Source organism: Pyrus communis, chromosome 5, assembly GCF_041283825.1.
Source record: "Pyrus communis isolate YQ-2024b chromosome 5, ASM4128382v1, whole genome shotgun sequence".
Lineage (NCBI taxonomy): Eukaryota > Viridiplantae > Streptophyta > Magnoliopsida > Rosales > Rosaceae > Pyrus > Pyrus communis.
In genome coordinates this window covers 29057431-29129519 of record NC_142569.1, presented here as the reverse complement: position 1 = coordinate 29129519, position 72089 = coordinate 29057431, and the positions used below count along the sequence as shown (strand labels likewise).

At 37.7% G+C, this 72089-nt stretch overlaps 4 protein-coding genes and 1 non-coding gene across 6 annotated transcripts in view; 3 read left to right on the top strand and 2 right to left on the bottom strand.

Moving 5' to 3' along the window:
- Window positions 1–1203, top strand: part of LOC137725024 (purple acid phosphatase-like) — a 3592-nt gene extending 2389 nt beyond the window's left edge. The window contains exons 6-8 of the mRNA XM_088694853.1: window positions 47–267; window positions 581–702; window positions 808–1203. Of these exons, the coding sequence (XP_088550979.1) occupies window positions 47–267; window positions 581–702; window positions 808–1003 (539 nt within the window). The 3' untranslated portion in view covers window positions 1004–1203. The remainder of the gene's footprint in view (window positions 1–46; window positions 268–580; window positions 703–807) is intronic.
- A 5973-nt stretch (window positions 1204–7176) lies between these two features.
- On the top strand, window positions 7177–12205 carry LOC137725697 (uncharacterized). 2 transcript variants are annotated; one of them, XM_088694851.1, is made up of 13 exons: window positions 7211–7463; window positions 7543–7782; window positions 7884–7993; window positions 8143–8212; window positions 8471–8615; window positions 8735–8872; window positions 9282–9421; window positions 9956–10003; window positions 11049–11159; window positions 11249–11430; window positions 11505–11626; window positions 11714–11790; window positions 11876–12205. In XM_088694851.1, the coding sequence occupies exons 2-13, from the start codon at window positions 7543–7545 to the stop codon at window positions 11984–11986; spliced, it is 1494 nt and encodes a 497-aa protein (XP_088550977.1). In that variant the 5' UTR covers window positions 7211–7463; the 3' UTR covers window positions 11987–12205. The 2 variants fall into 2 exon arrangements, with proteins under 2 accessions (XP_088550978.1, XP_088550977.1); XM_088694852.1 differs by lacking the exons at window positions 11714–11790; window positions 11876–12205 and having other exon boundaries at window positions 7177–7782; window positions 11486–11623.
- A 31096-nt stretch (window positions 12206–43301) lies between these two features.
- LOC148697094 (small nucleolar RNA R71) lies at window positions 43302–43412 on the top strand. The gene has a single exon (XR_015963231.1). It is a non-coding gene; the product is annotated as a small nucleolar RNA R71 (small nucleolar RNA).
- Window positions 43413–49258: 5846 nt separating this feature from the next.
- On the bottom strand, window positions 49259–53125 carry LOC137725130 (chromatin remodeling protein SHL). The gene is made up of 5 exons (XM_068463719.2): window positions 52815–53125; window positions 52363–52708; window positions 51270–51338; window positions 50186–50321; window positions 49259–49546 (listed from the first exon to the last, which is right to left on the bottom strand). The coding sequence occupies exons 1-5, from the start codon at window positions 52885–52887 to the stop codon at window positions 49520–49522; spliced, it is 651 nt and encodes a 216-aa protein (XP_068319820.2). The 5' UTR covers window positions 52888–53125; the 3' UTR covers window positions 49259–49519.
- Window positions 53126–53199: 74 nt separating this feature from the next.
- Window positions 53200–64742, bottom strand: LOC137725129 (uncharacterized). Its single transcript, XM_068463718.2, has 18 exons — window positions 64568–64742; window positions 64305–64365; window positions 62689–62725; window positions 62060–62190; window positions 61586–61678; window positions 61384–61486; window positions 61166–61299; window positions 57522–57661; window positions 56987–57037; window positions 56826–56908; window positions 56684–56738; window positions 56477–56585; window positions 55496–56126; window positions 55201–55414; window positions 55008–55078; window positions 54409–54577; window positions 54187–54316; window positions 53200–54057 (listed from the first exon to the last, which is right to left on the bottom strand). The coding sequence occupies exons 1-18, from the start codon at window positions 64679–64681 to the stop codon at window positions 53333–53335; spliced, it is 3051 nt and encodes a 1016-aa protein (XP_068319819.2). The 5' UTR covers window positions 64682–64742; the 3' UTR covers window positions 53200–53332.
- Between the last annotated feature and the right edge of the window lie 7347 nt (window positions 64743–72089).

Sequence of the window (72089 nt, the reverse complement as noted above, 5' to 3'; positions counted from 1 at the left end):
GAGTTCTAGAACAATTTCATTTAACACATCATTCTCTTATTTTGAGGTAAATACACCCCTCAGTACAGATGGCTCGGGGAGGAACTACCGAAGGTTAATAGGAGTGAAACACCATGGTTGATTGTTTTAATGCATTCTCCATGGTATAACAGCTACAACTATCACTATATGGAAGGAGAAACCATGAGAGTGATGTATGAGCCATGGTTTGTGACGTACAAAGTTGACGTGGTATTTGCTGGTCATGTCCATGCGTATGAACGATCTGTAAGTTCTTGATATACATGTCTGTATTAACGAGTTTAGTTTCTCAATTACTTGACGTGGTGATATCTGCATAGAGCTGGACATTATATCTAAAACATTTGTCTCTACTCTCTATTTTTAGTTTGTACAACGAAGTTTTAAATTCAACATCAGCTTTATCAAACATTTTAATCTTTCGATAAAATATAGGAAATCCATTTAATGACAAGTATACTGCAGAAATTTGTGTCTCTAATACAACCTTCTTCTAACCTCCGTGCACAGTAATGATTCAATAAGTCAGTACTTGATAAGTGATTTCTGTACAACACAGGAACGTGTATCCAATGTTGCATACAACATCGTAAATGGCATTTGCAAACCTGTGAAAGATCAATATGCACCAGTGTACATTACGATTGGTGATGGAGGAAATCTTGAAGGCTTAGCGACAAAGTAAGTATATCAGTATGCTTGATATATTGGTGTTGCATGACAATCGTCCTTCTATTTGTTAACACTGCATGCTTAATCTGTGAACTTTTTCTTTTCGTGTTGCAGTATGACAGAACCACAGCCAGATTACTCAGCTTATAGAGAGGCCAGTTTTGGTCATGCTACTTTCGACATCAAGAATCGAACGCATGCCTACTATAGTTGGCACCGTAATCAAGATGGATATGCGGTAAAAGCGGATTCTATGTGGTTTTTCAATAGATTCTATCAGCCTGTAGATGATTCCACAAGTGCTGAATAATAACAGAGAAGCAAATAAACGTTCTCTTATTGTTATTTTGAATAAATTCCGAAATGTAGAAGTTGCAAGATGTTCCAGTTTGTAAGCCACATCACCTACTCGGTTGAGAACCTTATAGGGACCTTAGAACCTGGGTAACAGTTTATGATAACTATGTGTAGCCAAGGATTGGAGTTGATAAGGAATAAGTTTCAGATAAACCATATCGCCAACTTCAAAACTTCATTCAAGTCGCTTTTGATCAGCTTGTGACTTCATCCTTGCTTGAGCTAGTGCAAGGTTCTTTTTAAGAATCGCCAAAACCTTGTCTTGTTCAACCAAGCATTGCTCCACAGAACCGAACTTTGTAGAACCAAGTTCATATGGTGTGATATGAGGTGGAGAATAGCCATATACTAATTCGAAGGGTGTGAACTTGGAAGAAGTGTGATACGAGGTATTGAAACACCATTCAGTCCAAGGCAACCATTGCACCCATTTCTTTGGTTAGCCCCCAACAAAACATCGCAGATAGGTTTCCAAACATTGGTTCATAACCTCAATTTGACCATCAGTCTGAGGATGGTAGCCCGAACTCATACACAGCTTGGCATTTTGCAATTTGAATAATTCCTTCCAGAAAGCGCTGATGAAGATGGGATTATTGTCACTTACAATAGAGTTGGGCATGCCATGAAGTTTGAAAATATGCTCAAGGAAGAGGTGAGCTACACCAGCCGCTGTATACGGAAGTGCCATAGGAACAAAATGGCTATATTTAGACAGTCGATCAACCATCACCATGATAACAGTCTTGCCCTTGCAGTTAGGAAGCCCGACAATGAAGTCCATGCTTATATCAGCCCAAATTCTTTTAGGAATTGGGAGAGGCAGCAATTTTCCAGGAGGTGCCGCTATTTCATACTTATGTTGTTGGCAAATGTGACACTCAGAGACAAAAAGTTTGACATCATTTTTCGCGAATAAAAGTCCTTCTTAAGCTTGTGGTAGGTTTTAATCACACCTTGATAACCCGCTGCAGGTATGGAATGATAAGCTTCAACAAGCTTGGTTCGCCAATTGGAGGCAGGGCTTAACAAGATCCGTGACTTGTACCGTAAGAACCCATTCTGGAAAGAATATTTAAAAGATGTAGTGGTGGTGGTGTTAGGCTCCTGTGCTTGGAAATACTCCCTAGCTTTACTCTGAAGCCAAGAATCATGCTCATTGTATCTTCAAAGTTCATCCAACCAACCATAGTGAGGGTATGAGAGTGCTGCACATTCCACTAAAGCTAGTGTGATATCAGAAATCGAAGTGTTTTCAGGAAGCATAGGAGAGTCGTTGACCAGAGCGAGAGCATTAGCTACATGATTGTCACTGCCACTACGATATTGGATCTCATAATCATATCCAAGGAGTTTAGAGACCTAATTGTTGAAAAGGGGTATTGGCCTTCTGACTCAAGAAGTATTTGAGACTGCAATGATAAGTCTTAATAGTGAAGTGTTGGCCTCGTAAGTATGTATGCCATTTCTTCACGGCATAAACTATGGCGATAAGCTCCCGTTCATAGGTGGAGAGAGATTGATTTCTTGAACCAAGAGCTTGACTAGTAAAGGCAGTTGTCCCCTTGTTGTAACACAGCTCCAATGCCGTTACTTGAGGCATCACACTCGAGTTCGAAGGGTTTGGAGAAGTCAGGTAAGGCTAAAACTGGTGGGGATGACATAATATCCTTGAGTTGATTGAAAGTTTCCATAGCTTCAGGAGTCCAATGAAAATTGTCCTTCTTGGTCAGTTTATATAATGGCTGATAAATCTTACCATATCCAGACACAAACTTCCAGTAATATCCCTGAGACTTAAGAAACCCCGAAATTCTTTAATAATCTTAGGAATCGGGCAATCTCGGATGGCTTGTAATTTGGAAGGATCAGCAGCTACCCCTTCACGAGATATGATATGGCCTAGGTAGTCAACATAAGTTTGACCAAACGAGCACTTCGATGTCTTAAGGAACAAGCTTTGTTGCTATAAGATTTGGAAAACTGCCAACAAATGAGACATATGATCCTCCCGAGAGTGGCTGTAGATAAGGATATCATCAAAAAATATGAGCACACACTTCCTTAAGAAAGGTCAGAAAATGTCATTCATAAGTTGTTGGAATGTGGCAGAGGCGTTAGTAAGCCCAAAAAGCATCCGGTATGAGTCTTGAATGCTGTTTTTTTCAACATCTTTAGGTTTCATCAAGATTTGATGATAACCGGATCGAAGATCTAACTTGGAAAAATACGTGGCACCACAAAGTTCATCTAAGAGATCATCAATCAGCGGAATTAGGTATTTGTCCTTGACAGTGAGAGCATTGAGCTCCCAATAGTCAACACACAAACGGCAAGTACCCTCTTTCTTGTGGACAAGAAGTACCGGAAAGGAAAAGGGACTATGACTATTTCATATAATGCCTGCATCCAATAATTCCTGGAAAACTTTGTCAATCTTATTCTTTTGAAGAGGCCTATAGTGATAGGGTCGTATATTAGGAGGTTTTGAACCAGGCAGCAATGGAATGTGGTGATCATGGGATCTGGAGGGTGCGAGTAAAATCCTCCCAACATGGAGTAGTATTGGAACAATCCATCCAGCTATACCACTGAAGGATCTCCCCCTCGAGGTGGAAGGAAGCTGTAACCACTCACTGAGAATCGGGAATGCCATAATAGACAAAAAATTGTTTAGCCTTATAGATCCAGGATAACAAATCCTCACCATCACCAAATCGGGGAAAATCGATGCGCGGAGACCACAAAGTCCTAATTGGAGCACTACCGTAGTAAGAGGACTGTGAGGGGCCTGGATTTGTTCCATGTCGCGATTGGGAGGAAGATCGGTGAAAGGAGAAGCAGAAGTACCCTTGCCACCCCGACAAGCAGCTTGCTCGCGACGAAATTGCTCGAAATACACAGGCATCCGAGTTTCAAAAACATGATCAATGGCCTCAGCGAACAGAGTGGGAAGGTTGGCTAAGGTATTTTCAATAGCGGCAACACGAGTTTCCATAGCGGAGATGCGGGTCGTGGTGGTGGGACAGGGCATATACAGAAGGGATACCAGAATTGGAGGGTGATACCAATAATATGACCCAATCCAATACCGAGCTACAACCTTGACTGTATGACAATGGCGGATATTGGGTAAAGGAATTGCACAGCAAGAAGAAAGGAAATTCTGTTTGTTTTCATATATGCCTGCAAGACCACTAGCTGAGGCTTTTAAACCACCAACCAACCATTACAATTGCGTGAGTGTCAACTGGCACAACAGACAACTCAATTAAAACTAAGACCCACAATTAAGAAGACTATTACAATCTAGTCCTTACTCTATTACAACTTGATCCCATTTATTTAACTACTACTCCCATGGTGATCTAGTAATTCCAAATAGGCCGGAAGCAAGATCATAACAGTATATAGGAATGTACTTGATAGATACATAGGGTTCTTCATATTATTATTCATCTACTTAATTGAACGGTAGGGCTTACTGTTAGTCTTCGATGATTGCTCATACATATGCATATGTACATATATATATATATGTATATGTATATGTATATGTATATGTATGTGGGATGTATGAAACCGATTACATAAATCTTGATTCATTATTGTAAGCTCCTCTCAGCCAACGATTAGAAAAAAGATAAAAGTTGCATCCATCCATCGAAGGATAACTAGTAATTATTTAAAATGCAAAACAAAACAAGACTCCTAATCTCTGCATTAATCTTGACTACTTTGTTCTCTTTTCAGCTGCTTTTGAAGGTCGGGACTTTCTTGGGGCTGGCGGGCATCGCACATTCTCTGGTCGCATTAATCTAGCCTCTTTAGCCGTGGGTGTTGTTGAAGTTGCTTCTTCCGATTTTTCTTCGCTTTTGGTTTTGATCGGCTTCACTGAAGTTAAATCCATCTTGATGACCAAAATCAGTTAAAACGTATACTACTATACTAAAAACAAATGCACTCGAAGACGTCCAACACAAAGCACGTAGCCAAGGAAATTTAAGGTGGTTTTGTTGAGATCAATATTAATTCCTACATTTACACTAGTGTGTTCATCGGCTAGGTTTTCCCTTCCCAAAACCAAAAAAGGAATATAGCTGAATCGTATGACAGGAATATAACCAAATCCGAGAGAGAGAGAGAGAGAGAGAGGGAGAGGGAGAACAGAAGAAAAAATGGGTTAATTCTAAGAAAAGTTAATAATATAATTACTCTCTTACACATATATCACCTTAAAAATGGAAAATCGAGTAGGGAGCAATTTTTTGGATTAGGGGGATATTCTAAAAAAAAATTTGTACAAAAGTATATTTACATTAAGAGGAGGGGGAAAATTGGGATCAAGTTCGCCATCCACGATATTCGAACCTAAGACTTGTCACTTACAAGTCAAGAGCAATATCACTAAACCGTTGTACTAAGCAAAATACTTTTAATTTTATATTGGGAGATTATATTCACACATCCCAAATTACTTCTTCCATACCTTTTAATTTTTTTAATATTTTTCTATCAAGTGTTAGTGGTGTGTAAAAAGTATTAAAAAAATTAAAAAGATGTGAGAGAAGTAATTTAGGATGTGTGAATATAATCTCTCTTTGTATATTAGTTGTTAGCTTCCTGCTCTTTCATCTTTACTTTCTCGAACCCATTTCAACATAATCCAATTTTAATCTGATCCGACCGTCAGATATTAGGTAAATATTCACATAAACTCCAACCGGACCATGTTATTACTTTGTTGATATATGAGTCGGATGGCATTCATTTGTGTGCTTGAGGTCGGTGGTTAAAAAATGTAAAGCAAACTTTTGATGTTATATTTTGTTTGTTATTACAAATAAAAAGTATTTATCTTTTTACACAAACAATCGCTCTTTAATCTTAACCGTTTGAAATATAATTTGCAATTTAGGATTGTGATTTCAGGTCTCAATTTGGACAAATTTTGTAGTGCAACCGAAATTATATCCTCTTGAACTTATCACTCTTCATGCGACTAAATGGCATATACAAGTATACAACCGATCGTATATAAGTTTCTCTCCTCAAGTTAAAACACCTTCTCCCATAATAACAGCAGGTGATATTTAAGATGGTTTGTGTCTGAACTTGTTCATACCGCCTTTTCAATTTGTAATGTGAACTTTTATTTCCTCCAGTTACCCTAAATTTTATAAATAATCAATTACTTTCCCAATATTAGATTACTAAGCATACATCCAAATTTCATTCAAATTAATATTAAAACTCACTACCGCGAATTCAATTCTCGATCAAACAAATTTAATATATCGACTTCTGTATAATAGCAACTCATCTTAGTGTCTCAAGTGCTTTCCACGGTAGAAGTATAGACGGAATATTTGATGAAAAACTAGAAAATTTGGTGGAGAGGCAGTTGGCTATTAATAAAAGTTCTGTAAGTATTTGATTAAAATGAAAGTTTATGATAAAAATTGACAATGACTTATAAGTTCTAGGGTTGGGCACGATTCAGTTCGTCCCGGTTTTATCCTAAAAAATTGGAATCGGAACCGGAATCGGGAAATATCAATCGTTTGGTTTGGTGCGATTCCGTCTAAATTTATTTTTAAAATTGTATGGTTCGGTTCACAACGACTATTATTCAATTCATGCCAGTTTATGGTTCCGAATCATAAATCATTTGAATCTTGCAACATAAAAAAGGTAAATGATTTTTATAGTAAACATTAGTAATTGGATCATACAACAACGAATATGCATGACCAATCATAAAGAATGATGAACAACAATAAAAGAAAATTAAAAATTCAATGGCACCAAAACTTTACAAAGTTAATGGATATTATTCATATCAACAATTCACAAAACAAAAACACATTACTAACAAACTTAGGTTACCAAACCCATTTTGGTTGTTAATTTAACAATCTAGAAACGAAACATTGAAGCGCTTTTATTAAGAAACATGATACAGTAGTTCTAATTCATGAAATTTTCAAAACCCAATTAATTATTTATATTCACGGTTCGGTTCGATTTTAAACGGTTCTGTCAACATGTAAACTAGAACCGGAACCGGTACGAACAGTACGATCCGATTCTTGAGCTTATGTTGACTCTTTTTTTTTTATATTTATTTTTTATTTTTTATTACAGCTTATTTTATCACAATTAGATTTGGTTTCACGGTTCCACGAATTTTATGTCCATTCATAACAAGTTCATCGTAAATCTCCCAAGTTTTTGGAAAATCCACTAAATCCGAGAATCCGAAAATGATCCTTTTCCAAGTTTTTTAACACGATAAAATAGAATTCAATTTTAAAACTCTACGAATTAAATGTTAACTGTGATTAACGAATAAACAAGAACTTAATTTGGTCTCTGTTTCTTTTGTTTTGTGATCCAGCAGCATAAACGCGGTAAGCTAAAAATCTCTCAAAAGTCAACGGTCCCTCCTTCCTCAGTTACCTAAGTTTTGAATCCAAACACTAAACCCAGATGGCGGAAAAAAGCGGCGACGGCGACGGCAGCGGTGGGGGTGATGGTGCTCCAGCAGAGGATGAGAAGAAGAATAATCATGCTGATGGTGGTGTTCCACCAGAGAAAGAAAAGAATGGAGATCCAGAACTGCTGATCTGCTTGCTTCAACCTGCTCCCGTCGACTCCGATCCTGACTACATCGGCATCCGTCGCCTTCTCCTGTCTCGCAAGCCCCAGTCCCCATTTCATCGCCGCCTGGTATTCTCCTCCTCCTCCATCTTCTCTACTCAACAATTTGCATAATTCAATTGTTCATTTCATTCATTCAATCACACTGTTATTGCTTCTGATTGTTGAAGGATTGGAGATGCAATGGAAAAGGGTACGTCGCGTTTCGAAATTACATCTGTCGGCCAAGGAATTGGGAGAGTACGCAGACTCCGAGCCTCCAGACCACTCCCGGAAACAGGTCGGCGATCAATTCATATCAAAGCTTTTGCTAATCTCTCGAAATGTGATGAAATTGAAAGTAATTTTCTGCTTAGTGAGTGTTTAGTTTGTTTTCTTAAATTCGTAATGTATGCTGACATCAGGGTAATTTACTGCTTCTTGCATCAGTGAGCGATGGATTCCACCTCCAAGTCCGCGGTCCCTTTTGTATGATGTCGAAAGCTGGAGTCCTGGCAGGGTATGCAATGCATTTCAAGTCCAATTTCCATTTCGTTATGGGTTTTTGTTAATCCTATGTAGTATGCATTTGTTGCACATTGTAACGGTTCCGTTAATTGAATGTGGACATGTAATTTTTTAACTTTTAAGCTGTAAAGCCAATGACCCTTGAACACATTGCGAAAATTTGTCATTTGTACGTTCTTTCCTGGATTTTTCCGTTTCCTTTTTGTTTTTGTTATAGGCTCATACTTTTATATTATTCATTTTATTTTAGGACGTCCAGAGTGGTAGTCAACCTTCACCTCGCAGAAGTTTTGGCTCCAGTATAAGTGATAGTGACCGCCCACGTCCTCAGCGGGGAGAACCTGCATACTCGTTCGTAGGAATGCAGTGCATCTTTGATCAGTGCAAAGCCTCTGGTAACTTGTTTCCTTCGAGAACTAGACTAGATGGACCCTCTTAATGTGTTATTAAGCTGAGAGTGAATGTGACTTTTAAAAAGGTTGAAAGTTGAAACCTAATTGGTTTTTATGTACAGTCACGGTTTTGAAGTTTGGACACATGAGTTCTGATCTGCTTGCCTACGGAGCATCAGATGGAACCTTGACAGTATGCACTGTTTCTGATCCACCTTCAATCCTCAAGCATCTGCATGGTCACTCCAAAGATGTTACAGGTTCGATTGACTGGTATTGTTACTGTTGTCTTTTCTTTTGTTTTTGCAATGATATATTATTAGCCACGTTGCCTAAATAATAAGTAAACTCTCACGGTCAAAGATTTCAATTTTATTATTCCATGACATTTAGAAAACAGAAGTGCTAGGTTGCAATTTGCTTCAAGTAAACACTTTGGTACCACCAAAATTCCTTTTTTGTTTAGTCAATCAGCTTCCGGTAGAAAATTAGTAGGTTATATTCTTAGTGGTTCTAATGATTAAAAATGTAAAAGAAACATGATATGCAACAGATGTGAACATCAAGTCCGTAATGTATACCAGATGCAAATCTCTTTAGCTTCTCTTTCTATGAAGCACTTTTCTGTCGGGAATCATCATGTTTCTGAAATTCTGGTTCATTTTTCAGACTTCGATTTTTCATCAAACAATCAATACATTTCATCCTCATCAATGGATAAAACTGTACGAGTGTGGGAGATTTCAAAAGGCCTTTGCATTCGAGTAATATATGGAGTGTCTCCACAACTATGTATTCGTTTCCACCCTGTAAGTGTGCATAGAGATTAAGAAAGTTCGGCCCCTCGAAATTGCTGACATCTTTTTCTTAAATTGGTTATCTTACTATAATTGCATGTTTAAAGTGGTTTTTTTCTCATCAGTGCAAGTCATTGATTCAAACAAGTACTAGTTTCAGCATAGGATACCTGTCAGGCTTTTTGGTTGCGCTTCTAGCAGATTCTCAAAGAAGATTATTTTCACTAGCCTTGAATGACCCCTCATTTGCAATAACGTTCCCTTTTAAACCTTCATAGATTAATTTAACATTGCCTTTCCCTTTAGCTATATGTGGATGACTAAAACTGTCTAATGGTCATCCTCAGATAGTCAGAGGAAAAGACATCATTAAATGAGTCTTTTACTGCATTTTGAGCTCTTAATAAAACATTATTCCCCATTAAAAAAAAATCTGTGGATGAAGTGCATAGTGAAAATTATTTACCCTTTTTTTATACATGATAATATAATGCCGTTTAAGGGTTTTTTGTTTTGTTTTTCTTTTCTGTTATCTTCTCTATGCAGGTAAATAACAACTTTCTTTCAGTTGGCAATGCAGACAAAGAAGTTACGGTAATGACTGCCTACCTGATGTTCATTATGTTTATTCACTGTTGAAATCCTGATACACATTCTATAACTCGTTCATTGATGTAAAGTGCATGAGGTACAGGTTTTTGAGTCATATTGTCATATATTATCTATTCATTTAGACTGAATTTTGGCACCATCACATGATACATGTTCTGTTAATCATCAGTTCATCTGAACGTAAGTAATCAGAAAAGAAGGCCCAACTGCGTGCCTATTTTCTTACTGGTGTATCTTGTGTAAGAAATGGTTGCTGGGGAAGGTGCCGACCATGTGTTCCTAATTTGTCCCGTTGCTTGAAATTTGTGACAGTTTATTCTCAGAGGTTGTGGTGAGATGGATTACTCCAAGAGATTACTCTTCCCTACTTTGTGAAGGATAAAGTATTGGGGACAGCCGTACAGCAAGTGTCACGTGTTGTATGGTATTCTTATATGTTATGGTGATAGCTCTTTTTTGGGTTATTTGGTTGGAGAAAAATGAGAGGATATTTGAAATATAAGGGGGTTGGTGTGGAAGTGCTTCTGGAGCAAGTCAGATTTTGGGAATTAGGATATAACTTGTGGAATTTTCTTTGCTATTTATTTAGATTGGAAGAGTGTGTGGGTTCGTCTGAGCTAGGATGATTATGATATACATTAAAATTTGTGCTTTGTAACAGCATGTGGTCTTCTGGTTCAATGGTCCTGCAGCCATATATATAAATTGTATTTCTTTTAGCTTAAAAAATACCTTGGATCTCAAATTAATATGAATATGGATTCGTACTTTATAACTAAAGATCTTACTGCTCTTGATAAGATGAACACTGCGCCATTTATCATATGCATTGCATTAAAATCGTAATGGAACATCTCATTAGACATCCCCACACAAAAAGTTTTATTGCAACTTTGATTTGTGTTTATCTATTTCCAAAACTTGAGGGAGCCAATCTTTGTATTCCAATAATGTTATAGGGTTGCAAAGATATCATCAATTTAATTGATTGTATTTGATTGGTGGAACATCTACATCTATATTTCAGGTTTTCAATTTCAGCACTGGGAGGATCATTCATAAAATATTCTTTGACAGTGAGGTTACCTCCATGGATTATGCTCACACTGGACAGCTCATTTTCTGTGGTGATGCGACGGTGTGTAATTGCGTATATTCATTTACAGTTCTCTTCCAATGAGCTGCATATCCTTTTACTCAAATACTCCGTTGGATAATTTGTTACAGGGGTGTATATATTCTGTAAGTATGAATTCTCACACGGGAATGTTGTCTCGCTCTCATCGTCATCGAAGTAGCACAAGGCGAAAATCTCCAGTCACAACTGTGCAGTACCGAAGTTTTTCGTTGTTGGCTCGAGGCCCTGTCTTGCTTACGTGTACTCAAGATGGAAGTTTATCTTTCTTCAGGTTTGGCCACTGAACCTGCCTTGGTACTTTTGTTGTATATTTAAACCACTGATAGTGAGGTTGGTATGTTGTAGTGTTGCTCTGGACATACAGGGTTATTTGACTCTTCGTTGCTCACTGAAACTAAATCCACGTATATACAGCATCCGGGCTTCCTTCTGTCCTCTGCTTTCCCTTGAAAAAGGAGAATATATAGGTTTGCATGCCAATATCAATGTTACCACATACTTCATTACTACTTTTCTCAAGTGTTTGCTGACAGTCATACTGTTACAATGCCTAGTTTCCGGAAGTGAGGATTCAAATGTCTACTTCTACGATTTAACTCGGCCAAAGCATACTTGTGTAAACAAGCTACAGGTTCCTCTTTATTTTTACACAAGACTTATACTCTTTCCTATGGTATGAAATTGGACCCTAAAGACCAAAATATATCTGACTGCAGGGTCATCGATTTCCGGTTATTGGTGTTGCTTGGAACCATGGAGAGAACTTGTTAGCATCATCTGATTTATACGGAACGGTTATTGTATGGAAGAGATCAAGGACAGGCTAAAACAAACATATACAGAGATTCAAGTTTCAACCTCACACGAGCGATTCCGGACTTTATAATTCTTCCATTTTCCCTCAAAAATGGTTTAAACGTTATGAAGTCTCGTTAATGTATCATTAACTGTATCAATCAGATAAGGGATAGAGTGGCATTACTTGTACAAGTGTTTGTATCCTTTTTGCCAATTTAATATGAAGCTACCAAATTGTTTTGAATCAAGAGACCTATGCAAATGACATGTACGTTTGTAGTTGAGAGAATAAAGCTTAGTTTTCGTCTTATAAACAAGATCTAAAGTTCTGATAGGAAAGTGATTTCTGCACGCTCTTCTCATCAAGCAAACTCTTATTTAGGGTTTAGGCTCTAGATTGAATAAATGAAAGGAGAATTATGAGACATATATAAATATCGATGTCTGAAAATAATTTTTCTTATGATAAGCTTATGAATGTCCAGTGTGGTTCTTGCAATAGCCCTTTCTGGACTCGAGTCCTCACGGAGGCCGAGCCTTAAATGCTTTTTTGATCCAAGTTTTGGCCTCCACAGTATCCATTAGTCCTAAGATGAAGTCCCTTAATTTGTGACAGTGATCCAAAATTTGTGAAGTATATGGGGTTTAATTTCTATTGTAAAAGGAAAAACATGTTTGCACACAAAAACATTTTTCCTTTAAACATTCCAAATATTAGAATATAGTCTCTGTGACTTGCAATAAACAATATAATTGTTGTAGGCATATTTTAGTTAGGGGAAATGAAGAAGGTGCGACACATGGAAAAAGAGAGAAAAGATAAAGAGGCACTTAATAGTATCTATAGTCGGCTTCCTTACCATACAAGTAATACAAGATTTAATAAGAAAGATCTAGAACATAATCCTAAACACAATATACTAAGATTACATAATCATACTCCTAACTAAATTAGAATTGCAACACTCCCCCTTGAGTATGTAAATACTCAAGTAGATGGAGCATTAGGTCTTCATGGATGATGTAGAAGTGATTGATGAAGTAGTCTCGTCTAGTCGGCAGAATGAGTAAACGCAAATCTCAAATAGGGAATGTATATAGGAAATAACTCTCACAAAACCTGGCTATGGTAAAACCCAAGGGGTGACAAAACACATAGTCCAAGGAGAAAAGTGAGTTTACACGATATGTCAAACTTTAAATGCCTTCAAGATGCAAGTAGTATTAACAGTATCAATGATATCTTAGTTCTGAAGAAAAACAGAGAATGAAGAAAAAGAAGGATAAAGAAAGCTTGAGTGAAAAGAAGAGAAAAGTTGAATATTATTTGATCATTCGATTCAATCTTTACAATCTCATACACTCTTCTTTCATACAAGAGTAACTACCTTTCTTACAACCTAAGCTAACTAGGACTAACCACCCAATCTTATCTCAACAAATTCTAACAATCCAACCGATTCTAACAATATTTGTGATGACATGGCACTTCCTATTTTAGTCAATATAAGTCAACATCCCCCCTCAATCTCAACTAGGTAACCTAGCTTGAGATTGAAGCAATGTCGAACAAAAGTAGGATTGTGAAGGCCTTGGGTGAGCACATCAACTGTTTGTTCATTAGTAGGCAAATATTGAACCATCAGATCTCTCTTTTGAACTCTCTCTTGAACGAAATGATAATATGTATCTAAATGTTGAATTATGGAATGATAAACAGGATTTGCACTTAAAGCTATAACTGACATGTTATCACAATGAATGGTTGGTGGCATAGGTAGAACAACTCTTATATCTTTCAATAACAGCCTGATCCACACCACATCAGCTGATGTATGTGCAAGTGCTTTGTATTCAGCCTCAGTTAAACTTTTAGATATTGAGGTTTGTTTCTTAAACTGCCAAGATATAGGGTTATTACCCAGATACACGATATATCCAGTCATTGACCTTCGTGTGTTTAAATCTGCAGCCCAATCAGAGTCTGAGTATGCATTTAAATGAATATCAGTATCAGATGTATATGTAATGCCACATTCTGAAGTCCCTTGAATATACCTCAAGATTCTCTTCACACAATTGAAATGAACATCAGTTGGTGCTGTAATGAATTGGCACACAAAGTTGACATCAAATATTGAAGTGATCCAACCAAGCTTCTATATAATGTGGTATCCTGCAAAGGTTTACCCTCAGTGATTAACAATTGACTTTGAGGTTTACATGGAGTAGTTACAGGTTTGCAAGACTTCATACTAGCTTTGTGAATGAGATTCTTGACATATTTTGGCAGGTTCACAAATATATCTTTATTATCTTTGTAGTGAATCTGCAATCCCAAAAAATATGTGAGTCTTCCCATGTCCTTTAAATCAAACACTCTTGCCAAATCTTGAATAACAACTTGAATCTTTGTAACATTTGATGTAGTAAGGATGATATCATCCACATACAATAACAGAACAATTACATCATGTCCATCAGTTTTCACAAAAAAAACTTGCATCAGAGGAAGATGCAAGGAATCCCAATGTTGGCAAATAGCTGGTAAACTTCAAGTTCCAAGCCCTGGGGGTTTGTTTTAGACCATACAGAGACTTGACTAACTTGCAAACATAACTTGGATGAGAATGATCAACAAAACCCTGAGGTTGTTTCATATAAACCTTCTCTTGCAGTTCTCCATGTCAAAAGGAACTTTTGATGTCTAATTGCCTCATTTCCCACTTGTTGATAGCTGCCAAAGATAGAATAAGCTTAACAGTAGTGTGTCTCACCACTGGACTAAAGGTTTCAGAATAGTCAAGGCCTTGTTCTTGAGAGAATCCTTGAGCCATAAGTCTAGCTTTGTACCTAGACACACTGCTATCATGATTTTTCTTGATTTTGTAAACCCATTTGCTTCCAATAATAAAACTGTCACGTGGATGAGGTACTAATTGCCAAGTTCCCTGAGATTTAAGAGCATTATAGTCTTCTTGCATGACAGTTTGCCATTAAGGTATAGTAGAGGCTTTTCTAAAGTTAGATGGCTTATCTGAGTCATTAATTAAAGCCAAAAAAGAGAAACCTCTAGAGAATGTGCAATCATCATCAAGCATTAGAGAATGTAATTCAGGACAAGAGGCAATAAACCCAGTATAAGACTTCTGATGTATAGCACCAGACTTCAACCTTGTAACCATTTGATGACCAGATGTTTCATGGGACATGGTATTAGATTTAGTTGAAGATAAAAAGCTAGAGATGGGAAGTTGTACCTCTAGTTGTGAAGGTATATGGACAGGCAACAATGATATTGTATGTTGAGGTAGTGTTGGAGTAGAGGAGGAAGTAATTGTAGGAGTAGTAATGAGATCATGTGAAGTATTACTTGTCATACTCAAATTTTGTGAACTGTTCTTAGTATTATCTTCAATAACATGTGGACTTCCAAGTTGAACTGCAGCAGGTGACTGGGAAGTGTGATGATCTTGAGTTCTGAAATCATGTAATTGAATAACTACTGGAGATACATTAGAGTTCTTGAACCAACCATGAATAGAAAAATATTTTCGTCATGAATAACATGTTTTGACAATACTAACTTTCTTGTAGACAGATCATAGCATACCACACCTTTATATCCAGCAACAAATCCCAAAAAGACACATTGTTTAATCCTTGGTTGTCACTTATTCTAATTATATGGTATCAAGAACGGATACACAGCAGTACCAAATATCCTCAGAGTATTAATTATAGGTTCTTGAGTAAACAGGACTTGATAAGGTGATTTCATGTTTAACCCTTATTTCATCATTGTTAATTTCTCCATAATTCGGCTGAGAGACTTGTCCAAATTATGGCGAATCAAAGACGGATTTAAACCCCCATTATAGAAATTATGAGCTTGTTGGTAAGTTTCTAGACTCTTACATGAATTTTGAGTGAAATTTAAGTGGGAATCGAGGATTCTTAACCTCTGAATGCCTACGAGCATTTTTCTAGAAACCAATCACGGACTCCAACTGAGTTTCGTCGAGTCCGAAGCCAATTTCAACCCAAATCTTCTTGGATTGAATGTAATAGAATATTTCCATCATTTCTGAAGGGTTTTGATTTAATTTGGTGAAGGAATAGAGCTGATTTTAACCCTGGACAATTTCTAGATCTTCTCTGCAGAATCTGGTAAGCTCCGGCGATGTCAAAGATCTGGAGGATGAGCAACAGAGCGAGTCTGGGAAGCGATCCAAAATGGAAAAAAAAAAAAAAAAACAAAAAAAAAAACAAAAAAAAACAAAAAACAAAAGAGGAGCCGTGGACTCATCCCGAACCGAGTCGTTTCCTTTTTAAGTGGGTCCGATCTGGTCCTTCCAAATTTGGGCCCAACCCGGCCCTTGCCCACCCCTAATTTGCGGGGTAATTTGATTCATTCACCATTCCATAGGTCGAAAAGTAAAAATAAGGGAAAGGATAGATGGCGAACTATGAAGTCACGAGAAGAGGGGAAGTGGAATCAGGAGGGAGTGCGTGGGGAGATGGGTTTACGTAGCACAGAGGGAAGGGGTAAGAAGGTGACAAGGAATGGAGGAAGTACATCAGGGGGGGATTTGGAGGACATTGCTTCATCCCTGATGAAACAAAATACATATGCTAAAAGGGATGAAGAGGGCAAAGAGACTAGGAATGATGATATAGTTCAATATCAAGTAGCGGAAGAATTGGCTCGAAAGGCACATAAGAGAGCTTTTGAAGCGGAGCTTATTTGAAGGGGAGGGGTTATTCCGCCTGGGACCGAGAATGTGGTGTTATTTGATTTTGCAAAACCGGTGGGGCGACTGGAAAAGGATGTGAAAGGGAGGAATAGGGGTTTGCAAGTGGATCTCAATGATCCAATCCGTATGGAAAATGATTAAGGCATGGTAGAGGTGCGGCAAGTGAGGTGGATGTCGGTGTGAATCAGAATATTGAGGTGAATGATACTGAGACCATAGGGATAGTTATGGGCGGGTACCCAGGATTCAGATTCGTTTAAATTGGGGCCTATTATTGCTGCAGTGAGCAGGGAGAATAGGAGATGGAAATGAAGGATTGAAGAAGTGGAAGAGGAAATGACGAAGTGGAAAGAGGTGGATGGCAATATTCGGAATAAACAAGCGTTTATTTTCACTGAGGTGGAGGAGACCAGCCATGAAAGGTCTCCACGGGTGCCATGACAACATTATGTTGGAACTGTCAAGGAATTGAGGGGTCCTTGACAATGGACGCTCTAGTGGAGCAGGTACAGCTTCACAACCCCAAGGTAGTGATTCTACTTGAGACAAAAAATAAGTGATCGCTATAAATATTTACTTAAAGTGTTATGGATGGACTTTATGCAACAGGTTGAACCAAAGGGTATTGGAGGGGGTTTATGTGCTTTTTTGAGAGACGAGGTAGGTATATCTAGCATCGTTTGGAAGATTTTTTTTTTATATATAGAATTGGGTTTTGGTGGTGATCTAATTCATTCGGATTGGAGGATGTTAGTAGTATATGCCAATACGGATGACAAGTGTAGAAGAACTCAATGGTAGGAACTTAATACGAGGATTAGTAACTCACAGGGAAAATGTATTGTGATCGGTGATTTTAGTGATATAGTGGATGACGAAGAGAAGGAATGCGGTAATTATCGCTCTATGACTAGCACGAGGGACTTCCGTGATTTCCTGGCGGTAAATGAATTTCTGGATTTGGGTTTTGAAGGCTATCCTTTTATATGGAGGAATAAACGTGATGATGGGTTGACTCAACAACGGCTTGATAGAGGTGTGGCGACGTTGGGTTGGATGGATTTGTTTCCTAAGGTGAAAATTAACCATGTGGTGTTGGAGGGTTCAGACCATTCTGTTGGAGAGTTGACCTTTGTAATTAGCTTAGTTACTTGTTTGGGTCCTTGTAATCAGGATGTAATTAGGATAGATATTATTTGGTGTTTCTTTCCTTGTAAATCAATCTTGTACAATATATATTTCCCTCCTTGGTGAGAAGAATAATATCAGAAAATTAAACCCCAAATAAGCCCTAATTAGCATGGTATCAGAGTGATAGGAGCATATTTATGCGACTTTGTTAACTTGTTTCTTTGCATTTAGTAAATTAGTTTCTATTTATTATAATGTTTTAAACTATTTTCGTGTCTTTGTAGGTTTAAATGACAAAGCTGGCAAGAAAGTGCAATTTGGTGCTATTTGGAGCAGTTTTGGGCTTGGAATGGATTGCACATGCATGGAGCAAGGTGGATGGACGAATTTGAAGATCAAGAGAGGCTAGGAATGTGATTAACATCTGGAAGAATTAAATTGAAGACTTGGAAGATAAGGAATCAGCTACAAAGAAGGAATATTATCCAAATTTCCTTATCTTATGCAAACCTTATCTAACCTTATCTTATCTTATCCTATCCTAATCTTTTCCTACCTTAATTCCAGCTTCAAAGAGGACGCATTTTCACATTAAAACACCTAAATATCATGTTCTAGAAGCCCTATTTTCGTGACCTAAGTTTATGCTACAAGTAACCCTTCTAGAAGTTCTAGAATCTGCCACAAGGACCATTCCTTGTCCTCCTTGGAATCTGATTGAAAGTGTCCTTGTTCTTTGGTGATTTGGAGTCCTAATTCCTCTCATTTTCAGCCCAATTTTATGCCTTCCCTTCACCCTATAAATACATTATGCCACAACACTCATAAACCACCACCCTCTACCCCAAATTCACACCACACCATCCACCACACCTCAAGAGCCTAAATTCACACAAATCCCCATTATGCGCAGCAAGGAAGGAGGAGACACCTGGAGTGTTTCTAGGTGTATTCTATCTTTGTTTTTAATGTTTAAGTTTAATTATCTTTGTTTTGCGAACATGAGGAGCTAAACTTGTTTTAGCTAGAGGAGACTTTGAAACCATGATTATATTTGCAAAATGAATTGATTACTTCTAGTTGTGATTTCATAAATTGTGAATGCAATTTACTTAATTGTTTGATTAAGAACTTATTCTTGTGTGTTGATTAAGAGGGCCCGCTTAGTTTGCATGCATGAATTTGATGCTAGAATATAAGGGAGTTTCACCTAATCGTTATGAACTTATATTCATAAGTAGTGGAGGTTGCTAGTCACAATCGTGTTAAGTAAATTCTTGGCAAGAGTATCATGTTTTTCATAGTTACAAATGCCTTGTCAATGCTTATGATTTTCACAAAGCTTAATGATCTTTGATTATATCTCTATTATGTTGTTCATGTACGGAACTATTGAAGAATAATTTGGTTGCCGATGCGTATTCCATCCAATTCAATGACTTAAGGAAAATCTGAGGGTTAATTAGTGCTGTTCACGGTTAATCTGGGGTGTTGAGGTTCATGGTTTATTGGAAAAGCAACTGGAAATCAATTTGTATGCAAGTGTGTCATGTGTGGAGAAGGACCCTCTAGCTAGCTTATCACCCATATTTCACCCAATTTCATCCAAGTTGTTTAGAGTCTTTACAATCTATTTGTTTTTACTTTAATTCCGTCCAAAACCCAATCCCCTTTACTTTGTTGTGTCAAATTAGTTAGAATTTGTCCAAACTTGTGTTTTTAAGTGTTTTGAGTCAAGTTAAAAGTAATTTTCGTCCAAATCATCCTTTAGTGTCTAGTTTGAGTTTATTTGATTATTTTGTGCTGTTTTGAGTCTTTTTAGTTTGTTTTGAGTTGTTAGAGTCTAGTTTTCTATTTTTGAGTCTAGTTTAGTGTTTTAGAGTTTAATTTGAGTAGATTAACATCCCTTATAATCCTTGGCCTAGAATGATCCCTACTTACACATACTACAATCATAGGGTTTTAATTTGAGTGTTAGAATATTTCACATCATAGAGCAGAGATCCTAGGATTTCTGCTCTGCCCGTTCCCTCAAGCAAACTCAGCGCTCCCATGGAGAACCTACCACCACTTCACGGTGGAAACAATTTCATCCTAACCGATCCTACCCCTATACTAAACACTACAACCCTAAACACTACTACCCTAACTGACCCTACCATGAATCCTCTTGTTTCGGGTTTTTCCGACATGCCTCCGGAGTCCTCAGGTAACTATGGTTATACTTTTAATATGAATAATTGTGATACTCAATCCGATTGGATTATTGACTCCGGTAACACAAATCATATGACCTATGACCTTATTGATTTATCTTGTGATACTGTTCCACTTCGACGAAATATTACTAATGCTAATGGTGTCACCTCACCGGTAATTGGTGCTGGCACTGTACGCCTCATGCCTACCCTCTCTTTGACACATACACTACTTGTACCTTCACTAAAGCATAAATTAATGTCTCCTGGCCAAGCTACTGAGCAATTGAATTGTTATGTACTATTGTATCTGAAGTTTTGTCTTATTCAGGATATTCTCACGAATGAGATAATTGGTCGTGGTACTAAGAATGGAGATCTTTATTTTGTGGATGATGTCAATACAGGATGGGTCAATCTCGCCTAAAGAGCCATTGATCACAAACGGCATCAGATATGGTTATGGCATCACCGTTTGGATCATCCGTCTTTTAGTTATTTACAGCATATGTTTCCGGATTTATTTGTTGGTTGTTCAGTTTTAGACTTTAAATGTGACACTTGCGTACTTACCAAGAGTCATCATGTTTCTTATCCGTTGAATTCTAATAAAAGTGCTATTCCTTTTGGTCTTGTTCATTCGGATGTTTGGGGACCATCTTCGATTACTACTTCATCTGGTATTAGGTAGTTTGTAACGTTCATAGATGATTGCACACGGATGACATGGTTATACCTTCTTAAGCATAAAAGTGATGTGTTGTTGGCATATAAGACATTCCACACCATGCTTCAGACACAATTTTCTACTAAAATCCGAATTTTGCGTTCTGATAATGGTGGTGAATATGTTAATAATGATTTTACACATTATTTAACTAATAACGGAATCCTCCATGAGACTACTTGTCCTCAAACTACTCAACATAATGGGGTGGCTGAGCGCAAAAATCGTTATCTATTAGAAACAGCTCGATCGCTATTGATTGGGGCGGATATTCACCGCTCCTCTTGGGATGTTGCTCTTCAGACTTGCACTTACTTTATCAACCGTATGCCATCCAAAGTATTGAATTTTCTTACACCTTTGCAAGTTCTTACTACATTCGTGCATCTACCGTCTGTTTTGGTGCTCCCATCACGAGTTTTTGGATGTGTTGCCTTTGTTCATCTACATAAAAATCCACGGACAAAACTTGACCCATGTGCTATTCGTTGTGTTTTCATAGGGTATGGATTACATCAGAAAGGGTACCGTTGCTACCACCCTCATTCATGTCGGATGTATACTACCATGGATGTTACTTTTTCCGAGTCTAAGATGTTTTACTCTTCAACTTCTTCCAACCCTCCTTTTCAAAGGGAGACAATGCATGATGAGCAGGTTTGGACCATGGCTGCTACCACTGATCTTCCGCTGCTACTATTAGCCGAGCCCGTAATGGCTGCACTGCCAGCCCAGCCAACAGAAGCAGCATCACTGTCCACAGAACTAGCGTCAGGCATGGCAATGCAATGCTCACCCACGGCAACAGTGCTGCCACTTGCCAATCTTGAGACTTCTACTGATACTACTCTTCCTCATCTTAAATATAGTACCACTAGATGACCATACTCCAGAGAATAGTCCTGAGGTAAGATCTACTATCCCTATTGATGTATCCGATGTTCTGAATTAGCAGTTACTTTTCAGGCACAACTGGGGAAAGCCATCCAATCGATATTCACCATAAACAACGAAAGGCTCTAAATATCCCATTGTCAACTATGTTTCATCACATAAATTATCAGAACCCAGCAAAGCTTTTGTACAACAAATATCCAATGATAGCACACCAAGTTCATTGAAGGAGGCACTATCTGATGATCGATGGACCAAGGCAATGTAGGAAGAAATGGATGCACTTCAGAAAAATCAAACATGGGATTTAGTTCCGCTACCCCAATGAAAGAAGAGAGGGGGATGTCGATGGGTGTACACGATCAAGTACAAAGCTGAGGGGTCAATTGAACGATACAAAGCACGATTGATGGCCAAGGGATACACTCAGACGTATGGTGTTGATTATACAAAAACATTTGCTCTGGTAGCAAAGATTAATACCGTAAGAGTGTTACTTTCGTTGGCGACTAACTTGGATTGGCCATTACAACAATTTGATGTGAAAAATGCTTTCTTACATGGTAATCTTAAAGAAGTGTATATGAATATTCCACCTGGTTATGCATCGATTTCACAACCCGAACTGGTGTGTAAGTTGAATAAGGCATTGTATGGATTGAAACAATCACCTCGGGCATGGTTTGGTAGGTTCCAGACGGCTATGAGGAAGTATGGGTTCAGGCAGAGCAATTTCGATCATACATTTTTTTTGAAACATCGAATGGGTAAATTGACGGCACTTATTATTTATGTGGATGATATGATTGTTATAGGTGATGACAAAGAGGAAATCTCAAGGCTGAAAGATTACTTAGTAACTGAGTTCGAGATGAAAGATCTTGGTGGATTGAAATATTTCTTGGGTATAAAAGTACCTCGATCTAAACAGGGTATATTTCTATCTCAAAGAAAATATGTTCTTGACTTGTTAGCTGAAACCGGAATGCTTGATTATAAACCGATTGACACCCCTATAGTCCAAAATCACCATCTTGCCATGCACCCTGATCAAGTTCCCACTAACCGAGATCGTTATCAAAGGTTAGTTGGGAGGTTAATTTATTTATCTCATACCAAGCCTGATATTGCATATGCAGTAAGTGTTATTAGTCAATTTATGCATTCCCTGAGTGATATGCATATGGGTGTGGTTGAACGCATTCTACGATACCTAAAATCCTTCCCAGGTAGAGGCATCATGTTTTCTAAGAATGGTCATTGCCGGATAGAAGGTTATACTGATGCAGATTAGGCAGGGAATATTACCGATCGACGGTCCACATCGGGTTACTTTACATTTGTGGGGGGAAATTTAGTGACTTAGAGGAGTAAGAAATAGAAAGTGGTAGCTTTATCAAGTGCAGAGGCGGAATACAGGGGTATGGCAAAAGGAGTATGTGAATTATTATGGCTTCAGAGGTTACTCACAGAACTCAGGGTGTCCTTCATTGTCGGCTTCAAATTTGTTTTGTGATAATAAAGCGGCGATTGATATCTCACATAACCCAATCCATCATGATCGCACAAAACATGTGGAAGTTGACAAACACTTCATTAAGGAGAAGTTGGATGGGAATATTATTCAATTCTTGTTCGTAAAGTCAGAGGATCAATTAGCAAACATCTTAACTAAAGATGTTGCCAGTCAGGCATTCTACAACTCTCTCGTTAAGTTGGGCATGAACGACATTTATGCACCAACTTGAGGGGGAATGTTTGAGAGTTGATCTTTGTAATTAGCTTAGTTACATGTTTGGGTCCTTGTAATCAGGATGTAATTAGGATAGATATTATTTGGTGTTTCTTTCCTTGTAAATCGATCTTGCACAATATATATTTCCCTCCTTGGTGAGAAGAATAATATCAAAAAATTAAACCCCAAAATAAGCCCTAATTAGCATGGTATCAGAGTGATAGGAGCTATTATGAAAGGGCCAACTCAGTTTATCTATGATTCGAGATGGGGGAAGAGTCTGAAATGTCGGGATATTATTACGGAGGTGTGTAAGGAACCGGTAGAAGGGTCTTTGGCGTTTAAGGTGAGCGAGAAGTTGAAGGGTACTCAGCACCGACTAGTTACTTGGAAGAAGGCTATGAAGCTGAATTTGAAACGGAGAATAGAGGAACTTAAAGGTGAGATAAGGAGGGGGATTGTGAACCTATATATGCGACAAGAGGATAATAAGGAGAATGAGAAAGAGCTTACATTGGCTATTAAGGAGGAAGAATACTATTGAAAGGTCAAATCACGAAATACATGGCTTTGTGAAGGTGACAAAAATACTAAAGTTTTTCATGCTAAAACGGTACAACGAAGGAGCAGCAATAAGCTACAGGGGTTGGAAGATTATGTGGGAGAATGGCAGAAGGATCAGGCATGTATGCAAGACATTGCGGTTAATTATTTTATGGCCTTGTTTCAGTCAGAGAGCTCATGGCAAGGAAGGAAGGTGGTGGCATGTGTCAAGGCTAAGGTGAATAACCAAGATAATGAGGAGCTTATCAGGCCTTTCTCAGATGAGGAAATTTGGGAAGCTGTGTTTCAAATCCAGCAACAAAGTCACCTGGTTTGGATAGGTTTACGGCTGGATTTTTTCAGGACCATTGGGAGGTTGTGAGTAGGGATATTATACTAATGGTGCATGCCTTTTATCATTCGGGACTGTTGCTTCAGAAGATTAATCATACACATATTGTATTAATCTCGATGGTGAAGGTTCTGCAGTGGATGACATAATTAAGGCCGATTTCTTTATGTAATGTTGTCTATAAGATTATTACCAAGGTGTTGACAAGGAGATTAATAAAAGTGATGGACCGGGTTATTAGTTTTAATCAATCAACATTTATAGCGAGAAGGCAAATTCATGATAATATTTTGGTGGTTCATGAAATATTGCATTCCCTAAAGCAAGGGGTGGATGGGGTGGATGGTTGGATGGCGATTAAATTGGATATGTCGAAAGTGTACGATGGGGTGAAATTGGGTTTTTTGATCGACGTTATAGGGAAGTTGGGGTTTCATCCCAAATTTTGTGATTGGATTCAAGAATGCATTTCTACGGTGTCATATATTGTCATGGTGAATGGGGTCCCATCAGGGTATTTCAAACTAGAGAGGGTTTTGGCAAGGAGACCCAATGTCGCCATTTTTGTTTCTCATATGTGCGAAAGCCCTTTCGGCATATATTCAGAAATATGAAGCGGAGGGACGGATTAGTGGGGTGCGAGTGGCAGCAAATGCAACGCCTATTAGTCGTTTGTTTTTTGTGGATGATTCGGTGACCTTCTGTAAATCAGATGAGATGGAGGCAGGACAGGTAGTTAAGATACTGGAGGATTATGGGAAGGCCTCCAGACAAATTATTAATTTGGAGAAAAGCTCTATCTTTTTTAGGAAGGGTTGTCCAAAGAAGCAAAAGAAACACGAATTGTTACGAGAATGAACATCCAAGCCAAAGAAGGGTTCGGCAAATATTTGGGGATTCGGACGGATTTTGGGCATTCAAAGAAGGCGATGTTTGAATCGGTTCACCATGACATTGAAAGTCGGATTGATGGGTGAGCTGAGCAATTTCTTTCTCCCACTGGGAAGGAAGTGTTAACTAAATTAGTTGCAATGGCAATGCTGAACTATGCTATGGCATGCTTCAAGTTGCCGGAGAGCACTTGTAAGGAAATAGAGCGAGTTTTAGCTTAATTCTGGTGGAGATGGCAGTCAAAGACTAGGGGGTGTCATTAGGTGGCGTGGGATAAAATGACAATGAGTAAGAGGGTTGAAGGGTTGGGTTTTCGTGATCTCATTGGTTTTAATTTAGCTATGCTCGCCAAAATCAACTGGAGGATTTTAAATAAGCCGGATTTGATGCTTGGGATGGTGCTTCGAGATAAATATTTTCCCAACTCTTCATTCCTTGAGGCAAACAAACAATCTAAATCGTCTTGGGGATGGAAAGGAATCCTATTGGGGTGGCAAGTTTTGAACTGAGGGCTTCGTTGGTTGGTGGGCGATGGTGAATCAATTCGGGTGGCGAGTGATCCGTGGATTCTGAAACCTCATTCCTTTAAACCAATGATGCTGCAGGGGGCCCCTAATGTGAAAGTGTGTGACTTAATTTCTCCAGACAGGCAGGGGTGGAAAATGGAGGTCGTTTGGGCGTTGGTGGAACGGGAAGACATGGAATTGATTCAGACTATTGTGATTAGTAGGCGAGGTTGTAGGGATAAACAAATCTGGCATTATATGAAGAATGGGATGTATTCGGTACATTCGGGATATTATGCGGCGATAAAGATGATGAAAGCTGGTGAATTTAGGCGTAAAGGGGGGGGAATGCCGAGTTTGACTGGAGGATTGGGGGGAATGTGGAAGAAAACATGGTCCCTATTGGTTCCAAATAAAATTCGGTTCTTTATTTGGAAGGCATGTCAGAAGGCGTTAGATGTGAGACATAATCTGGAGCAGAGATGGATTCGGGTGGTGAACAAGTGTGAACTTTGTAGGGCATAACATGAAACTGGGGCCCACCTATTCTTTGGGTGTGAGCTTAGTCATGCTTTTTGGTTTGGGACGTAAATGCAAATAAATTTGGCGGCCATAGAGGTAGTGGGTTTTCTAAAAGGTTGGCAAAGATTAGTGGAGGGACTAGAGAAAGAGGAGGATGATGATTCTTTATTGCAACAGGTGGTGTTTGACTTTTGGGGGATTTGGAAGTGTAGGAATGAAGTTGTATTTAATGGGACCCGAATTTTACCACATACTGCAGTGGAGTTGTGGAGGAAGCAAGTGGAAGAGTTTAGGAAGGTTGTGGTGGTAGGGGACAACAAGGTAGATGGTTATGGTGAGGATGGGAGTGGTGGGGAAGGGGGAGGGGCTTCATTGGGTGAAACCTCCATTTGGCATATTGAAATTAAATTGCAATGCTGCCTAGCGGAAAGATTCAAAGATGGGTGGGGTATTACGTGACTTTGTGGGGATTCCTAAGCTTGCAGGATGGGTGGGAGGAGGGAGGTTCGTGGCTGCAATCATGGCAGAGGTGGAGTCAATTAAGTAGGGAATGGAGATGGTCCTAGGTAGTGCGGTGATGGATCCTGGAGTTCAATTGGTGGTGGAATCAGACTCAAAATGTTTGATTCAGATGCTCAACAAGGAGGTCAGGGCTGATGTGACTTTTGATGTCTATCTCCAAGATATTTGGAGGATGGTGAGCTTGTTCCAGTTGGTGAGGCTCTGTTTTACCTCTCGGCAATGCAATCATGTAGCTTACTCAGTGGTAGCGCAAGTTGTTAAGCATGGTGGATGATTTGGCTGGGATGAGTTTGGTCCAGAATTTATTTTTAATATTTTAGCGAAAGATGCAAATGTAACCGTTTGTATTTAATTCAATAAAGTTTCTACATTTCGACAAAAAAAATAAATTGAAAAAGTATACAAATATTCTCTTTCAAACAATCTCACTATTTAATTCATCTGAAATTTTCATAGTGTTGCAGTATTATCATTTAATTTTAATAAACTCTCTTATTCTCTCTTTAAAAAAAAATAAAAAATCAAGTAATCTCATGTAAATAAGGTAATCTTTGAAAGTTGAAATTGACTAAGTGTCCTAATTTCCTGTTCCAAAATCAAAACTAGCTTAGAAACCAAGTTTCATATATCAAGCCCTTTAACAAGAGGGATTCCCTTTTTTCTTTTTTCTTTTTTTTCTTTTTTTTTTAAATGGGGACACCCTCTTGACCGTTGAATTGGCTTTAATGAAATTGTGTGGTTCAGATTAAATCACAAGTCATACAATTTCATTAAAGTCAAATCTAATATAGGAATCCTTTAACAAGAGGGATCCCCATTAAAAAAAAAAAAAAAAAAAAAAAAAAAAAATAGGAATCCCCTCTTGACCGTTAGATTGCCTTAATGAAATTGTGTGGTTGAGATTGTGTGGCCTGTGATTTAATATCAATCACATAATTTTATTAAAGCGGATCCAACAGTCAAAATGGTGCTTCCTATTTTTTTTTAAATGAAATCCCTCTTGTTAAAGGTTCCGTGTGTGTGTCTATATATATATAGATATATTGTTGTAAAATTGATGGATTGATGGATGAATGAATGCCCACTCAAAAAGAACAAAACTTAGGAATAGTGTTTGATACTTTCAAAAGTATCATCATTGTTTTATGGATGGTTGTAGTTATGAGAGTCGCTGCATAAATAGAGCACTCTGTCTGTTATCAATTACACTACAAAAGAAAGCAAGAGAAATAATATCAGTATCCCTCCTTCTCTTTATCTACCATCATTTTTGTGTTATAGCTACTAAAGTTATAGTGTAATATTTTGCTCCTGCTTCACTCATGTCCTTAGAAAGGTTATATCTCTAACTTTTGTCTATTTATAACATGTTATTAGCATGACTCTCTAACCTTAAATAGTTCACATCTCCCTTCACCGAAAGAAAAAAAAATGCTTCCTTTAAGCTTTTTCCTGTTTTTCTTCTTCTTTTGCTTTATCTACGTGATGCACCCTCGCGATGAACTGCTAGCACCATGCCTGCTTCTCTTTCTAAATTTAACAGTTACTTATATCTTTGATTTCTTGTTTGGTGCAGTTCCTGGTTTCTAACCCAGTGTTTATTTATGTTAATTTTACTGTAATCAAAGATGGTGCGGTACAATCACCATCTTGAATTGCAAATTTAATTTTCACTGCGATCAAAGGTGGTGTGGTACAATCGCCCATCTTGAGTTGCAGATTTAATTTTACTGCAATTTTAGGTGGTGCGGTATAATCGTCCACCTTGCTATGCATATTTAAATCGATTATATCTTGTTCTGCATAATTTTATCGCAATTTTAGGTGGTGTAGTATAATCGTCTACCCTACCCTACATATTTAAATTTTCCTGCTGTTCAAGTAGTGCGGAATAATCGTCCATCCTATGCTTGTTTCGATGAGAATGGTGCGGTACAATAGCCCTTCTCATTAATCATGAAAATTTCGAGCCTGAAGTTTCGAGTGCTTATCATTTTTGGCCTGAAGATCAAAATGAAAATTTGTAAGAACCAGAAGTTTTAACGCTATATTCCTCCAGGAATACATATTATTGCAAGTTCTTACGCATCTCATTTTTCTTTCAGAAAGAAAAGAAAATGGCGAACTTGGCAAAGCTTGATTTTTCTGCCCTAGACATTACTGGGAAGAATTACCTTACCTGGGTACTGGATACCAAGATCCATATGTAAGCAGGGAATCTTTGAGATACCATTAGGGAAGAAAACAACTCAGCCTCTCAAGAACGGGCGAAGGCCATAATCTTTATTCGTTGCCATCTTGATGAGGGACTAAAGAGCGAGTACTTAATGGTTGAAGATCTGTTAGCTCTCTGGAAAGCATTGAGAAACAGATACAATCACCAGACAACAGTGATTCTTCCAAGGGCTCGTTATGAATGGACTCACCTAAGGATCCAGGATTTCAAGTCATGGCTGAGTACAATTCTGCGTTGTTCAGAATTACCTCACAGATGAAACTCTGTGGGGATACCATTACTGAGGAAGATATGCTGGAAAAGACTTTCAGCACATTTCATCCCTTTAACGTGTTCATGCAGTAGCAGTATAGAGCGCGATGCTTCACTAAATACAACCAGCTGATATCTGTGCTTTTGGTAGCTGAACAAAACAATGAGCTTCTGATGAAAAATCATCAATCCCGACCTACTGGATCTGCACCATTCCTAGAAATGAATGCTGCTTCCCTCAAAGTGAACGCTATATCCTCTGGTGGCAATAATCATAAACAAGGACGTGGCCATAAGCGAGGCCGGTGGAACAGGAAAGGCAAGAATCATCGTGGTCAATTTTACAACCAAATTCCAAGGCAAAATTCAGGCCCGAGCTTTAAAAATGGAAATCGCCACAAAGGCAAAGCTTGTATGAACAATGCTCCTAGAAACTCTGATGGAGCCTGCTATAGGTGTGGTGGCGATGGGCACTGGGCGTGTACCTGTCGTACCCCAAAACATCTGGTGGATCTATATCAAACCTCCCTCAAGGAGAAAGGTGTCGAGACTAATTTCCTCGACCGGGCTAGACCAATGGATATACCTGATCCAATGTGCAACTTATCAGGACAGTTGAACACAACCCACCTAGATGTCTCGAACTTCTTTGTGGAAAGGGGGAATGAAGTGTATCGGTCCGACTGAATCATTTATATTTGATGTACTTTTATTATTCTGAACTTATAGTTTAAAAACTCGCATTTCAATTCAATAAAAGTGGCATTTAAATTTCTAAGTTGTTTTTAACCGTAATCCCCTTTACTCAGAAAGCATGGATAGAAGCTATGGTTATTCTCAAAACATGAGAAATGACGGAGATATTTGTCTTGAAGACAGCGTAACCACACATACAATACTTCATGATTGAAAGCATTTCTCAAGCTTGATGCTTACAAGAGTAAGGGTAACAACAATATCAGGTCAATCCAGATGTAATTAAAGGCTCAGGGAAAGCCCAGATTATGTTACCAAATGAAACAATATTGTCCATACAGAATGCATTGTATGCTACTCGATCTACTTGAAATTTGTTGAGTTTCAAAGACATATGTTTAAATGGATACCACATTGAAACGAAAAGTGCAAAAAATGTTGAATATCTATGCATTACCTCCAATGATACCCAGAAGCATATATTAGGGAAGTTGCGTGGTTTGTCGAGTGGATTGTATTATACATACATAAGGACAATTGAATCACATGCTATCATGAACCAGAAGTTCATTGATTCAAAAGATTACATGCTTTGGCATGACCGTTTGGGTCATCCAGGATCCACCATGATGCATAGGATCATTACCAACCCTAATGGACATCCATTATTGAGCAGAGACATTGTTATCTCAAATGATAACCCTTGCAAGACTTGTTCTCAAGGGAAGTTGGTAATTAGACCATCACAACTAAAGGTTGATGCTGAATCCCCATCATTTTTGCAAAGAATTCAAGGGGATATTTGTGGACCTATTCAACCATCTTATGGAATATTTTGATATTTTATGGTTTTGGTTGATGCATCTACCCGATGGTCACATGTTTGTCTCTTATCTACTCGGAATGTAGCTTTTGCGAGACTTTTTGCTCAGATAATCAAGTTGCGAGCACAGTTCCCAGATTACCCCATTAAGTCAATTCGACTTGATAACGCTGGTGAATTTACGTCTCAAACCTTTGATGATTACTGCATGACATTGGGCATTGTTGTTGAACACCCTGTTCCTCATGTCCATACTCAAAATGGTTGAGCAGAAGCATTGATCAAGCGGCTTCAGTTAATAGCTCGCACTCTGCTCATGAAAACAAAATTGTCCATTTCTGCATGGAGACATGCCATCTTACATGCTGCATCATTGGTTCGATTAAGACCTATAGCCAACCACCAATACTCCTCAGTACAACTCGTGTTTGGACATCAGCCAAACATTTCACATTTACGAGTTTTTGGTTGTGCTGTTTATGTGCCTATTGCACCAATGCAACGCACTAAAATGGGACCTCAGCGTAGACTGCGAATTTATGTGGGTTTTGATTCACCATCTATCAATAGATTGGAACCCCTGACAGGTGATATGTTTACAGCTCGTTTTGCTAATTATCACTTTGATGAGATAGTCTTTCCATCGTTAGGGGAAGAAAATACCGTTCCAGAAGAACGGCAAGAGTTGACATGGGTTGTACCCACCTTGTCTCATTTTGATCCACGTAGCACTCAATGTGAAAATGAAGTGAAAAGGATCGTTCATCTTCAAAGTATTGCCAATCAAATGCCAGATGCATTTAATGATGCTATGAAAGTGACAAAATCACATATACTAACTACAAATGCACCTGCAAGAATTGATGTCCCTGTTGGACAAAATAAAATGGCAACGAATGATTTATCTGGTGCACGCCTAAAGCGTGGTAAACCCCCAGGTTCAAAAGATTCAGCCCCTCGAAAGAGAAAGACAAGGGCATAGTTGAATCCAAATGAAATCATTCAAGAAGAGAAAATGAATGAAAAATCCGCAATTCATGATTCTATACTTCTAGAAAAAGAAAATGTCCTTGACGAGACACATATCCCTGAAGAGATAGCAGTACATGAAAGCAAAGAAATCTCCATAAATTATGCATATACAAATGAATTGTGGGATCATAATGAAATAATCATCGATGATATGTTTGTATTTGCAGTAGCCACTGAAATCATATTAAGTGATGATATTGAGCCCCGCTCTGTTAATGAATGCAAACAGAGACAAGATTGGCCTAAGTGGAAAGATGCAATCAGGCAGAATTAAATTCCTTGGAAAGGCAAAGTGTCTTTGGACCAGTAGTCCAAACTCCACCTGATGTAAATCCCGTGGGTTACAAATGGGTATTCACAAGAAAACGCAATGAGAAAAATGAGATTGCAAGATACAAAGCATGACTCGTTGCACAAGCCTTTTCACAAAGACCTGGAATTGATTATGAGGAGGCATACTGATTGTTGTTTTCCTTCCTAGTGCTAAAATAGGTTTAGTATAATGGCACAAGTAAGGGTGTCGAATCCACAGGGACTAATTGGACCTATATAATCACTTGTTTTGCAAGAACTCTTTACTAGAGAAATAAAACTAATCAATGTAGGCAGATTTGTTGTTGTAACTTGAAAGCATAAGGAAATGAAGTAAACACAAAATGAATGAATCAACAGCTAATAAAATGAGATAGTACCAATGGAGATGAAGCTAGGGATTCGATTTTACCATTGCTAACCCAAGGCCATGCTTGTTGAATCAGATTATACTCATCCATCTACCTATTTCTTGAGTTTGTTTCACTTAGATATGATCAACCATATGATGTGTGGATTTGATCAAATGTCTCTAATCATGAGCCTGATTGTGATGTGCAACTTTGGTTCCTAATCAAGAATATGTAGTGCACAAGAAACTTTCACAAAACCAAAGGGAACACTCGGCAGGATGTTTGCAAAACATTCCCTTCATTCATTCACATATCCACCAAGATTATGCATGATGTGTGCTTTAATCTTGGCTAAACAACCTGTTGTTAATTCAAATGATGATCAAGCATTAAAATCAACACACTAAGTCACAATTAAATCGGAGAATGAAACAAGAAATAGATAGATTAAATGAGAATTCTGAATTAACTACATGGCAATCTTGCAAGGCTACATCGAATCCCTAGAGAGAGATTAGTTACACTTCATGTTTACAAAAGGTTTGACATAAAAATATATAACATGAGTGAACATAGGATTAAGAAGAAAGAACCCTTGAAGCAAAACTGATGTCGAAATCCCTTAAGAGTTGCCTTCGGTGTTGGTGCTCCAAGTGTGTTGTAAATGAAGGTGGAGCGGCTAAGGTTGAATGGTTTCTGCGAATGGGAGAGTGTATGGAATGGAATGAAGCCGAGAAGAGATTGTGTAGAAATGGAAGGGGATTTGCGGCAAAGGGGAAGATTGGATGTGTTTGTGGTATCTTGTGTATGAAAATGAGATGTGTTTAGGTAATGGGAATGCAAGGGTATTTATAGGAGGAGTGGAGGTGTATATGGCTGTTTGTTTAAGGTGTTTGTGTGGAGGAATGATGGAAAAACAGCTAGGACAACATGTGAAAGCTGGAATTGCATGTGAAGATGCTGGAATTTCAATGTGAAGTGCACGGCATGGGTGTTTTGGTGCATGTGTTGGCTGTTTTGTTTGTTGGTTAAAGCTTGTGTTTGCATGTGAATGTTGTTTGTGTGAAGTGTGTGTGAATGCATGTGGATTAAAGAGTGAATGGTGGCTGAAATAATGATGGAAAACAGCTAGGAGAAGTATGGAATGCATGTGAAATGTAAAGGGAAAAGCTGGAAATGGCTAGGAAGGTCACGGCATAGACTTCTTTGGTGCAGAAATGGGTGTTGTTTGCATGTGAATTGAAGTTAGGGTGAATGATGATGAATGGATGTGGATTAAAGAATGAATGGTGGTGTAATGATGAAGTGTGATGGCTGAAAATGGCAAGGGAAATGCATGTGTTTGCACGGCAAAAAGGGAATGTTGGTGTTTTTGTGTTGGTTTGAATGGTTTAATTAATGGGAGTGCATGTTTGAATGATTAAAGTGCATGTGGGTGAATATGTGGCTGATTTATGAAAGGAATGCATGTGTTGATGAAGTGGAATGATAACTAGGTTATGAGGGGAATGCATGTGATGCATGGCAAGGTTTTAGAATGGGCTTAAAATAGGGTTGTTTTTTGATGGAATGGATGGTTCTTTGCATGGCTATAAGGGAGAGAATAAGAGAGAATGGGCTAGGCCCTTTGTTGTATGTCCTAAATTGCATAAATGGCCTTCAATTTCGTCCATCCTTTTGGCTCCATGGATAAGCTATCCAATCCATGCCCAAAAATGCTCCAAATAGCCTCAAAATGCACTTTCTTGCTCCCTAAGCCCTTAGAACCTGAAAACACACAAAAGAAGCATAAAGAACTAAAATAACTAAAGAAACATAACGTAAATGTACGAGAACAAGCCATTTAAGTCGCATGAATATGCTCCTATCAAATACCCCCACACTTAGCTTTTGCTAGTCCTCGAGCAAAACAGAAAAACAAAACAAAACAAAACAACAAAAGAACACGAAACTAGACAAAACGAACAAAACACCACCTACACCTTCCAACAATCGTCTCACGGATTTCCAATGCACATGACAAGTTAAAAATCATTATTCCCACAGATTTTGGCCATCTTTACACTTAAGTACATTCTTAATCATAGTCACCACATACTAGTTCACAATTAAGCATTTAAAACCATGATTTGAATGTAGTAACATGCTTTAGAGAATTTACTCAATTCCTTACTAGAATGCACTCTATTTTCACACAGATTTTCTGACTACACACCCTACACTAGTTATATGTGAGAGATTGATGTAAACATGAAAGACTAGTATCTCACATATGTTATAACAAAGAAAGCATTTTCTGGATTTACGATAATGACATGAATATGATCTCATGAATGGAATGCTACTACTTAGAATGAGAACCAGTGATTCCATAAGCTCATATCAAATCCAAACTCCACATTATTGAACACATAACGATCAAGATAGAAGTCAAAGGGGTGTAACGGGCTAGGGTATTGGCTAACAATGAAAGGTGAAGGATAAACAAACATTCTTAAAGCAATAGTGAGCAAAGTATTGAATTAGGCACTTAGAATTCCCTTAGAGCGCGGAAAACAACTTTTAGACTAATAGGGGAGATTCAAACAACTCTTATTTTTCTCTTCTTTTTCATATTTTTCAATTCTTTTTTCTTTTTTTCTTTTTTTTTTTAGCCGTGCCTATGGCACAACAACTCTCATCAATAATCCTTCCCCCACACTTATTTTCTGCAACATATTAATCAAAAGGAATTCATTTTCCGTCATGCTTACTATGCTTTAAGAACAAAGGCATGGATGGTCCTATTCTAGGCTAGGTAAGGATAACATGGGTTAACAAAGAACGTAGGCTAAACAAGGCTCAAAGGGGTTAAAACTTACAACAAATACGAAATATGGGAAGTAAGGCTATTTGGCTATGGTGGCAACTACACAACTTTATCTTGATATATGTTATGCAATTCAATGTCATGCTTTGAATGAAACGGATATAAGTTCTAGCATTTAGTTCTATCATGATACAATTGCATTCTAAGTAGCAACCAAACAAGGAATAATGAGATCATGCAACAACTTTAGAAAACAAAGAATCACAGAAAATAACTCTCCAAAGAAGGTAATGGCTCGAGTCTCACAGGGTTGTAGCGTTTGTTTGAGTTCCTTCCTTCAAGCATGTTACAAAAACGAATTTTTCTTTTATGATTGCATGTGAAGTCATACATTATAACCATAACCAAGCATATACCAAGAGTAAATCAAACTTTCATCCATGTTTATAACTCTTTTTAACCGTCATGCAATTACAAACCAAATCCTTATCATTGTGTTGGAAGGTACCCTAAGACACAAACACACAAAAAGCACTTAAAACACTCTTTTTAGGCTTTTCAAAACATTTTTTTCAAATTTTTATGTGATTTTCGGAGTTATAAAACAAAACACACTAAACACTCTAAAACAATATAAAAACACCTTAAAACAGCAAGGAACAACATTTGAAGTTATGGGTGATAAAATCCCACGAATTTGCATTAACAACATTAGTTACCCCCCCACACTTAAATCAAACATTGTCCTCAATGTTTTAAGCATAGATTCACACAAAACATAAGTAAACACACAAAAAGCACTTAAACATACTAAACATGGCAAAATGTAATTAACAAAGAGAAAAGTTTAGGGACGCAAATCTGGTTATGGAGTGTAAATTCCCTCTTCTCCTTGGTGATTGCATTGAGGCTTTGATCTTTGTGATTCCACAGGCTTACTCTTGAACTGGTTTCCGCCCATCGTTGATTTTCCTTTGTGCTACATAATCTTGAACTGGGCAGCAGGATTCTTTTGGTCTTCCCCGAAGGTCTGAGCTTACCCCTTTTATCTGTTTCTTTGTTCAATCTTTGCAGGAGTGGTCCCTTCTCTGGAAGTGTATCAACCGTTGAAGATGACTGCTCGAGAGCAATGCTAGGTAAGCAATCAGGAATAGATTCCAGGCAGTTGGCTCCAGAACAGAAGACTGACTCCAAGTGCTGGCTGATTGCTTCTTTCACTTTGCCATGCGAGTAAGAACAAGGACAAAGAAAAAGACAGGGAAAGAGCATGATATGAGATACTTTTGCTTTTGACCTTGATGATATGAGATACCTTTGCTTTTGAAGAAGCGGTGAATGAATCAGCACACTTCAATCCGCCATTTCTTCCTAGGTCATCTGCACTCCAGGCATCTGGTATCATCTTTGGGGAAGAAGAAAGAATTAAGTATTTCGAAAGGCTTTGCTGGGAGTACGCCCTCAGAGGTGAGGGAGAGTTGGGCATTTTCTTCAGGTTTTCCTTGCCATAAAAGATGAAGGTCGACATATATAGAGATAATAACAAGTGGTGGTACCATTCTTTTACCCTTGTCGACAGACATTTTGATCCCGCAAATCCGGCTTTTTGAAATATTGGCGCCTCTTCGATCTTTAAAGACGCCTCTTCGATTTCTGAACGACGCCCCTTCGCTTTCTGAATGACACGTGGTAGTGCAGATGCGGCTCCTTTTGACAAAGCTGCACGCGTCTTCTGAAAAGCAGAGAAAGCGTCGCTGAACTTTGCGCTTGTCGGCTAAAGATGTGTAGTTGCGATGATGGCCTCCACGTGTTTTCAGCTTTGTCAGAAATCTTTTGACAAAGTTGAACGCGTTTTCTGAAAAGTTGAGGGAGCGTCGCCTAACTTACGCCGGAAAATCCGGCTCTTTGAATCGGTGGACGCGTCGCCTTGGCTTTTTATAGAGCTATCGATCACCGCCAATATACACACTCTGAAGATTTCCCATTCTTGAAAATCGTCTCCGGCCCTTCGAAATTTAACTCCATCCACCCCTTCTCATTGAACACTTTTGAAAAATGACTAACTCATCGAACCTTAGCTTAGATTTGAGTCTCAGCAGCTATCTGGTTGCGCCCTGTCAAGGTAATGTATGGCGCCCCTCTTTTTTATCTTCTAATGGTCCTCTTTCAGGTGAAGACTCCATGATGACCGATGCAAAAACAGCTACGATAGTAGCTAGGAACCTCCTTACTCCTAAGGACAGTAGGCTCCTTTCAGGACGGTCCGATGAGTTGGCCATTCAAGAGTCTCTCGCTCTCAGCGTTCAATGTGCAGGCTTTGTGTCCAACATGGGCCAACGCCTGCTTGCTCGGTCCCGCCAAGTGGAATCGTTGATGGCAGAGGTGGAAAGTCTTAAGCAGGAGATCAAACAGCTTAAGTACGAGAATAGAAGTTTGCATGTGCTTGCAAATAACTATTCGTCGGGCATGAAGATGAAGCTTGATGAACTGCAAGAATCTGAGGGTCGAATTCACAGTGACCGTCAAAGGCTTGCGGCTTATCTCCAGAGGCACCTTTTTCCTGGGTCATCCAGCGTTTGGCCAAGTATTGAGGCCTGGAATGCTCCCGCTCCGATACCCCCCGCTCCGATGCCTCCCGCTTCGATGCCTTCTGCTCCGACGCCTTCTGCTCCGACGCCTCGTAGTGGGGCTTCACGTAAACATCCTTTGTGAAAGCTCATCTTTCTGCCATGTTTATTTTTATTCTTTTTTTTTTTTTTTTTTTTTTTTTTTTTTTTTAATCAAATCAAACGGCATGGAATTGATCTTTGAATGGAGGGTGATACTTGAAATGATCCGGTAATGGTTTAAATTCTAGAGTGGATGCCTGAATCATTAACAACATATTAGTATAAAAGAAAATTTAAATTCGGGGAGGCGACTTACCTTTGAGCTCCGACATGAACTTAAAAATAAACACCCCTTCGAAAGTTATGACATGTCCCGTGTCATAAAACCCTTTTTCATAGCAACCCAATAGTTTGTCTACAAACATAGCCCTCATATACATTCGTATTAGTAAGCAAAAACACACTTAGTAAGCAAAAACACACTTAACCAAAACTAACACAACTAACACAAAAAAAAACACAAACCTTCCAAAAAACACAAACCTTCCATCCCACACCCAAACCTAACCAAAGCATTGTCCTCGATGCTTAAAATTGTATGTAATGCAAGTAGGCAAAGAATATGGAATGGTGACAACATAAACACAAAATGAGGAAAGAACACAAACCACACTAGGTTGCCTCCTAGTAAGCGCTTTATTTAATGTCTAGGCAAGACATGGTAGCTTGTTCACGGTGTTGTAAACTCAAGAAAATCTACAACTTGATAAACTTGCTCTTCCTCCACTTTCTCCAAATATGGTTTCAATCGCTGCCCATTGACTTTAAAAGAGGTGCCATTCTTCATGTTCTCTATCTCCACAGCTCCGTGGGGAAATGTTTGCAGCACCTTAAATGGTCCCACCCACCTAGACTTCAATTTACCTGAAAAAAGTCTCAAACGTGAGTCATACAACAGTATTTTCATACCTTGGTGAAACTCCTTCCGTAGGATGGCCTTGTCATGATAGAGCTTAGTCCGTTCCTTGTAGATTTTGGCATTCTCATATGCTTCATTTCTGAGTTCTTCCAACTCATTAAGTTGGAGCTTCCTTGCTATTCCAGCATCCTTGTAATCAAAGTTGAACTTCTTGATGGCCCAATATGCACGGTGTTCAAGCTCCATTGGCAAATGACAAGCTTTCCCAAACACAAGGCGATAAGGGCTCATGCCAATGGGGGTCTTATATGCTGTTCTATATGGCCATAGTGCATCATTCAACCTCAGTGACCAATCCTTCCTTGTAGGGCTTACGGTCTTCATCAAAATGTTCTTGATCTCCCTATTGCTAATCTCCACTTGTCCTGAGGTTTGAGGATGGTACGGGGTTGCCACTTTGTGGTTGATGTTGTACTTCTTCATCAAGGATTCAAAGGGTTTGTTGCAGAAATGGCTGCCACCATCACTAATAATAGCTCTTGGGGTTCCAAACCTACAAAAAATCACATCTTTAAGAAAATTCAAAACAACCTTATGATCATTAGTTATTGTAGCAATGGCTTCAACCCATTTGGATACATAATCCACTGCCACTAATATGTATAAGTAACCAAAAGAGGATGGAAATGGTCCCATGAAATCGATTCCCCAAACATCAAAGAGCTCCACCACCAAAATGTTGTTCAATGGCATCTCATTTCTTCGGCTAATGTTCCCCATTTTCTGGCACCTATCACACTTAGAACAAAAATCAAAAGCATCTTTGAATAAAGTAGGCCAAAAGAAACCAGATTGTAAAACCTTTAGAGATGTCTTTTTGGCACCAAAATGTCCTCCACATGCCAATGTATGTCTGAACGTTAGAATGCTTTGTTGCTCACTCTCTGGGACACACCTCCTAATGATTTGGTCAGGGCAATATTTAAACAAATATGGTTCGTCCCAAACGTAGTGCTTTACCATGGCAAGGAACTTCTTTCTTTCCTGAAAAGAAAGGTCATTTCTAATTATACCACAAACAAGATAATTAACAAAATCAGCATACCATGGTTCTTTTTCTTGAATAACAAGGAGTTGTTCATCTGGAAATGATTCATTTAGAGGCAAAGGTTGTCTAACTCCATGGTTTTCATTGAGCCGTGACAAATGGTCAGCCACAACATTATCACTTCCCTTCTTATCTCAAATTTCAAAGTCAAACTCTTGTAGTAAGAGTATCCATCTAATTAAGCGTGGCTTAGCATCCTTTTTTGTCATCAAGTACCTAAGGGCTGCATGATCAGAAAACACAATAACTTTAGATCCAACAAGATATGACCGAAACTTCTCTAAGGCAAAAACAATAGCAAGCAACTCCTTTTCAGTTGTGGAATAGTTAAGTTGAGCATCATTTAGAGTCCGGCTTGCATAGTAGATCACGTGTGGGAGCTTGTTCACCCTTTGCCCTAAAACTGCACCAATAGCATAGTCAGAGGCATCACACATTAATTCAAAAGGTAAAGACCAATCTGGTGCCATAATAATAGGGGCCGAGGTTAATTCATGTTTCAAAGTATTGAATGCATCCATACAAGCTTTATCAAAATGAAATACAACATCTTTAGCTAACAGATTGCATAATGGACGAGTGATCATTGAAAAGTTCTTAATGAAACGACGATAAAAACCCGCATGTCCCAAAAAACTTCTTACTCCCTTCACGGTTGTGGGAGCTGCCATATTGGTGATGATGTCAATTTTGGCTTTGTCCACCTCCATTCCTTGGCTAGAGATTACATGCCCCAACACAATTCCTTGTTTCACCATAAATTGGCACTTTTCCCAATTGAGAACCAAATTTGTTTCCTGACATCTTTGAAGTACTAAAGAGAGATGGTTAAGACATTCATCAAAAGAGGAACCAAACACTGAAAAGTCATCCATAAATACCTCAATGAATCTTTCTACCATGTCAGAAAAGATTGCCAACATGCATATTTGGAATGTTGCTGGAGCATTGCAAAGTCCAAAAGGCATTCTCCTATATGCAAATGTGCCAAACGGGCAAGTAAAGGTAGTTTTCTCTTGATCCTCCGGAGCAATTGCAATTTGATTGTAACCTGAGTAACCATCAAGAAAACAATAGTGTGAGTAACCTGCCAACCTCTCAAGCATTTGATCTATGAAAGGCATAGGAAAGTAATCTTTTCTAGTGCTAGAATTCAACTTCCTGTAATCGGTGCAAACACGCCAACTAGCCGTGGGCTTTGTGGGCACAAGCTCTTTGTTTTCATTCTTCATCACCGTGATTCCCACCTTCTTAGGTACCACCTGAATAGCACTCACCCATTTGCTATCAGAAATGGGATATATGATCCCCACATCTAACAACTTCAACACTTCATTCCTCACAACTTCCTTCATGTGTGGATTGAGCCTCATTTGTGGTTCACGGGTTGACTTTGCTCCTTCTTCCAAAAGAATCCTATGCATGCACATGGTAGGGCTTATTCCCTTGATATCTGCAATAGACCAACCAATAACTGATTTGAACTCTTTTAACACCCTAATTAGTTTCTCTTCTTCATTTGGGGTGAGGTCAGAAGTTATGATAACTGGAAGAGTTTCAAATTCAGCTAGATATGCATACTTTAGATGTGGTGGAAGTGGTTTAAGTTCAAGTTTTGGTGCCTTAACAGTGGAAGGGGTTAAATGTGACCTCGATGGTTCTAAAGGCTCTAAAAGAGGTAAAATATTCAAAGGATACGGTGCCAATGCTTCCAAGGCAGCTACCTCTTCCATGAGTGCATCTTCTTCATCAAACTCATCTTGAGATTGACTCAAAACAGTTTGTAATGGTTCATTAGATTGTGCCTACAAGAACTTAGAGAAAACAAGCGAATCAAGCACATCAATGGCATAACAATCAAGAGATGAAGAAGGATGTGAAAGAGACTCAAACACTTTGAATTGAACGGTCTCTCCTAGCACTGTCATAGTGAGGAGTCCATTTTGCACATCAATGATGGTCTTGGCCGTGGCCATAAATGGTCTCCCAAGCAAAATAGGCAACTCTCGGTCATGTATAGGAGCTTCTTCCATGTCCAACACTACAAAATCCGCAGGCAAGATTAGTTTATCAATTTGAACTAGAATATCCTCTACTATACCTCTTGGATATTTCACGGATCTGTCCGCAAGTTGTAATGAGATGGTGGTGGCTTTCAATTCCCCCAAACCTAGTTGAAGGTACACGGAATAAGGCATTAAGTTGATGCTAGCACCTAAGTCAAGCATCGCCTTCTCTACCTTCTTGTCCCCTATGGTGATGTTGATAAAAAAACTTCCTGGATCCTTGAGCTTTGGTGGAAGTTTTCTTTGCAACACGGTACTTACATTCTCGGACACCACTACTTTCTCATGTGGTCCATACTTCCTTTTGTAGTTGTTTAACTCTTTGAAGAACTTCCCATAAGTTGGCATGTTCCTGATGACATCAAGCAAAGGTAAGTTAACATTCACCTTACTTAGAATATCAAAAATCTCCTTAAATGACTTATCCTGCTTGCTCTTGGCAAGTCTTCCAGGGAATGGTATTGGTGGAGTGTAAGGTTTCTCGGCCTTGTGAAGATTTGGTGCTTCAAACGAGGGAGTAGCATGGCTTGGTTCCTCATTTGGTTTCTCATTTTCTCCTTGAGTAACCCCTGCATTCACATGATCAGATTCATTAGTAACTTCATTGCCAACTCTATTATTGATAACCTTACCACTTTTAAGTGTAGTGATTGCTTTGGCTTGCTCTTAGTTCCTTTGGAGTATCACGGGTTGGCTTGGAAACTTTCCAACCTCTCTTTGGCTCAAGGCATCTGCAATCTGCCCCAATTGTGTCTCCATTTTGGTTAGAGCCGCCGAATGTTGTTGGAGAGTGCTATTGGTGGTTTGTTGGAATTGCAAGGTATTTTGGGCTAACAATTTAACCGTATCCTCAAGAGTAGGTTTTGGTTGGAAGTTTTGGAATTGATTGTTGTTCTTCCACGAAAGATTGGGATGATCTCTCCAACTTGGGTTATATGTATTGGAATACACATCATTCCTTGGCCTTTGATTGTAAGAATTCATGAGGTTCACTTGCTCTTGGACATACTCGGGGTAAGCCTCCCTAGATGGACATTGATGAGTAAGGTGGCTTGGTATGTTGCAAATGGCACACATTTCACTTGCTTTTGGCACCATGTTGAGCACGGATTCAAGCTTCTTTTCTAGGTTAGCTACCTGCAAAGAAAGATCATGATTAGAGCTTGTTTCATATACTCCAACTCCCTTACCCCTTACATCTTTGTGTTGAGCATTAGATCCCAACATCTCATAAATGTTATATGACTCTTGAGCATTCTTTTTCTTCAAAGCTCCACCTGCTGCATTATCAACAGTTGATTGACATGTTTGGGTTAGTCCATCATAGAAAATTTGCATTTGTAAGTGAAGAGGTAACCCATGGTGTGGACATTGCAACAAAAGGCCTTTAAAGCGCTCCCAACACTCATTGAAAGGTTCTCCATCATCTTGTTTGAAGTTGAAGATTTGTCCCCTTAATGTGGCTGTCTTTTGAGTGGAAAAGAACTTTTCCAAAAACTTCTTAGCCATGGCATCCCATGTGGTGAGTGAACCAGGTACTAGAGCCATTAACCAACCCTTGGCCCTATCTTTCAAGGTGTAAGGGAACACTCTCATCCTCAGATTTGCTTCACTTACTCCCTGTAAAGGTAAACCACTCACAACATTGTAAAATTCTTTAATATGAGCTAAAGGATCTTCATTAGGTAAGCCATAAAAAGAAGGAAACATATGGAAATGTGAAGATTTAAGATCATAGTTTCTAGCTTCTGTGGGCAGCAAGATGCATGAAGGTGAATTTGGTATGATTGGTTGAGCAAAATCCTCCAAAGCTCGAAGATCATCTTGGTTACCCGCCATCTCTTCTTCTCTTTCCCAATTAAAGTGCTCAGATCCTTCACTTGTTGGACTAGATGGTTTCCCTTCCTCTTCTTCACGGACAATGGAGGAACTTGTTGGCACAAAGCTTTCCAAAGTGTTGCCCTTTAACCGTTCAATTCTTTGGCCTAATTCAGCAAGTCTATTTGACATATACTACCTGAAACAAGATAAAACAAGTTTGAATAAAAATCAGAAATCTACTTAAAATGAAAAGAACAAGGTTTAATATCAAAACAAGCAATTATAAGGGACTGAAATCAGTCCCTGGCAACGGCGCCATTTTGATTGTTGTTTTCCTTCCTAGTGCTAAAATAGGTTTAGTATAATGGCACAAGTAAGGGTGTCGAATCCACAGGGACTAATTGGACCTATATAATCACTTGTTTTGCAAGAACTCTTTACTAGAGAAATAAAACTAATCAATGTAGGCAGATTTGTTGTTGTAACTTGAAAGCATAAGGAAATGAAGTAAACACAAAATGAATGAATCAACAGCTAATAAAATGAGATAGTACCAATGGAGATGAAGCTAGGGATTCGATTTTACCATTGCTAACCCAAGGCCATGCTTGTTGAATCAGATTATACTCATCCATCTACCTATTTCTTGAGTTTGTTTCACTTAGATATGATCAACCATATGATGTGTGGATTTGATCAAATGTCTCTAATCATGAGCCTGATTGTGATGTGCAACTTTGGTTCCTAATCAAGAATATGTAGTGCACAAGAAACTTTCACAAAACCAAAGGGAACACTCGGCAGGATGTTTGCAAAACATTCCCTTCATTCATTCACATATCCACCAAGATTATGCATGATGTGTGCTTTAATCTTGGCTAAACAACCTGTTGTTAATTCAAATGATGATCAAGCATTAAAATCAACACACTAAGTCACAATTAAATCGGAGAATGAAACAAGAAATAGATAGATTAAATGAGAATTCTGAATTAACTACATGGCAATCTTGCAAGGCTACATCGAATCCCTAGAGAGAGATTAGTTACACTTCATGTTTACAAAAGGTTTGACATAAAAATATATAACATGAGTGAACATAGGATTAAGAAGAAAGAACCCTTGAAGCAAAACTGATGTCGAAATCCCTTAAGAGTTGCCTTCGGTGTTGGTGCTCCAAGTGTGTTGTAAATGAAGGTGGAGCGGCTAAGGTTGAATGGTTTCTGCGAATGGGAGAGTGTATGGAATGGAATGAAGCCGAGAAGAGATTGTGTAGAAATGGAAGGGGATTTGCGGCAAAGGGGAAGATTGGATGTGTTTGTGGTATCTTGTGTATGAAAATGAGATGTGTTTAGGTAATGGGAATGCAAGGGTATTTATAGGAGGAGTGGAGGTGTATATGGCTGTTTGTTTAAGGTGTTTGTGTGGAGGAATGATGGAAAAACAGCTAGGACAACATGTGAAAGCTGGAATTGCATGTGAAGATGCTGGAATTTCAATGTGAAGTGCACGGCATGGGTGTTTTGGTGCATGTGTTGGCTGTTTTGTTTGTTGGTTAAAGCTTGTGTTTGCATGTGAATGTTGTTTGTGTGAAGTGTGTGTGAATGCATGTGGATTAAAGAGTGAATGGTGGCTGAAATAATGATGGAAAACAGCTAGGAGAAGTATGGAATGCATGTGAAATGTAAAGGGAAAAGCTGGAAATGGCTAGGAAGGTCACGGCATAGACTTCTTTGGTGCAGAAATGGGTATTGTTTGCATGTGAATTGAAGTTAGGGTGAATGATGATGAATGGATGTGGATTAAAGAATGAATGGTGGTGTAATGATGAAGTGTGATGGCTGAAAATGGCAAGGGAAATGCATGTGTTTGCACGGCAAAGAGGGAATGTTGGTGTTTTTGTGTTGGTTTGAATGGTTTAATTAATGGGAGTGCATGTTTGAATGATTAAAGTGCATGTGGGTGAATATGTGGCTGATTTATGAAAGGAATGCATGTGTTGATGAAGTGGAATGATAACTAGGTTATGAGGGGAATGCATGTGATGCATGGCAAGGTTTTAGAATGGGCTTAAAATAGGGTTGTTTTTTATGGAATGGATGGTTCTTTGCATGGCTATAAGGGAGAGAATAAGAGAGAATGGGCTAGGCCCTTTGTTGTATGTCCTAAATTGCATAAATGGCCTTCAATTTCGTCCATCCTTTTGGCTCCATGGATAAGCTATCCAATCCATGCCCAAAAATGCTCCAAATAGCCTCAAAATGCACTTTCTTGCTCCCTAAGCCCTTAGAACCTGAAAACACACAAAAGAAGCATAAAGAACTAAAATAACTAAAGAAACATAACGTAAATGTACGAGAACAAGCCATTTAAGTCGCATGAATATGCTCCTATCACATACTCTCCTGTAATAGACGTAATTACATTTCATTACTTAATAAGTTTAGTGGTTTCAGAAAAGCTTGACATGCGACTTATGGATGTCACCACTACGTATCTATATGGAGAATTAGATGCTGACATATACATGAAGGTCCTAGAAGGACTTAAGTTGCCTGAAACAACTAACAAATCACGAGGTATGCTCTCAATCAAATTAAGGCGATCATTGTATGGGCTGAAACAATCTGGACAAATGTAGTATAATTGTTTCAGTGAATATTTGATCAAAGAAGGATATATCACTAATGTCATTTGCCCTTGTGTGTTCATTAAGAAATCCAATTCTGGATTTGCTATAGTGGCAGTATATGTTGATAATATAAACCTAGTTGGAACTCCTGAAGAGCTCAATAAAACTGCTGAATATCTGAAAAGCGAATTCGAAATGAAAGACCTTGGGAAAATAAAATATTGTCTCGGCCTGCAGATCGAGCATTGTGCTAATAGAATTTTGGTCCACCATTCAGCTTAGATTGAAAAAATCCTGAAGCGATTTGGCATGGACAAGGCTAATCCACTTAGCACGCCAATGGTCGTTCGTTCTTTGTACATTAAAAAAGATCCATTCCGTCCAAAAGAAGATGATGAAATGGTCATTGGTCCAGAAGTACCATATATGAGTGCAATAGGTGCTTTATTGTATTTAGCGCATTGTACTAGACCATATATAGCTTTTCCAGTTAACTTGTTAGTAAGGTATAGCTCTGCTCCAACAATTCGTCATTGGAAAAGAGTCAAAGATGTTTTGCGATACCTTCATGGGACAACAGACATGGGTCTCTTCTACTCAGGAAAATCCATAAATGACCAAATCCTTACTGGATATGCAGATGCTGGTTTCCTTTCTGATCCGCATAAAGCCTGCTCACAAACTGGATATGTGTTCACTAATGGAGATATAGCAATGTCATGGCGCTCAACAAAGCAAACATTAGTTGCTACATCTTCAAATCACTCGGAAATACTTGCTTTACATGAAGCAAGTCGTGAATGTTCCTGGTTAGGATCAATGATCCATCATATTTGGAATTCATGTGGTCTAACTTCGAAGACAGACAATCCAACTATCATCCATAAAGATAATGCAGCCTATGTTGCCCAAATGAAGGAAGGATTCATCAAGGGCAATAAAACTAAACACGTATCTCCAAAAATTTTCAGTGCACATGAACTTCAGAAGGCTAAAGTTATTGAAGTCAGACAAATCCATTCCAATGAAAATCTAGCAGATCTGTTCACCAAATCTCTACCAAAGTGCACGTTTCAGAAGTTAGTGCAAAGTATCGGATTACGTCGACTTACCAATCAACTAAATTTGAAGAATACGGAATCAAGGGGAGATAAATATCAGGGGGAGCATCCATGATACATGCTTGTTGTACTCTTTTTCCTTCGACTAGGATTTTTCCCACTGGGTTTTTCCTATCAAGGTTTTAACGAGGCAACATAAGCATACTTAACACTATATCAACAATCCAGGTAAAGTTGTACTCTTTTTCCTTCGCTATGGTTTTCTTCCCACTGGGTTTTTCCGAGCAAGGTTTCAACGAGGCAACTGATATTGATATGTGGGCATCCAAGGGGAGTGCTGTAAAATTGATGGATTGGTGGATGAATGAATGCCCACTCAAAAAGAACAAGACTTAGGAATAGTGTTTGATACTTTCAAAAGGTATCATCATTGTTTTATGGATGGTTGTAGTTACAAGAGTCGCTCTATAAATAGAGCACTCCGTCTGTTATCAAATACACTACAAAAGAAAGCAAGAGAAATAATATCAGTATCCCTCCCTCTCCTTATCTACCATCATTTTTGTGTTATATCTACTAAAGTTATAGTATGATATTTTGCATATGTTTCACTCCTGTCAAATAGCACTTGTCATGGGACCCTCACTTGAAGGAAAGAGTGTGATACCCCATGAGGAATTTGAGGTAGGTCAAATTGTACATCCATGGGCCCTTAAAGATGAAAATGATACCCTTTGGTATGTAACGGATAACAAATTTAAAGATGAAGATGATGGAACTTCGTTCTCCTAAGCATTAAAAGAATAAAAAACAGTTGAAAATGATGAATTTTGGTTGGGTTGGTGTGTGACATTTTTAGATCTCAACAGGTTTTAACCCAAGAATTTAGAGATGATCTTAGTATATTAAAAAAAAAAATCCTAAAGCTAGGGAGAAAAATAGGAAAAAAACATACAACTTATCCGCCATCAACTCTTACCCTTAGCCAAGAGGGGTTGGTGGCAATCTCTTTTGGTTTCTTACCTCACTTCTCCTATCTTCTAACCATTTCCATTTATGGGTCATGGTCACTCTTTCACTGTGTCGAAGAAAACTTTCGTGACTATAGTCTCTCACTAGCTCTCTTGGGGAAAGCCTTTTGTAGTGGATATGACTTACTGATCATACTCGGAACTTAGAAGTGAACTATAGTTTAGAGTTTGAGATGGTGGTATTTTGTGCTTCTTGTGGTTTGTGTACTTGAAAAAAAAATAAAAATAAAAAGACAGAGAAAGAAGCTCAACGTGTTTTGTAGACTTGGGAAAAGGATCGTCGCCGGATCCTTTTCCTGGGGATCCTAGGAATCCCATGAACGCGACTGTTCATCGTACATCGCGCAGTCAAAAATCATTTCAAAATTTAAAATTTAAAATTAAATATAAATAGTACTTAACGAAAACTGATCGCACGATGTACGATGAACGGTCACGATCAATAGATCCTTAGGATCCCCAGGAAAAGGATTTGACAAGGATCCTTTTCCGTAGACTTGTAAGTAACTTATAATAATGCTTCTTTGCCGGTGATTGCAAGATCATGATAGAGTGATATGGTCTTTTCCTTGTGGTACCTTTAGAGCAGTAATCCGATTAACAAAGTTTAGTTTTATTTGTGAGTATTATCATCCATTTTGGTTGGATGTTAGGATGTGGGTCACCCATGGCTGATGATTGTATTTTAGTATCTAAGTTATTACCTAAGTTGGCCTTTTGGCTTAATGGATTTGGGTTTGCTTGAAAAGTTAAAAGGGAAACAATATCATCGGAAAAGAGCTGCTCCGAAGCTTTTGAATCATTTCTCAAATCTTTCTTATCTTGAAGGATGAACAAACTCTCAAGACATGATTATATGTACATTGCTACAGTGGTAAGAGGAAAATACGTTCAGAATATTCACAATTCTACATTACATAACTACATACATACAAACACATCCTCTACCTTCAATAGATAGAGGATCTACTTAATTGCATAAAAAGGTTTTCAAGCTAGTTTTCGTATCACAACTTGTGATGCAATATCACCTCCGACGCCGCTTTGTATCCACCTGAAAGACAACATGAAGGAAATTCAAAAATACTTTGTGACCATTGGCTTCAAAGAGATGCTAGAGACCAACAACTATCAATGATAAACACTGCCCTGGTTTTTTTTCCTTGACAAAATCAAGTTTCAAATCAAACCCATTAAATTACCTGCATTTCCAAATCATAACAAATTATACTTTAAAATTCATATAAAGTCGCACAACTTAACGAGCATATATGAATATTTGCTTTATTATGCCATTGCCTCGTAACCTCCTGTATGATATTCATTAAGCCTGACTCATGATGCCTACAACCAATAGTCCTGGAAATTTGTAATAAGTTTCTTCCTGTTCAATGTATAGTTTCTTTTTAACACCCTTTTCCGTTCTTTCTATTCAACTTAAAAATCTGGTCTAAAAGCATCACAAGCCCCTATGTGTATTCGGGTCATTTAATAATAGATGGAATGAAAAGTGGAAAAAAAAAAAAAAAAGACAAATTAATCATTAAAATTGGTAGATAAAGAAATTTGAAACATGTTCAATAACCTGTCAATTTCCAGAGGACATGCAATTCAAATTGAGTCCGCAAGCAACCAAGAATAATAATGGTAAACCTAACTTCAAGTTTATCCAACACTTACGAAAGATATGTACCTTTGTATCCGGGTGTCTGGAAGCAGTATGGGAATTCTGCATTTTCTTTTGACCCTCGGAAGAGCAGCCTTCACAGAAGAAGTGATCTAGTCTTTTGGCTTCCTGTATATTCATGTTTATACAAGCAGGATGAAACCTGGATCAAGTGCAGTAAATTGAATATTGCATTCACATTATAAAAGGATTGACAAGAGGAAGGAAGTACATGTGAAAATAGACAAAAAAAACATATCAATTAAAAAAAGACATAGGCATCCATGTTTCGAAGCCTTGTATTCAGTATTCTCAAGCAATAGCCCCTCAAGTGTCAACCTCAAAAGCTGCTGAAAGCAGCTCAGCAACATACTGTATACTCAAGGCAGACCAGCATATGGAATTTGGGAATTTGGGACATACATCAGAGATATATGCATACAGAAAAAAGGAAAAAGCGATACATTCAATTTAAAAAATGTTCCTCTAAATGGTAAACTTCTTCAGAAGCAACAACACTTCGAGACTTCATCAGGTGCACAAATAAACAAAATGCCTAGCAGATTCACATTCAAACAGTTCCTCCTAATTATTTACATCACAGTATGGCACCTTGACCATGTATGTTTGAAATTGAATGCTAACCTGGAGTAACGTACGAACACTATTTCCATGAACTAACAATTACTTCCCCTAATTTCCCCTCGAGGTATGAAGAAAAGTTACTTTAAGATTAGATTTATAATCATCCATCCCCTTCAATTTCACAAACTTCCCTTCCAGCATTTATCGGCTACTTATACCCCAGAAAAACAATGTTGTAAAATAATAAAAGCAACCAGGTGAAGATTTTCAAAATCCTTTCACTCCAGAATGGTCTGTCATAATCTTTCAGATCTAATAAAAGGGAACAGTCCAGTTTCAGTGTGCACCTGGTTAACAACTGAATGCATGTGTAAATTAAAACATGATAAATAATAATCTACCTAGAGATACAAGAAATATTCAGGACCAACTTTTCAACTTTATGAAAAGAATCTAATCCACCCTCCGTGAGGCAAAAGTGTGGGTAGATCACAAACAGTTGAATAAACTTAAACAATTAACTTACCAATCACTACAACCTTCACACTGAACCATGAGGTCATCAGGGTTGTAAGGCATCTCACACTTGCAATACCTGCCATATAACATCAGAAACCCAAAAAGAGGCATTTCAATTTCAGTCATTCCAATACCCAATGTTGCAAATACTTGAGCTTGTTCACAAAAGATCAAATAGAGAGGCTGACAACTTAACGGCCATGAGCAAAAAACAAAAATTGTGGGAAACCTATATAACTAATAAAATAATGGCAATTAGCTCAAGGCTCAAATATGTTTCGTTTATGATTTCATCAACTCAAATATCCCATATAATACCTATATAAGATAAAGAGTGCAAATGAAATCTGATCATCAAGCTCCTTTGATTACCAGAAGGATAGGAAACTGAGAATTAAAGGTGAAGGACCAAATGAAGATGCATAAAACTAAAATCAACGAAGAAAAGTTTTGAGCTTTTAGTTTTAGAAGCCGTTTGATAACCATTTCGTTTTCAGTTTCAATTTTTGTTTTTCCTACAGAAAACTTGTACGGTAACTGTTTCAGTTCTAAAAAAATATGAAAACTGAAAGCTACTTTTTTGAGTATTCAAAATTTCGACCACCATCCATCTTGGCTATCTTGAGCTTATGAACGAGCTTGGGGATACTTTAAAGTTTATGCTTACTACTAGGGCTTCAATCACTGATTCCTATACTTAATCGGGTCTCATAGCCCCTGTGAACTTCTTCACAGCCTGATTAATGCGATTTAAGAGCTCATTTCTATGGCCCCTGATCGAGCAGTTTTCAGTTTTAAGTTTTCACAATCAAACAAGTTACAGTTTTTAGTTAAAATGGTTATCAAACGGGCCCTTGGTTTTACGTATTCTCTTAAAGTTTCCAGCTACTACAATGTATGATGGAAATAACAATGAAGAGTGAGCAAAAGTTCATTGCTTTTATATTCAATGCACTCCAAAAACAATAGAAACCAACCAAATCGTATCAATTGAAGCACGAAATCAATACTAAACACCAAATAACAAGAAAAGTTTAAGATTTGACAATTCAATCTCCATCCCAATTCAACCAATTTGAAGGAAAAGAAGACAAACATACACGGCAACGCGGTCGGGATTGAAAGCCCCGGTGGAGGAATTATACTCAAAACGACAGAAGAAGTCGTCGTTTCCAACAGCGTCGAGCTTGGTGTAGCTTTTAAAGGTGTGGACCGTACACTTGGCCTCGATGGTGTCGGCGCTCTGAACATCGTGGTGATCGGAGAGAAAGACCTCTTTGGAGCCGTGAAACTGCCTCCGGCCACCGAGCGACTCCTCCGGCCGATAGTACCATTGGACGTGGACCTTGACGTTGGAGCCGCGGCTGTCGGCCTCGATCCGCTCGATCTTGGCGACGTAGGACGGCTTCCCCGGCTCCGACGGGCGCAACAGGACGCAGTCCCCGGCTGCTCCACAAACAGAGAAATCAAATTTACAGAGAATTCGATGGAATTTTGAAAATTTGGAATTGGGGAGTTGAATTGTGAGTAGTGAGTAGTGGTAGTGTTGTACCTCTGACGGTTTTGTTGATGGGTTTGACGGTGTAGGAGTCGATCGTTCGCCTCGGAGCTTTGGGTTTGGCCATGGCGGAGATTCTAGAAGCTCATCGCCCAAACCAGACAACGTAGAATTTGGAATTTGGAAGAAGAAATGTGGGAATACTTCGTTGAGGGGTTGGATTGTAGAATCATACGATGGACGCATCTACAGAGGACAATAGCTCCTTTATTATAAAGGACCTTTTCTTCAACCTATTGACTTTTTTAGCATGGAATTGTTTCGACTTTCGGAACTGTGAAGTTCTTTTGTAGTGCTTCGAACTTGGAAGAAGTATATTTCACAATTTTTAACTATTAGATTTTGCTACTTAGCAATACAGTCTGATCTGGTGTCTTCATTTGTAAGTGAAAGGCATTAGGTTCAAATCTCGTGAACGGCAAATTCAATACCAATTTAAACAGGCAATTGCTTTTACAGTGTCTCTCTTGAGAGATTTATCACCATGGAATTTTACAAGATCAAACGAAAAATTATGATTGGAACCATTTTCTAAGCTTCTTGGAACCTTGCTTTTCGCCATCAGTTTGGGCGGAGCTACGTTGTGAGTACTTGGATCTATATTGTTCGATCAGCATGTCGAGTTTATCCACGACGTCCCGCCCTAACGGGTCTCTATTTTTCTTTGGCCTTTTTCTCCTCGTTTCAATCTCTCCCCCCTCTAGCTCTTTCTGCGCTTGCAGCTTCCTCTTTTGAGGTCGTACATTTGCCTTTCCCATAGATTTTGATGTTTGTGCACCAATGGCCATGGATTCACGTTCGAATGATCTCCCACGACCAGGCTTCGTGCCATCTTGATGATTGTTTGGTTCATGTTTTGAGCTTTCCGCATTCTCTGTTGAGCCTCCTGATACTTTTGTTGATGAGATCTTCTTTTCCTTTCCGAATGGACCCTTCTTCTGCCTCTTAGAAGCTCTCTCTCGGTCAGTAGCAGTTCCATCACCAACCCTGTTTTCCGCTTCATCTTCTTTATTTGGTACTGATTCATCCATATTTTGCTTGTCACCACCTTGTTTCCGTTTGTTGTACTTCTGGCTTGGATCGGCATCTGGTCTATTTGAGCCATCCTTTTGCTGTACACCTGGATTACAACGAGCTGTATTCTGCTGCCCTTGAATCTTTGCATTTCGTAGTTTCAATTTCTGGACATTATCCAGTGCGAACTCCACAATTGGGCGATGCTCAGGACCAAAAGTTTCTACAAGTTGTGTCACATTAAATTACAACACAATGGATTCAATGTATTCGATATCTATTTCCAAAGATTACTGTTATCAGTGTCCTATATCAACATGGATTATGCAATTCCGTTGAAGATATAACTTACCGGGATTGTTGTTAAGAACTCTGAGGGCCACAAGTGCATGCTGATGCTCTGTAAACTCAACGAAAGCAGCTCCACGAGAGTGATTCTTTGTGTTAAGCTTTCCCTTCTTCACATCCTCCAAGAACTTTATCTGCATGCTCAATGCCAAAAATAAATAAGGGAAAGTTCTTAAAATACAAACGAAAAAACCATAACAAAGACAAAAGTTAACTACTAATTAACCTGTCGAATAAAAGGTTTTTGTTTTGTAGCTCGTGAGGTGACTGCATCAATACAAAGTCTTTTTAGTTCCTTTTCATTCATGGACTTCGGCAAATTTTTTATAACTATTCTCGTCTTGGAAACATGGAAATTTGGAGATTGAAGTTTCGACATCTTGCTTCTTTCTGCCCTGCATAGTTTCAGAAAATCATTAGAACCTGTCGCAAAGGAATGTAAAACACCATGAAGTAGCAGCAGAATAATCAGCATTTGCTGTTATAAACTGAGTCTGATATTTATTCTTGACAAATTACCAGATTTTTTAAAGCTTGTAGAAGTTTTACGAGGTTTGTAATTCATGTAATATAGTTAATACGATTACGGGCTGAGAACTATAAAACAGGAGAAATCCCATCCAAATGTTTATAAGAAAATAATACATACATAGTAACTAAAATGTAAATACATGCTACAAGGACAAAGAATGGAAAATGATTTTACAAAAGATTTTATGTCTGGAGAAAATCAGGTGAGACCCAATTGAACCGTGCTCCAAGCATAGCATGGACAAAGTATGCATATGCAATATGTAAGAGGACAAAAATATAAGCAAAACTTACATTTGGCGTTTCAACATATCACTAGCTGAAACCCCTTTTGCAGCTGGAGTTCCCTCAAGAATAAGACCTTCCTGTCAATATTTGAGGAAAGAAAATGCCAGCCATTCAAGACAATCCGTTAAAATAACCACCACACACAAAAAACTGTAAAATCAAAATAAAGAAGGGGGAGGAGGCTTGTTGAAGAAATAACCTTTGCCAGATAGAGATTGCGGTGGTCTAGGTCCTCTTTCTTGGCCACATTTAATTCCTTATCATGAGCCGATTTTTTATCCAAAGCCTGCAACACTGTTAATTGTCTACCTTTCAGAGTAATTCCTGAACCAGATTCTGCATTCGCAGCTGAAACGGCAGAACTAGCTCCATCTTTTGTTGTAAACCTGAGAAAGCCAGATCCTTTGGGTCGCCTGCCACAACATGATATCAGATGTAGTTTCGAACATAAAAGAATGCAGTAATCATATCAAACTACAAATAAAATAATATACTTGGTGACTGGATGAAGGACTGGGACAAAAGAGTCAACTTTCCCAAAGGTGGAAAACCTTTGTTTGACATCTTCATTAGTGATCTCAAAAGGAAGATTGCTTATGAAAATTGTTCCATGCAAATCTTCTCCTTCGTCTGCCTGTTCAAGATTTGATGCCGCGCTTTTACTTAACTTTCCAGGCTCAGTAACGTCTGATGCTTTTGCAGTCTCAAGAGATGAGTAATTAGGCTCATCAACAGATTCATCAATAAGATTTGATGCCATGGTCTTTCTTTTCTTTCCAGGCTTATCAACCTCTGATGTCTTTGTAGTCTCAGAAGATAATTTCTTAGGCTCGTCAATGGACATATCAATAGATGTCTCCTTGTTCCTTTTCAGCAGTGTGGAACCATCATCAGGAGTTGCTGTACCAGAGGGTGTGATGAAGTTTTTTAGAACTTTCCTTGCAATGTCTGCTTCCTCTTCAAAATTAATTTCAGTAGGGATGTCTGTTTTCTCTATGGTGTTAGAGTCATCTAGAGCATTGTCTGTTCCATCATGGTGCTGGGACTTTATAAAGACATCCCCAGCATCGTCCTCAAAATCATCACTGCTACTATCACTTTCCCCATCTCTTTCATCCTCTTGTCCTGTAAAATCAGTGCTTTTGCATCATAAAAATGTAGAAACAAGTACAAAAAATGAGGTAAACATTTATTGATATAATCGTTCAAGATAAAATCAATTTCAAATATCACAAAGTAACTCAAAATGGGGAGTGTAAAGGCATCTTTTAGAAAATTATGAACAATTGAATGCATTTTATTAATCAGGCACTTTGTGAATCAGCTTATCATCATCATTCTCTTTCACAAAGAACAAAGCACAAAACATCAGTTGATTACTCAGATACAATTGATTATTAATCCAAGGTTCTACATAAAACAGTAAGAAAAAAATGTGCTAAATGTGAAAGGAGTTACAGTAATATAACAAGTACCATCTTCTGAAGCAAGGGCATTAATGCCACCATATATCTTCTTTGAAACAGCCCAGTCAACAGCTATGGATCTTTTATGAAGCATTTGTCCATTTAGCTTTTTTATTGCCTGAGAAAGCAAAGGAAACATGTCAGCTCACGTAACTCAGCACAAGAACACACCGGTTAATTATGTACTCCAAAATTTAAGCATGAATCACAATGTACATTTTCCGCATCCTGTTTGCGTGTGAATTTGACAAATGCAAAACCCTTAGATAACCTGCAAACAAGTAAAATAAACAGGGATGAAGAAATAGATAACATGATATTTCACTGTGAGAAACAATACTGGACAATGATAATATACCCTGTCTCCGGATTATGTGGAATAAAAACATCCCAGACAAACCCTGCCGGTGAAAACATGTTATTTATTTCGTTCTCTTTGGCCTGCATTTGTGTAAGAAAACTATCAGTTGAATCTTCCTACGAACAAAATGTCATATGAAAATACAGTGAGCAAAAAACCTTGAAAGGAAGATTTCTAACAATGAGCTTCCACTTCTGAGTCTTGGAACCCTGAACAAACAAAAAGAAACAAGCTGTTTAGAAGCAATATAATAGCACCAGCACCAATAACATGAATAACAAAAATAACACCACTAACAACCCGTAATGCTAAGTAAATGACTAATTTGAATAACAAAAAAAAAAATAATCCCGACTTTATCTCTTATAAATCAAAATGCTGGTTTGGCCTTGCATGGCACGCAAAAAGCCTATCAACATTACTATAATGTATACTTGTTATTTCTGATCCCTGCACTTCCCTAACAGACAGTGCTAAAACATATTACATCCTTGCATCATCTTTTTTGTTATCCACTGAACCATAGCCAAGCTCAAAAAGAACTAAATTTGAACGGAGAACAATCCAAAGCCAAAATTGCATTGAAAAAATGAAGCAATGGAACTCCATGAATTGGTTCATATTCAAACAAGGAATGTACAAGCTAGAGCAATTCAGCTTGAACTTGTAGTAAGCTGTACACGTATAATTTACCTCCCCACCCAGCTGACGTGCCCAAACAATACTGCCTTTTATTTCTTTTTGGTGTAACATAGAAACAGAAGCATGAGCTGATCTGACACTGTTATAAAGTACAGATGAAGCATCCATTTTGCATCCATCTTGCACAAGACCTGCAAGGCCACCACATATAGTGAAGACAAATTACTTTATGAGTGCACACAATAACTTTTGTCCGTCTAACAACATTTAAGCTTCAAATTTCAATTAGGAAAGCATGTAATCAACTATAATCGCCAAACTAAAAGTATCAAGTGTTTCCCTATAGTAATTTGTTGCAACTGTCATGTGAGTATTGATTATGTAAATTTAAATCAAGTCATCTGAAATGTAAATTCTACTTGACGATAGATACTTAAAATGTTATTTTATCAAGAGAACTGATCCATTTTTTAAATCAAAATGTCAAATTCAAATGAAAGTGAGACAGAAATTTCAGACAGAGACTGAAAACAAAGGAGGACAATTTGTAGTACTCTCTAAAATTTACATTATGTTGACCTTTTATAAGAGATGAAGAAATAAAAAGGAATCAAAGGCAAAGACAGATAAAAAAAGGAATATAGGGTATTGATGAATAGCTTGTTTAAGAGAAGCATGACTGAGGGAGCGAGGACAAGATCAACGCCTCAAATGCATCATTTTCTGCATGAATAACAATGTATTAAAAGGTGGGGGCGTGGCCGAGGCATCCGATGGATAGCCCAACCTAGGTGTGAGGTGTGAGGCAAAGCCTCATGGAACCTAAAATTTTAATATATAGTATATATAAGTATAATTATAACATATAATACTTTGTAAAATCAAATATAATTATACCTAAATCAAAGATATTATCATCTTCTTTATTACTAAGTCTAGTTGTACTTGGAAACTATATCATACATATAGTCTTAAAATGTTGTAATTATTTATTTTACTGTAAGCAATTATAGAAAACTTCAAGGAAAATAAGGATGAGTGGTCGCAATTATAGGAAATTTCAAGCGAAATAAAGGTTGAATGTTGCACTTATAAGTAATTCAAAAGGAAATAAAGGCTGAGTGGAGTAGTTATAGCCTATAGGGTATTTAAAATGAAATAAGGGCTGAGTGGAGCCATTATTATGGGAATTTAAAGGAAAATAAAGGGTTGAGTGGAGCAATTAGAAGGAACTTAAAATGAAATAGATGCGCTCCGGCAACGCCTCCGCTCACTCCCCGAAACTGAGGCGGCAACTCTCACGCCCAACACGCCTCAGTTTGGTCATCAAAATTTCTTTATCAAGAGAACTGATGAGTTTGATAAATGGTCCTTCATCTGTTTTGGTCCTTTATCAATTGCTTTGGTCATCAAAATTGTCCCTGCCGTCTACTTCCGTTAAAAAGTTCGTTAGTGTACTGATGTGGCATTTTGTGTGAGACCACACAACCAATCATGTGATGCCACATTTATTAAATATAGCAAGAATCAATTTTTAAAAATAGTATAGAATTGAAAAAAATACTTTAAAATTTGGAAACCAAAAAAGATTTAAATGAAGAGAAAGTGGTGGGTTGGGGATGGGGAACAGGAAAATCTGGGTGGCTGAGGAAGGGGGCGACGTCAGGAAAGCCGGAGAGGGACAGGGAGGGAGAGTGAGAGAGAGGGTCGGGTCAATCTGGCCGACTCTAATATTCTAATAATGAAGGCTTTCTCAAATCTCAATACATGGGGTACTTTGGTTGGGCAAGGGTATGGGGCGAAATGTGGGTTAGGAATGGTGTGGTAGGTGGTTTGCAGAGAGAGAGAGAGAGAGAGTGAGGTGGCTTCCTTTCTTTTGTTTCTTTAATTCAGAAAAAACCAAACAAAGCTATATGATTTATGTGTATACATATACATATCACACGTGGACAAGCGTTTCTCCAGCAAATGCAAAATCATGGGCACCAAATTAGGGGTCGGTTTAAAAAACCGAAAATCTAAAAAAACTGAACCGAAGCTGAAAAAACCGAACCCAAAAAAAATGGAACCGGACCGAAATTGGTTGGTTCGGTTTTCGGTTTTGGTGGTCTCAAAACCGAACTGAACCGATATATATATATATATATATACATATATATAATAATATATATATTATTATATATTTAATATATATCATCTTCAAGCCAACGTGAACTCAAAGTTTGAACTCAATTGGAGGTCGGACTTGTAGTCTGTCCTTTCAAGCAATGAGCCACAGGATGGCATAACCACAAAGTGGAAGATGCCACCAGAATCGAAAGCAAAGGAGAGAAAATAAAACAACAAACACACAAAGTGGAAGATGCCATAACCAGAATTGAAAGCAAACAATGTTCTTGCAATGAAGTGGTGCTGATTATTTTGGCCACCAAATGTTATCATTCAGGTCCAAGAAATCGAAGAGGACAAGAATTGTCGGCCTGAAATTGGATAATTCAGGGAAATGCTTCTGAGATTGCTCATTGTTGTTGTAAAACAAAGGGACAATGTGATTGCTGTGAAAGAAAATTTTTAGACCTATATATGCAGGTTTTTTACATGAACCTATGGACATAAGATTTAATGGATCAGTGTGTCCAGTGTCTATATTGTTTAAAAAAAATAAACAGAAACCGGACCCAAAAAAACGGAACCAAACAAAAACCAAAAAAAAATTGAACCGAACCGAAATTTCGGTTTGGTTTCGGTTTTGGCAAAAAACCGAACCGATTGAAACCAAACCCACCCCTACACCAAACTAATTACCAGAAAACTATAGATGGTCTCTCTCACATGCTAGATTGCTAGTATGACCCGGTGTTAAATTACAAAAGATCCAAAACATATGCAGTCTTTTATCAACAGAAGGACAAATCAATAGACCACGGCATTGTGATGAACGAGGGACGGATGTCCATCAGGTTTTTACTCTCAGAAGCACAACATTTTAATTTCTTTTTATAAAAAAAAAAAAAATTATTTTGGTTTAATCTATGTCTTAAGTTGTTTTGTGGGCCCCATGCAAATGCCACATCAGAACACTAACAGACATTTTATTCTTTAGTCTGCAAGAGTTTTTCTATGTTTCTTGTGTTCTACGTTAACTGGGAAATCCTAGTTTTTATCCTCCATCTGGTTATGAAGAATTACATTGAGTATGTCACACAAATTACACATACATGTATCAGTAATTGTACAGCATATATATTAATATTTTCCATGTGCTTGTCCATGCTTCATGCATTCCGATGAATTAAAAGAGTGCCAGTAAAAAGAATCTTGTCTTACAGGTTTGTGTGTGACGTACATGCTGTTGTACAACTACAAACAATTGTTCAAATGACTGCAACGCCAATAAACTGGGAACAGCACAATATATGAGGTAAAAAATTACAGGAATGGCTAGTATCATTCTCCTTTAACAACAATTTCCAGCAACAATAGCTAAAGAAAACACTAAACAGTTTGCAACTCATTATATTAAACCAACTAACTCACCAGCGACAATGGCTAAAGAAAAAACTGACAAAGGAAAAGAAATTTCAGTTTCAACTCAATAAATCATACCAACTAACCTCATTTACTTTGAAAAGTAACGAAACATGCAGGTGGTAGTTGCCGGGGAAGAAACAAAAACGAAAGAAAATTTCCCTTACCATGCTGTTCAAGCTCTTCTTTGGGAAGAGGATAAGTGATGGAACATACGTCCCCAATCTCCCTAGCTTTGCGATGAACATCTTCTGCCATACCAGCATTAAGAAGACCACCGAATATGACAGTTCTAGCAACCCTACATAACAAGTGATTAAGTACATCAGGCCACATTTCTGGAAACGGATGCTATCAATCAACTTTCTATCTCAAAATTACCTACCTCTGCTTTTCTGAACCACCCACTTTTGCCACTAGATGATTACTTAGTGCTACTGCTTTTCTAGTCTTCACAGGTTTCTTTGTATTTTTTTCCAAAGTCACAACTGCAAATAGCTAAGCAAAATGAGTGAAATTTACAATAGCTAACTTTTATTCTTTTTTGGTGATTACAATAGCAGGATTCAAATGTTAAGATTATTGACCTCTTTCCTGCAATTTTGAAGCATCCCTTTCCCCTTGGGAATTGTCACCATCTTTGTCATTTTCTGTCTTCACGGTCTCATCCACGTCAGTTCCTAAAACCAAAAGGTAGTAAGGAAACAAACCAAATTTGAAGAAGAAGTAATTGAGACTATTAAGAACCTGTTGGAAACAGAGGAAAGATGCAAAATAGATGAGAAGTGAAGGCAAGACGTGAGGGGTGAAGAAGAGAGGAAGGAGAATGCATAAGTAAATTAATTTAAAAGTGTTTTCAGTTTTTATTTACTAAAGTAGTCTATGTATTTTAGTCCTCTCTTCGTCAACTCTATCATCTTTCTTCTCACTTTCTTCTATCATCTTTCTTATCACTTTCTTCTACCCTTTCCTTCTGTATTTTTAATTACAAACAAAAACATTACCAAGCGGACCATAAAGTATTTTCATTTCAAATCAAAAGTAAGATGAGTAATAGTAACCTTGATTAGTCTTTGGCCTTCGTTGTTCAAGCGGAGCACGATGCATGGCATGTTTAGCTGCTATTTTTCGACCTCCAATGGACAAACCATTCTTCAGCTCAACAGCACGATTAGCATCTTCTGTTACAGCACTACAAATAGATGCAAAATACCAAAAAAAAAAAAAAAAAAAAAAAACGTGTTCAAAAGTTTGTAACCACAAACCCAATTTCATAGGCTCATGTTGCCGCCATATTCCTAAGCTAAAACTCCTGAAGAAACCCTTGAATCCTCAAAAACATGTCAAGAAATTTCAAAACAATTTTTTAATCTTATTCTTCATGATTTTTTTCATGCAACAACATTTTATACTAAGGGGTCCGGGGATTTGTGCTAGGCCGTACAATGCGCCCGTCATAATAATGCGGTATTCTTGACAGTAGAAAAAAAATAATGTGGTATTGAACTCACCATCTACAGGAGTCAAACCTAAGACCTCCCACCTACGGGTGAAGAGGAATACTGATAAACCGTAATACTAGTGCCCACCATGATTTACCAATAAAAAGTGAAAGAACCATCCTAACTTGGGGAACATAACAATGAAAAAAATGATACATAATAAGGGAAAAACAATGAACTTGACTTACAATTGAACAAAACCAAAACCACGGTGCTCACTTGACCCTGTAAACAATATAACGAGATAGATTAGAAAAGTTTTGACTTAACTGTTAAAAACCAAGTTAAATCCACGAAATAAATAATAAAAAATAAAAAAGCTACTGATAACCAAGATAAGGAAATGAAAATCATATGACACATGGAATCTCATTTTGAAACAAGTTATTGATCAAGCTTCTTCGTGGTGCATTCAATCACTTCCACAATCCTGCATAGCAAATAATTTATAAGACAGACATGTTTCATGTTGTTTTGTTTAAAGCATGCTTGTATCTCATACCCAGAGTGATTTTACTTCACCTGATAATGGCATTTGAGGAGAGATTTCCAATTTTATCCAGGTAATTTACTGTTAAGTTGTTTAGTTCAAATGAGGGAGGAATTGCTCTTTGTGCTCATGTAGGGTTCCTATATTACTGTTGGCCACTCACTGGTGATCCTTGAGTAAAGGCATGGGGTCAAAGCTGATTTGGAGGAAACTCCCCATACAACTGATCGGCTAAGACTCTTTTGTTCCTAAAAAGCATTTGAATATAAACCCCTTCTTAAAGCAAGTATAGTTCTAGCGCTAGGGCATACCTATAAAGTTAACACTCAAATATCACCTCAAGGCTCAAGCTGGAAAAAAGTTCTGGCTGCAATTGGAGTTGAGAAAGCTAGTGGCCGACTACTGAAGCTTTCGCTAAAAGAATGAGAAGCAAGGTGATCTAAAGGAATCCATGGATGGGCAAGTTCTATAACATTTCAAATACAAGAAAAGATTCTACTTGAGGTTTAAGTAGGCAAATCTTTGTAAGATACAAAACGATCAAGGGACCAATCAAGAAAGGAAAGTAATTCTAGGACAAAAACATCCCAGCATAACACCTACACAAAGGGTGTATGTGAAGAGATGTTAATAGATGGCAGATCCTCTAATCTCCCTCTCCAACTTGAAGAAGACTAGGATCAATTTACACTTTACTGAGCTAGGAGATGGGAACCACTATGAATATAGTGAGAGTGACGCCTCCAATGAGTACAATGAGAGATGGTTAAGCCTAACCTGAGCTAGAGAATCTCCTTTCTATTTTTGGGTTTCTTTTCCTTTTAAGTGCTAACAAATACTACACGGGGTTATATAGGGTGGACAAGTTGTTAGTTCTAAAACCTTGTTTTAGCAAGGGAGGATTGCTTTCTGAAGATGGTGTTGTGATGCTCCAATTCTAATCGGATTTTGGGGTGTGCTACTACATTGGGGATTGGCCAAGTTATCAAACTTGAGCTCTGAGCCTTCCTAATTGCATTAAAGTATATTCTACAGGCAATGTGGCTTTGATACAACACAGGCAGATAAGTACCATCCCAACAAAGGCACACAAATCTAATCATGGGATGCAGAAAACTTATCCAAAAACATTGGAACCACCCCGGTACATATGCTGTTAGTTAATTCGGTTTCTTATAGGCCTCTGGCCCCCTCTTTAGAAAATTAAATATTAACAAGACAACAGGAAACAAATAAAAGGTCTCGAAAAACACAAGTTGTTAGAACTACAAATCAAATAGTAAAGTTCCAATTTTTGCAACATTTTAGGATTACCCTTCTTCATAACCAAAAAGCACCTCCTAATCGGTCCAATGTCGCTGAACGTCTCCTCCAGCTGAAATTCAAAAGAAAAATAAACAAATTAAACGGACTTTGCATTACGAAAACAGCACAGAATATTACAATTTAACAGCAATTAGAAAATAAATCGCATGAACAGATTGTAATTCAACTATTTACATAATTTGAGTGATCCAATTTCAGTAAGGGAAGAAATAAAGACGCAAAATAGGGGGGTGGGGGAAAAGAGAGAGCACCTGAGATTTGGTGAAAGAAAAGGGGAGGTTGGAGACGAATATGGTGGAGGGGGAGTGCTCGCTTTCGGTTCTCGGTCGGCCGCCATCGCCATCTTTGCTTTTCTTCTTCCCCATCTCTGTTTTGTTTTGGTTGGAGAGAGTGCACGAATGGAGGAAGCAGCTATATGAATCACTGGACCTTAAACCTCAGGAGGGAAACGGAGGAGGGTTTATGAGGGTTGAGGTTTGAATTTGGGCCTGGCCCATTACAAATATGGCGTTGGACTGGGAAGATATTGAAGTGGGCCTAAAACAAGTGCAGGATTGTAAGCTTCTGGTTGTGGTATGTGAAAGGATAATCCCTCGCTTCTTCTCTTTATGAGTTATTTATGCATACATGTCAGATTGTGGTTGGTAGGAACATAGGAGTTGTTGCTTCCAAGAAAGGTGCCATAGGGTCCTTTTTAAAACGGGTGGTGTTATACATGTTGAATCAACACAATTACTCCACTTGTTTTTCATAACAAAAACCAGTATTCCATATTCTTTTGTTTTGCAACCCTCATTAAGATGACATATTTAAGAGTACGTTTGAGAATGACTTTGGCACTACTAAAATCACTTGGAGGAGCGATGTTTAAGTGACTTTACGATGAAGCATACGAAAAGATGCTTCTTCTCACAAGTGATCATGTCGATCTCACAATGAGTTAATAACCACTCCGAACGAGTCTTAAACCAGAGTGACCACATTGACAAATATAAAACCGAATATTACGATTTGAACTTGGATGTAAAAGGAAGAGCACACTTAAAGTTATCTATATCTGAAAATGGGGATTTGAACTTAGATGTAAAAAGAAGAGCACATTGTTTTAACTAATTTGGCTCGGTACAAATATGTTAAAACCAATTAACTATTGAATTAGAGTCAAGCAGCTGATGACCATGATTTTTGTAGTCGAATGATGATCTTTGAAGTACTTGTGATTGATGGACACCATTTTATCCATATAGAATGGAATTCTTCCCTTTTCAAGTATGAGGATTAAATTAGATGGTGTCACATGCTTTACCCTAAATAGACACTTTGAAACACGTGGTACAAATAAGTAAATAACACAAAACATTGTCGCCTACAAAAATTTCAGCTTGCATGGGAAAACATTGTGATGGTTAGTCCTTCCCTTTTGTCTACCTATTTTCAGTACATGGTGACTCGCGATTAAATGATCATAGGTCCAATATATTTTCATGTAATTCTATTGTTTGAGGATATTATGCGATTATTACTTTTTATTGTTATTGACACGCTAAAATAAATCATTTTTCCTTCTAAATATATATAAGTATAATTGAAAATATCAGTGTTCTAAAAGTTCATGCCTAGCGCCACTTAGGTCTCACCTAAACATTAGACAGCTGATCATTGTCACAATTAATCCCTAAGCATTTAACAAAATAGGAAAAGGGAGCTTAGATCTACTTAGGTCACGACTCTGACTAAGACAAAAAATAGATAACTTCAATTTTGCATTTTATTTTTTCAATAAATTGTAAGAGATTTGTTAGATACTTAGATGAACAATCATTATATGCTCGTTCCCCATGTTTTGAATATGTTCTAATACTTTATAATTTGTATGTCATTCTACTTTGCAATTTATGAGTCCTAATACAATTATGTATTTTTTTTTTAAGTATAACTAGACATTTATATATATGGTATATAATATATTTAATTAAAACTAAAAAAAATAAAAAATCGTCTAGGCTTCCGCCTAGACAACTAGGCGCTAAACCCTTACTCACCTAGGCTGCCGCTCAAACTACTAGGCGCTAAACCTTTGCTCGCCACCCGACCAGCACCTAACGTTTTTAAGAATCTTGAAAAATACACTTAGAAGGAGTATACAATGACTTTTTCAAGGTGCTAATAGCAATGCCTACGACATTAGTATCGGCACTCCAAAATGTCAAATCCCACTCGTCACTATACAAATTTTCTCTTGCATTTTTATAAAGTGGGACCTACCCTAACCCTAACCCTAACATGGGAGAGCAATCAATTAAAATGATGATCGAAAGAACTTGTATATTAAATAATGCTAAGTTTACATCCGACTAACTTTATATTTTCCTTTTTTCTTCCTTATAGGTGAAGTATAGAAGACTAAAAAATGAGCGTTAAAAACTAGCCAAAATTAACAATTGATTAGACCAAGATGTTTGATAAAACTTATTTGTGACCGAAAACATCATATTGTAACTTATTTATATGATCAATCATATTGTTGCCTCTCAAGTTAATAGATGAATGCTCTTATTCACTCTATCTACAAATCGTTTACACGAATTTTTTTTTTTCTTTTAATGTGTGCCAGTTCAGCCATCCTTAATTATAGGAAAGAAAAAAAAAGGCTTTGATATTTTTGTAGAGTGAAAAGTAAAACGTAGGAAGTTAGAACATTAATAAATAAGAGGATGGTCTAAACTGAAGATTGGGTAGGTGTTGAAACGAAGATGGAACTTTGCAAATGTCCAAACGGAGCCGGATGCATGAAACGGAAAATGTGCAGAGAGAGGAAACCTGAGACAAAATAAAAGCCCCCTAGACTTTGCGTCCAATATGGGACCCACAAACCATTATTTGGTGGGTCTTAACCATGTCATAGCTGACGTCATACACATACAATGTGAACTGTGAAGCCGATCCTCCCTTCTACGTACGCGACACTTCTTCCTATTATTTCCTTTGGTGAGCCACACAACACAAGCACCGTTTTTGTTTTGTTTTAACAAATTATTGGTAAGTAAGTTAAACTCTTAATTCTTAGAACTACTTCAATTCTTAGAGAAAAACTCAAATTTTAGATTCTAAATCCACTTCACTTGCTCCAATCCTTGAGTCAAATATGAGTTTTAACCCAAAACTCATTAGTGGAGCAAATTTAGGCCATAATTTTCCTCTGAGTTAGTGGGTTTGCCCATCATATATGTGAATTTTTTTATTTTTTAGTGGAGCAAATTTAGGTCATAATTCCCCTCTGAGTTAGTGGGTTTGCCCACCATATATGTGAATTTTTTTAGTTTTATATTTATAAATTCATTAAATCTAACAACTAAGATCTTATACGATCAAATCTAACAGTAAAAAAAAAAAAAAAAATCTAACGGTACAAATTTAAATCTAACGGCTAAAATAATTATAAAAAAGATTTATGTTTCATATTCTTTCATAGTGTTCAATAAGTTTCATGGTGTCAATTTAGTGGTTTTTCAATATTTATCGGAATCTAAATACTTTTAGGTTAAAATGTTCATAAAATTAAATTAGAATAGTCTACATAAATTTTATTTTTAAGAAAGTTACTTCAAGAAAAATTATCCAAAATTCATTATTTAGTAATCTCGGGCTAAAAATTTAACCCAAAAGGGTTCGAACAAAAAAACTGTTTATGGGTTAAAAATTTTAGGCTTTAACCAAGGGTTGAAGATAGTCTTAGAGAGATGAAAATTTGTGATGATTAAACCCGCACCAAAGCGCATATGTATGATTGATCTCCATTGCGTAAAGTGTCATATGCACACTTGTTTGTTAAAAAAAACACCTTTTGAATATTGAAGCCCAATCTTTAATAAGGTGTCATTATTGACACTCTAAAAGTAAAAGTTCTCTCTCTAAAATTGTTATTTTGTTTTATATTTTAGTACATTTAGAACACATAATAATTTTTTCATAGTGTTAATTACCTCTGTTTCCAAAATAATATTATTTTTTAGGTTTTTTCTTATCAATAGAGATGCAAGAATTTAAACTTGAGAACTCCTTTATATTGAAAAGAGAACCATACCGGATCAATAGTTAGTTTTTCAGCAGAGTAAGTTGATATCAAAAGCTAAGATGCATGCCACATTCAATACCATTAAAGTTTTATTGATATTGTGGAACCATGGTTTTTTAGGGTTAAAGTAAGGTAAATCAGAATACGCATACCTTAGAAGTTGATTCTGTATTCGACAACTCCGATCGGATTGAGCTGCTTAAACAGACCAGTGATGCCACCACATCTTACTGTACTCCGGAAAGGTGGGCGAATTTTCCCCGACTTCACTAAGATTGACCATTCTTGTTCTGTAAGATATGAAAACTTGATCCAACTGGGGATCAGATGAGTTTCTTTGAATTCTAGTTTTATTGTTTGGCTTCCCTTATCAAATGTTATAAATTGTACCACACATGCTCTAGTTAGTTTTAGGGTTAAAATACTTCTTTGGGATCATGTTGCTAGAAATATTCATCTCAAGAGCTTAATTTCTCTACATCAAAGGTTTGTTCATTCATATACATTTCATGCTATTATTTCTAGTTCATTATGTCTAGTGGTTATGTCTAGTCAATTCTTCTCGCTGCTGTCACACAAGCTGGGCACACATTTTAAGACAACCCACATGGGCTTTCTGACAGTTTTTCCCATAGAGTGTTTTTCAACCTTAGATACTTTCTGATTTCTTTTGCACATGACACGTGACCTTTCCATTCCCTCTTTTTGTCTGAAACAAAGTCATACTATAAAAGCACAATCTAGGGTTTCTTTTTCATTTGGCTAGGAAAGTTTTATTTTCTATGAAAGATTGTTTTCAGCTTGAAGCTACCCTTTGGTACTTACTTGAAAACCCTAGCCACAAAATCACATTCATGCACTAAACACCCACATCATTGCATATTAGGATAGCATTGCTTTTGTGATTTTGATCTTTGTTTTAGGTCAAGCTTCTCTAGTTTCAAATCTTTAAGCTGACCACTTTTTGGATTCGCATCAGTTTCATCTTTCAAGTGTTTGACTTGTGAAACTGACTAGACATCAAATCCAAATTTGCATGAACTTCATCATAACATCATTTGCATAAGTTGATTGGATTTCGGTGCCACAAGGTGAAGAGCTTAAGAGGAGCTACCACTTCGTGAAGACCAATGGAATTCATCTCATGAAAGGCAAGGTTGCACACAGGTACAAGCTGCTTCGTAGATTAGGATCTAAGGATTGAGCTTGTGTGGATACTTTGTATGAATCTTAATTTCACTAGTGGATTGGACTCAGTGGAGAGTCCCTAGTTTTTTAACCTAGAGGTGGTTTTTTCGGCCAAAAACATCTCGTGCAATTTATCGCTTTTCTAGTTCACTTATCTTCCTTTTGCCTACGATATATGCTCATCATTATCCACGAATAGATAAGTCCTTGCAACTAAGCTTGTCAATATTAAAATGTGCACTAAACTGGATCTTAGTTAACTAGGAACCTTTTAGTAAACTGAACTTTAATTTGACTTCTTCCGCTGTGAGTAAACTAACATATCTGAGCTTACTTGATGAGTCATGTTGACTAGTCAGATAAGCACGTATATAGATTTTAAATTGAATGTTATTCCACTTGGTACCGATTTCAGTTTCCTATATTCATGAAGATTCCTACAATTTAGGGATTGGCGTGCGCCATAGGTAATCTCACTCCATAAAAAAAAAAAAAAAAAAAAAAAAAAAAAAAAAAGAAAGAAGTATCTAGTCATAGATATCCTCTTGGATTCTCTTTGTTTAACACTAATTTCATATCCTAAAAGAGTCTTTCTCGACCAGTATAAATACCCATATCTAGAGAAAATCTCTGGTAACAATTTGGTAATACAATTCACTCGTGCAGACTCTTTGTCTATTCTCTTGCACACTGCTTAAGTCTTAATATTGCTTACTAACTAGACCGTCGGAAAGCTTTTGGTCAATACCCATCGGTACCTAAGGTTTGACTTCGATTATTTGCTTTCTTACATGTAGTCGGTGGCGCACAAATTTGATTCCAACATTTTTTTTTATTACAAACGAAAACATTTTGGTAATTTTGTGAAAAAACTATCAACATCCTTGTTAAATTGTCACGTGAATGACCACGTGACCACCATTTTAATGGTATTTTTTGTCAAACCAACTCCTCCACCAAAAGAGAATATTGACAGATTGACCAAAAATGATTTTCGATGGAGAAACTTAGAAACCACTTCTATCAATTTTCTTTGTTAGAGACCCAAGTAAAGAGTTATGCTAATTTCAATGATTATTTTTGACTAAAAAGACATTTAAATGATCTGCTTCTTATTTCCAAATCCATACTAATACTACTAGACTCGCAGCTATAGCATTATATCTAAAGGTGTGACACGCCCCGATCCCGATGTCCGAAGGATAGTGGGATGGCCACGTGCTGGCCGATACCCGAGGGTGATGCAAGCCATTTTATGAATGCATGAGTACGATAAGAATATACTAAGAAAATTAGTCACAAGCGTTACGTCGAGACGGTCAACGAAAGTCAATGTTCATGCCTCAAGGGCAATTTGGTAATTTCATACATTCGATAATATAAAAATACGACAAATTTAGGACAGGGTATCACATGGTGGGTTCAAAAAACTAAAAACCGAAAAAAACCAAACCGAACTAAGACAACCGAAACGAACCGAAATTGGTTGGTTCGATTTCGATTTTGATGGTCCTAAAATCGAACCAAACCAAACCGAACCGATATATATTTATTAATTATTTAATATATATTAATTATGAAAATGAATGACCATGCTAAACCAAGCCGTCAACCTGGGAAACTAACTTGACACAAATTCTTCCTTGGCCATTTTCTTTTGCCTTTTCTTTTGGTGTGGCCACCTTCAATTGATGATGAATATTTATGTTCCTTTGAGGAACCTCCTCACTTTATCCTTCTTTGATAGTTATTCCTATTAGACAAAATTTTCTCCATCAAAAACAGTTAGAAATCTTCAAATATTTGTTCAGAGTCTAAAACATTTAAGCTCAAGCATAATTTTCCATATCAAATTAAAACCTCTTAATTTGATCCACACTTGAACAATGCGTTGTAAAATTCGGAATATTATTTCTTCAAAATCATATTATTTCTTTGTAAGAAGTTGACATCTCCATCTTTTGACAGTATTCAAAGAATAAAACTGAAACCAAAACCGAACCGAAATTTTTTTAACCGAACCAAACCGAACCTTTGGTTCGATTTGGTTTTGATTTTTGCAAAAAACTGAACCAATTGGAACCAAACCCACCCCTAATTAAACCCAAAAGAAAAACATAAATCTTCTTTGTCACCTAGTTTAGAAATATCCAAACAATTTTTGTCAATTGGCCAACCAAATTTCCTAGGCTTTCGATTATTATTTTTTTTTTTTCTAGACTAAGTTATTCAACAATTAGCACTGAGCTAATACAAACTAGATCACAGTTGGCACCCTTCTATTATATTTCCTAATTTTTAATTAATCTGTTGTATAAAAAAGGATAAGGTGACTAATCACAAGTACCAGTTCGGTTTTGTGGATTTCATTTGGTTTATTTGTGCTCGAGACCAACTTGCCGGCCAGAGTTGTACCATGAAATTTAATAATTAGAGTTTGGTGTAATGACTCAACCAACATACATACAAAATTGCATGAATAACATCCACATGAAATCCTTATCGAACTT

What these genes read in the sequence shown, in the direction of transcription:
- LOC137725697 (XM_088694851.1), top strand. Translation starts at nt 7,543, where the DNA reads ATGGCGGAAAAAAGCGGCGACGGCGACGGCAGCGGTGGGGGTGATGGT. An exon ending in AAAGCTGGAGTCCTGGCAGG is followed by an intron (nt 8,213 to 8,470) that starts GTATGCAATGCA and finishes ATTTTATTTTAG; the next exon opens with GACGTCCAGAGTGGTAGTCA. An exon ending in TCACTCCAAAGATGTTACAG is followed by an intron (nt 8,873 to 9,281) that starts GTTCGATTGACT and finishes TTCATTTTTCAG; the next exon opens with ACTTCGATTTTTCATCAAAC.
- LOC137725130 (XM_068463719.2), bottom strand. Translation starts at nt 52,887, where the DNA reads ATGGCCAAACCCAAAGCTCCGAGGCGAACGATCGACTCCTACACCGTC. An exon ending in AATCCCGACCGCGTTGCCGT is followed by an intron (nt 51,339 to 52,362) that starts GTATGTTTGTCT and finishes GTTATATGGCAG; the next exon opens with GTATTGCAAGTGTGAGATGC. An exon ending in TGTGAAGGTTGTAGTGATTG is followed by an intron (nt 50,322 to 51,269) that starts GTAAGTTAATTG and finishes CACTTGATCCAG; the next exon opens with GTTTCATCCTGCTTGTATAA.
- LOC137725129 (XM_068463718.2), bottom strand. Translation starts at nt 64,681, where the DNA reads ATGGGGAAGAAGAAAAGCAAAGATGGCGATGGCGGCCGACCGAGAACC. An exon ending in TTAGAAATCTTCCTTTCAAG is followed by an intron (nt 56,909 to 56,986) that starts GTTTTTTGCTCA and finishes ACACAAATGCAG; the next exon opens with GCCAAAGAGAACGAAATAAA. An exon ending in TGCCCTTGCTTCAGAAGATG is followed by an intron (nt 56,127 to 56,476) that starts GTACTTGTTATA and finishes CTGATTTTACAG; the next exon opens with GACAAGAGGATGAAAGAGAT.